At 35.0% G+C, this 72,089-nt stretch overlaps 2 protein-coding genes and 1 pseudogene across 2 annotated transcripts; all 3 read right to left on the bottom strand.

Moving 5' to 3' along the window:
• Positions 1–6,346: 6,346 nt before the first annotated feature.
• Positions 6,347–7,502, bottom strand: LOC131859789 (ricin B-like lectin R40G3). The gene is made up of 2 exons (XM_059213853.1): positions 6,898–7,502; positions 6,347–6,739 (listed from the first exon to the last, which is right to left on the bottom strand). The coding sequence occupies exons 1-2, from the start codon at positions 7,024–7,026 to the stop codon at positions 6,557–6,559; spliced, it is 312 nt and encodes a 103-aa protein (XP_059069836.1). The 5' UTR covers positions 7,027–7,502; the 3' UTR covers positions 6,347–6,556.
• Positions 7,503–30,852: 23,350 nt separating this feature from the next.
• LOC131860103 (ricin B-like lectin EULS3) lies at positions 30,853–53,124 on the bottom strand (annotated as a pseudogene).
• Positions 53,125–55,567: 2,443 nt separating this feature from the next.
• Positions 55,568–56,701, bottom strand: LOC131037001 (ricin B-like lectin R40G3). The gene is made up of 3 exons (XM_057969024.2): positions 56,387–56,701; positions 56,106–56,228; positions 55,568–55,953 (listed from the first exon to the last, which is right to left on the bottom strand). Exons 1-3 carry the CDS (start codon positions 56,627–56,629, stop codon positions 55,720–55,722), a joined length of 600 nt encoding a protein of 199 aa, XP_057825007.2. The 5' UTR covers positions 56,630–56,701; the 3' UTR covers positions 55,568–55,719.
• Positions 56,702–72,089: the final 15,388 nt, after the last annotated feature.

The raw sequence follows: 72,089 nt of genomic DNA, 5'->3' as shown, positions 1-72,089 counted from the left end.
ATGGTATAGAAGGACAACCAGTATGGGAATATAGTTGATATGTAGTCATTGATGTCAACTAAGTGTTGTAGGTCACCAGTAAGGAAGAGAATGTCTTTCAGAAGAATGATCACTGGAGTCAACAATACACAAGTTAGTGTTTGACTTGTGTGGATGAAATGAACAGGTTACCAGTATAGTCCATCATTGATAAGGAAAGGGTGTCACCTGGTAAGAGTTGTGTTGACAGTGAGTAGTTGCCTATTGACAATCCAATCACCAGTGTACAAGAAGGATGAGCAAGGTGGTTGAGTTTTTATTTGTGATGAAGAGGCAAAATGTTAGCTAAATCACATCAGCAAATGAGGACAAGGATGAACAGGTCACATGTATGTTGTGTAAATGCAAAACAACAAGACTCCCACCGGATAAAGATGCAGTCACCATGTGAAGAGATGACTGATAATGAATGTGCCCACACTAGATCACATGTGCCTATTTGAATATATGCTATACAAATAGGGAAGCCACATGACTTCATTGTAGGATGCAGATGACAAGGACCCACTATCTCTAGTAAGTGGAGCTTATCTCCTATTATGCATAGTGTGCATCATAGTTCTTTGAGATAAGGAAGAAGAGGTAAAAGTAGGTGTTTGAAGGCTCACACCGGTGCTACCAGTGAAACAAAAGGATGCCTCAAGTGCATGAAATTAGGGATATGCACTGGACTGACAAAAAAGGCATGTTGAGTTGTCTGGATGAATGAAGAGTGATGGGTTTGCCTCTTTGATAAACAGGTTGATATATGGTCCCGACTAAAGAAGAAGGCAAGGTTGAGCAGTTGCAGACAGAAGAAAATGGCTGATTGAAGATGGAGTCAATTGAAGGTTGATGACATGGTTTCATCAAGCTGTCTAGTAGTATGTAGTTCTATTGGTAATATGGACAAGGTGCAGATGCACAAGAGTCCCATCTGACAAAGATATGCATAAGGAAGGTTAGCAAGGGTGTTGACCGATTGAGTGTTCCACCAAAAGAGAAGTAGAGTGCAAGGATACTAAGAGATCGGTTAAAGGTTTAACCGATAGGGATAGTAACCCAACACAGGAACCTGGTAATGGAGTTGGTCAGTGATCCAATCCGAACCGACACAGATGTTAAAGAAAAGGTGGATGCCAACACAATTTTCACATGGAGATGAAGTTGCGTGCATGCATAGGTCATTGTGTTAAGTCAGTGAAGTGTCAGGCAGCAAGCTAGCTAGTGATAGGTCGACATTTATTTTGACTACGAGATTCATGGGATGTAGAGTAGAGGTTTGCGGCTCAAGGTCAATGGACAATAGAGATCCAACATAGACTATTTGAGCAAATTGAGGAAGGTGAGTGAAACTGCAAAACCAATCTTGGTGATCAACCAAGAAATCCATTGATAGGTTAAAAGCAGGTTGCCAAAAATAGAAGGTGTGATGAGGAAGGAATGGCAATGGCATGATTGATTGATGAGTTACAGTTGATCAATCTAGGCGATCAAATTGGATGAAATCTGATTGGATTTGGTTTGTCGCGAGGTTGATGAAGAAAACCTAATCGCTTGAAATTTGAATTAGCTTTTTGTGAGAAAACCAAGTTATAAATATGAAAGCCAAAATCGTTGAGTGCTTTCGCTGAATGGAAGAGTGTTACTTCATATAAGAAGAATTTAGTCAAGTGCTCACCAAGAAGAGGAAGAAGAGATTGAGTGTGAGGAAGAATAGGGTTGAAGTGTTCAACTAGAAATAGAAGTGCAGAACTAATAGTGACCATAAGAGTAGAGAAGAAGTGCAAAAGACTGCAGAGAAAGTAAACATAGAATCGAGAGAAGGAAGTAGCGATGGAGAGTAGTGGTGTAGTAGAGAGAAGAGAGAACTAGTAAAGTGTAGAACCGATAAAGAGAAGAACCGACAGAGAAGGAGAAGAGGCTGAACCAGCAAGAGTATAGTAGAGAATAAGGTTGCAACTATGTGAGGGTTAGCAAAGAATCAATAGTGAACTAGATAGAAGATCCAGCAGAGAGATTCGTTGAAGAGTTATAAAATTCATTTGTAACAAGAATATTACTTTAGTATATGAATATATTTTTTGTAGACCACTGAGTTGGAGCTTGGTGTAGGGGTTGTAGCTCCTTGGGTTGGTTCGCCTTGGGTTGGTTCCCTAAACATTGTAATCAAAGACTCATTGTGAGACTGGATTGGAGCAGTAGACTTGAGCAACTCTCACTGAGTTTTTTCCCATCTTGGGTTTTCCTTGTATATGATGGTGTTATGAGATGTCTGCTTTATGTGTGAGTGCATTTCTGCTAGTCTCCCATCTAACTGGTAAGTCTGCATTCAGTTAGATATGTTAACTGGTATACTCACATAGGATAGTTAAAGGGAAAAGTTTGAGAACCACTGATTCACCCCCCTCTCAATGTTGCATTATGTCTAACAGACACAATAAGGACTGTATTGGCTATTGCTGCTCACAAAAAATGGTTTGTGTATCAAATGGATGCAAATTCAATGTTTCAAAATGGTTATCTAGAGGAGAAAGTATATGTGAAACAATGACAAGGTTATGAGATACTGGGTCAAGAGAACAAGGTGCATAGATTAAAGAAGGTAGTTTATGGATTAAAACAAGCTCCTAGAGCTTGGTACAACCACATTGATTCTTATCTCATTCAAAATGGATTCCAAAGAAGTGGTTGTGAGCCAACCTTATACATCAAAGTCAACAAGAAAGGTAGGTTTCTAATTGTTTGTTTGTATGTAGATGATCTAATTTTTACCGGTAATCTTGGCATAGATGCTTTCAAAACAACAATGAAGAGTGAATTTGAAATGAAAAATTTGGGGCTTATGAAATATTTTTGGGCATCAAAGTCCTTTAATCTGATGCTAGAATCTTTATTCACAATCTAAATATGATGGTGATGTGTTGAAAAGATTTAATATGTTGAAGTGTAAGGCAGCCTCAACACCAATTTTGACAAATTTGAAGTTAAGAAAAGATGATGATGAATCAAGTGTTGATTCTACATTGTTTAAGAGATTAGTTGGGAGTTTAATGTATTTGACAGCCGCGAGGCCTAGCATTATGTATGGTAGGAGTCTAATATGATGATTTATGAAATCTCCAAAAGAGCCTCATTGGCTGCCTAGTAAAAGAATTTTGAGATATTTCAATGGCACAAAGAATTTTGGAATTATGTATTCCACTACAAATGAATGCAATCTTATCAGATATATGGATAGTGATTGTGTTGGCAGTATTGATTATAGGAAAAGCACCTCATGATATGCCTTCCAGTTTGGTACAAGTTTTGTATCATGGGCATCAAAGAAGCAATCCATTGTGACTCTTTCTTCAACTGAAGTTGAGTATGTTGTCATCACTAGTGCAGCTTGTCAAGTTGTTTGGATGCAAAGGATGTTATAATACTTAATGCATGATAAAAAAGAAGCCACTACAATATTTTGTGATAGTAGTTCAACTATTGCATTGTCCAAAAATCATTTTTTTCATAAGAGAACTAAGCATATTGATTCTAACTATCATTTTATTAGAGAGCTTGTTGCATCCAAGAACTCATTCTATTTTTGCAAGATAGGAGATGTGATTAGAGAGAAATGTTTATAATCTTATTACATCTATGTGGCCCAAAGAATTCACATATACCCCTACATATGCAGTGTCTAATTTTGTTGATCCACAAAGGGCCAAGAGCTCTCCCTGTTGACATCCCAAGCACATTCTTCCCTTTCATTCCATTATTCTCTCTGTCGAGGATCCCTCACTGAAAATCCAAGTTAATTCCTTTGTCCCTACTTATTTCCCCAACATCCTCTCTCAACCATCATTGATCCCCGAATCTCTTCGCAAATTGGTTTTCTACCTCAATCTCAACCATTTTTCATTATTTCACCATTTTCTTCCAACATCCTTCAATTGTGACAACTAAATTTGGCCAAAAGGAGGGTCACTTGAGGGAAAATATTTTAGATCCCATTCCATGCAACCAACTTCAAACAACATGGCAAAACGAAAATTATAAACCAAGAACACAAACCCTATTTACATCATAAAAAAAATGGGTCAACATTAAATATTTCTATGTGAGAAAGGAAATAAATCAATAAATCAAACATCAAAACATCCAAATGCTCCTTTTTATTTTTGCATATGGAGGGGAGTTGATTAGAGAACATTGTTTACACTTATTCCATCTACATGGGCCAGACAATTCACACATTCCCTTCCGTATGGAGTGTCTAATTTTCCCAATCCACAAAGGGCCAAGGGATATCCTTGCTCATGTCTCAGTCACACTCTTTCCTTTCAGGTTTCTTTTTACCAAGGATCCATTAATGAAAATACAAGTTAATTCCTCTATCACTACTTCTTTCCCCAACATCCTCTCTCAACTATCTGTTGTTGATCCTGGAATCTCTTCCCAAATTATTTGTTTGCCCCAATCCTAACTATTTTTTTGTTTCATCATTTTCTCTCAATGTCCTTCAACTATGTAAAATGAATATAGCCAAAAGGAGGGAAATTTGAGAGAAAAGATTCTAGATCTCATTCCATTCAATTGACATCAAACAAATCATCAAAACCAAAATTATAAACCAAGAACACAAATCCTTATTAAAACATCCTGGAAAAAAAATCGATCAATACTCCTGCATCAAGCTCCCTAGGTGAGATGTTTGTGAGCGTAGCTCGCAAAGGGAGTTGGGTAGTAGAACTACCCTTTAAAGCTATCATAAACTTGTAGCATACCTCCTATTCTTTGAATCAACAACCTTTAACAATTTACTTCTTATGTTTCTTCCAATATGTCCCAAGTACTCCCTACATTCTTTGTCCACTTGTTAGTTTCATCAGAGTATGAACTATAAAAAAATTAAAAATTACTCCTCTTGATGTCTATCGTAAAAATTTGTTTCTATAATGATATCTATTGTAGCACCTTAGGTTCAAGCCTCCCTTGATTAAGTAGAGATTTGATTTGGTCAGTAGTTGCCTTACCTGATCATAATTTCCTAACCTATTTCTCAAGTTTGACATCCTTGACACTTGGAGATAATAAGAGCTTGATTTGGGACACATGACTATGCTCGGCAACACTTAGTCATTAGAGAAAATGCAAAAAATAATATTAAAATCTTCTTAAGAGACATCTAAATATTATGGGAAAAGGTGAAAAATTCCATGGATAATTTGATTTAAAGTAGGGCTTAATAGGTACAATTTTAATATTGGTAGGTGTGTCCATTTTTATTAATACCAAACATGTTTTAAGAATATATGCCACATTATTTTTACATATATTGTAAAACTATTTATAATTTGATATCATATAAGACTATCTTACTAGATTTTCTATCTTTTCCTAAATTCCATTTTAATTTATAGTATCATTTACTTGTGTTTTGATAATTAATTATTGAATTTGAAATGAAGGTATCTTTGACATTTACAACTGTTATATATTTAAATGAGTTTAAGTTTCTTGTGATACTAGCTAGCTATCTATCTATGTGCTTTTCATTTAATGCATATTGGTTAGCATACATTTGTAGCAATTGGTCTTACATAATAATAATTATGCTTTAGTGATTGTCAAATTCATGTATTGATTACAAGCTACATCTAGAGAATTTTTTTAATGGATATGCAAATGGGTTTTCATTACTAAAAGGTCTAAGACCTCTTTAAATAACAAGTTTCTTTTATTTTATTCTTTTAAGCCTAATGTTTGTATTTTTTAAAAGAAAAATCAATAGAGATCCTAAAGAAGTATATGTGAAAGGAGGCATGTTATGAGAAAATAAAATGAAATGTCTAAGATATGAATATACAAAAGGATTGAATACAATGACTTAATTGAGTTTGTGAGCTTAGTTTATAAATCTAATAAGTTTGATTGTGTAAATTCCTTAAGTAGATAAGTAATTAATTACTTGAACAATTCATAATATTATCCTTGATCACATTAAGATGAATTTTAAGAACAATTTATATTACTTTACAATAAAGAGTTTATAAATAATTTTTATCAAACCTCCAATATTAAATTTTAAGAACTCAACTCTATAAATAATTAATTTTATATCTTAAGTATTAATTCATCAATATTATTTCCTGTATGTTATAAGCTTTGTTGTAAACTTTTCAAAATATTCATTTTTATCACTTCCTTTAGGAAGTGATCATTCGAACTTGAAGTGTGGTTCATTTCTATGCAAACCTTTAACTGATCACAGAAAATCAAGACATGAATCAAAAACTAACATACCCTGCCAGTCCCAAATTATAACATATGAATAGAAACCATGTACTATAAACTATAGAGCAACTTTATTTATACGATCAGTTAAACCCATGCAAACCGCATATATTCCTGATCTCCACACTTAAAAAGTTACAGACTACGAATATACAGAACATACTCATAGCAAATGTTTCTCTATACTGTATATATCATGATGATCATTCTAATAGCAGGGAGATATCTTCCACAGTTGGTTGTCCTGCCTGTTCCACTTTCACGTCACAACTCTGGTGCCCTCTTCAATGCCTCCATGCTTCCTGTCACCCTGGAATGCATCCAATGTAAGGCCAATGTCATTTCCCATCCTTATGGAACTGTACCCATATCCCATGTCCTCACTCTCACTCCACAGCACACTCTCATCATAGAAACCACCCTCATACTTGGTCAGCAACACCTGCCAAGAAACAACTCAATACTTTATCATCAAAAGCCATATATATACAGTCACCAGGGAAAATTCAAAAATACCTTAAAAGTAAAGAATCTCTACAATGAAACAAGTATACCCTAGTAGGAAAGAATCACTCAAAAACAAAATATATGAATATATACCTCCTGACATGCAGCAGGGGCATGACGAAGGGCCTGCCCAGTGGCTTTGTTCACAAGGCCAAAGGCTGGCTGACCCACTGTGCCCTTCACATGGTTGCTCCATGACTCATCTTTCACCCATTGTTGCATGCATATACACGATGCATATATATCAAAAATAACCCAAGAAAAACAACTACCACTTAAACAGTCAGAGTCAAAGTAAAAAATTTAAATACATATGCACTTATAGACACAAATTCCAATGTAACAAACATATTATAGGAAATGTATATATACCTGAGTTGGGTCACTGGGATTGTAGTAAACAAGGGTTGCCCTGCCATGTCTGATACGCAGAGCATAGTCAGGATTGGCCTTAGAGCAGACCTTCACAATCTGGCCCTATGGAAGGCTGTGATGCCTCTGTTGCTCACTGTAGTTGTACTTGGCTGATTATCACCATAGTTTTGCTCCATATTTTAGTATGGAAGAGGGTACTGCTGCTGGCCATAACCACCATCAGAGTCATTTGGGTATCTTGGGCTCTCATACTGCTGACAGTATGCCATACTTGCTTATAACTTAGACAATAAGATTAAGAAAGCAATGAACAATACAAAATAGTGGGTGCCTTGTCTTTGTGGTTTGAGGTTTGATGGTGTTTATATAGGCCAAGTAAAGGAATATTAGTTCATACAGTTGTATCAATGGAAGGGAATAGATAAAACTTTAACTTTAGATTGGAAATAATTCTTTGAAGTGATCATAGAGATAAAGATACAAGCGGTTGTTACACACTTCTCTAGTTTTCTTTTAACGTATATGTCTCTAGATTGCATGGAACATACGTCTGCATCAATTTGGTTCGAGCATGCGGAGACGGGTTGCCGTCCAGAAATAGTGTAATTTACAGGTCATTTATTCCCTGATCTTTATTGTCTCTTTTTCTCATGGATGAGATTGAAAAGACACATATAAGTTTTGGCTTGTACCTTTCCTTGGAAAGATTGAAGTAAATTCAACCTAAATTTAATTTAACATCTATGTAACCCGAATCTAATACATTATTGTAATTTTGAAAAGAGAGTATAGAATTCATTTTATATAAATATAGGATAAATACCTATAATATCTATAATAAAGATATTTTCAATGCATCTTACTTTTAATGTATGATATTATAAATGTGTTTAAAATAATAGTGTAAAATAATGGTTTTTTTTTTTGTATATTAGAAATTGAGAGTTCAAAATATAGACAAAGAGTTTATACAAAACTAGGGAGAGGGGGGCAGGGCCTCAACCGCCAATCAAAGGAATATATATAGTTATCTAACTTTCCAAAAAGACCGGGCATAGCAGAATAAATCAGAATTGGAGGATCTCATCCTGATCCTCCAGCCATGTGGTCCAACCCTGTTCACCTTCCATCCAAACCACCTTCTTTCTAGCAAGGATCTGGGAGCACATCTCAATCCTGTTGAAGGGAGGAGGCCTGCTGTCCTCTAGATCCTTTATTAGCTTTTGCACTGCCTTATCGAAGGAGGTCTGGTTCTCTGCGATCCTAGCCCATTCGTACCCGTCTTGCATCTCATAAACAAACATGGTTGCCCTGCCATCTTTTAGGAACCGCAGTAGCTTATTTCTCTCGAGGTTCATCACAAAACAGACCTGCACAACAATTTTGTAATGTGTGAGTTTGTAAATAAACTCAGTACGTTCCCTTGTAATACCTTGGAACTTCTCCTCATTTCTGAGTTTCCAAATAAACCAAAGAATATACAAAGATAAGATTTGCCAAACAAGATTAGTATCCTTTCTCAGTCCATGAATAAAACCAGTAACTATATCAAGAGGAAACACAAATTCTACAATAGAAATTCCAAACAGAAGCCAAATATCTCTAGCAAAGGGGCAATCAAAGAAGATGTGGTGCGCAGTCTCAGGTTTTCTGCAGACAGAGCACTAGTCATATTCAGTAGATATCCTAATAGGTAATCTATCCAGCATAAGTTGCCATCTGAAGCACTGAATCTTAGGAGGAATGGGGGATCTCCAAAGTTTCACAAAAGGTTGCTACCAAGTGTGGGGGCTAAGATTAACATACCATAGTTTGTTGACATGCTCAATCACCGACGGATCACTGTTTAATAGGGTGTAGATAGATTTGGCTTTGATTTTATGGAGGGTAGAGCCATCCTTCCATAGGAATGAAAGGTACCTCTGGGCATCTACATGGGTGTTCTTAGGGAGGTTAAAGGGAACACAAGTAGTTTTAATCATATTGTATGTCTTCTTATGAGATGTAGGGAGGTCATATTTAGTGCTAAGGGCTTCCCAGCTAATAAGGTGATCATGTTCAAGAATATCCATAATGTACTTGATTCTTTTATTATGCCAATGCTTAGCTGAGCAGCCTTGGGTTAGGGCATGGGGTTTGGAGTTGTGATGCAAGCTCCACCATATTCACCTTTCATCATGTAGGGACTTATCAGAGTTGATGCTCGAGTTGCTAATTAGACCACGCACATGCTCCCAGGCTTTCCAGATAGATTTGAACACCCAGGTGCCTTGGACAAACATGGGAAAGTTGCCAGCAATTAGGTCACTGAGCAGGAGAGCTTTCCAAGTTTTGGCTATTTTGGGAACACCATTTTGTATGTTGTTCCTAATGAGGATTTTCCAGGGTTCTTGCCCTTCCAAAGAGTGGAATATCCATTTGGCTATAAGGGAGATGCCGTGCAGTCTATGATCCTTAAGGCCTAGCCCACCAAGTTTTTTATCCAAGTGGCACCAGGTCCATTTGACCGCGTGGGCTTTCCTTTTACCCTTCCCATCCGACCAAAGGAACCATCTGATAGCCTTTTGGATTTCAAATATTTGGTAGTTGCTAAACATCCAAACCAAGGAGTAGTAGATACTGTATGAGGATAGGATTTTTTGGCAGACTTGAATCCTGCCAGCAAGGGAGAGAACCCTATTGTCCCACTTGTTAATTTTACTGTCTATCTTTCCCTTCACCTAAAACCACATGTCCTTAAGAGAGGGAGAAAGAAAAGGGGATGCCAAGATAACGGACTAGTTTAGTGGGTCCTCCCCATCCATAGCCAAACTGTTGAAGCCAGTCCAGGGGATTCTCTTTCCAACCAATTAAAATGGATTTGGTGTTGGATACCTGGGCTCCGGAGGCCTTACCGAAAATGTCAAGTTTTTGATTGAGGGAATCAATATTGTGTACTGAGAGCTTCAGGAAGAACGAGGTATCATCAGCAAATTGGATGTTGATCAGCTCAGAGTCGTTCAGCAGGGTAATGCCTTGGACACAGGGGGACAGGGTGTCATCTCTAAGGAGATAATACAGGGCGTCAAAAGCAATGACAAACAAAGTAGGGGCAAGGGGGAAGCCCTGTCTGATCAATCTAGAGAGGGGAATCGACTAGGAGAGGGTCCCATTGATCTCAAGTAGGGCAAATGCATCTTTAAGGAGGATTCGAACATAGTCACAGAATTCACTAGGAAAGCCAAAGGCAGAGAGCATCATGAGGATGAAGTTCCATTCCACCCTATCATATGCTTTCTCAAAGTCGACAAGGAACTTGGCGGCATCTTGGTTGGAGGTCCTGGCCCATTCCATGGATTCCCAACTCATTACAAGATTTTCCAAGATGTACCTACCTTTGATGAAGCCTGTTTGGGTGGAACATATGAACTTGGGGAGGATCTTCTCAAGTCGGGAGGCCAAGGCTTTGGCCAGGATCTTGTAGGAGACGTTAAGGAGGGTGATTGGCCTCTAATTTTTAATCAAGGCTTTGTCCCCTTCTTTTGGGATAAGCTTAATGATACCCCTATTTATGAATTCCCCTAGGGTGCCTGTGGCAAGGGCTTCGTTATAGATATCATAAAGGTTGTCAGCAATCCAATCAATGTTAGTTTTGTAGAATTCGGCATGAAGTCCATCAGGACTTGGGGCTTTGTTATCCTTAAGAGCCTTAATGGCATCCTTGATTTCGTGCACAGTTAGCTTAGCTTTGAGGAGGTTGGATTCGTCCTCAAAGATTCTATTAGGGATAACGTTCGTACATCTGGTGCGGGCATCTGCTGAAGCCTCATTATCCTCAGAGGTAAATAGAGTCTTGTAAAATACTTCAAAGGCTTCTTTGATGTCATAGATATCAAGGAGTACCTTATTGTCTCTAGATATTCTATCAATTTTTTCCCTGATCTGTTTTTGTTTGAGCAGATTAAAGAATATTTTGGAGCCCTTATCACCAAACTGGAGCCAATGGTTGTGGGCTCTAATGAAAGCACCTCTGATCTTAACCTGCTGGTGCTTTTTGAGGATATCTCTAGCCTCAAAGACCTGCCTGGCCAAGGTAAGGGAAGAGGGCTACAGTTGAATTTCATGCTCAAGGGAGTGAAGGAGCAGAGTAAGATTTTTTTCTATGAACCTTAAGTCCTTGGCTTTCTTCTTGCCAATGGTTTGGAGAAGAATCTGCCAAGAAGAAATGTTCATCTGCCATCTACTCAAGGGGGATTGGGGGAGATGCGGTTACAAATTGAAGAGTCTAATTAATTTAATGGCAATAAGGACATCCTCATCTTGCAACAAGGAGGTATTAAGCAAGAATTTCTTATTGCGAGAGTGGCAAGGGGTAATGGAGTTTCTGATGTTGATAATGGCTAAGATGGGGAAGTGGTCAGACAAGGTAGTTGGTAGGACTACAACCACATTCCCAAACTGGTTGGGGGAAAAGGAGAAGAAGTCTTTATTAGCGTAGAACCTATCTAACCTAGAGTAGATCCGATTGGTGCTTTGCTGAAAGTTGCACCAAGTGTGCCATAGGTTAGGGTTGTCAGGTTTAGTGGCTTCCAAGGGGTCTAAGAGTTGCAGATGTTGTTTGAATCTCTCCCAATGAGGCTTTTCTAAGTTTTTCCATTCAAACAGGAGACCCCCAGCCTTGTCATTCTGGGATTCAATCATATTAAAGTCCCCGGCCATGACCCAGGGAATATTTGGGAGGGAAGTTAACCAATTCCAGAGGGATATTCGTTCCTTATAATCATTAGAAGCATAAATGGAGCATATGCCAAATCAAGAACCCTTCATCGCTAAGGTAGCCCAAGCTACTCTATTACAGGGAGAGGTTCCTTTATCTTTGAGGTGCATAGCCCATTTAGGGGCGAGAAGAAGCCCAACCCCTCCTTTACCTTTCGGGTGGTTGGTACAGATTTTGATTGCATCTCGCCAAATGAAGTCAAGCGATGCATTGAGGGAGAACTCAACAGATTTAAGTTCTTGTAACATCAGAAAATCTAAGTTTTTGTGCAAATCCAAAAAACTTTTGATAACAAATTTTTTGTTAGGCGACTCAGGGCTGCGAATGTTCCATGATATGTATTTCATCAAGGTAAAGGGTTTATGGGGGGCTGGTAGGGAGATCATTGTTGATCGCTAGATTTCTTCTTGTTTTTGGAGCCCATAGGCCTAACTTTTTTTAATTAAGGGAGTGTCCTTTCATAGATTCCTCATCATCTTCACTGGTTTCGAGAGGCTCCACTCTAGTATCGGCATTTCCTCCTATGTCAGACCCAGACAACTGGGAGCCTGGAAAGTTAGGGAGCATAGTGCTAGATCTAATTTCTTCTAGACCTTTATTAGCGTATATAACCTCTATTATATGATTGTCCTCTATTTCTTTGAGCGAATTTGAAGCCAAGGGATTAATGGTACTAGTGTCAGAAGTAAGTCCTGGAAGTGAAGAGGAGACCGAATGAACGGGGGTTCCAAATCTGAGGATCATTGCAGGGTTATTGCTAATGCTAGCATCATCATCATGGTTGGGGTTTTCCAACTTATTAACCATATTTCTAACCATAGATTTGATAGGGGACTGCTCAGGGACCAGGGATTTAGGAGAAGAGGCCAATTGGCTAGAGGAGGAATGGCTAGGGTTTAGGGCTTTGAGAGGGGTAAGTTTACACCTCTGTTTCCTAGATGTAAGAAGCTGGAAACCATCAGCAGGTGAGTCAATAGGGTTGTGAGAGGGGACGGAAATAGGGATGAGGGGCTCAGAGGCCAAGGGTGTACGATCGGGCACGAGAGGGTTAGTAACAATAGGAGAGGGACCGAGATTTGTGGACAACACATCTTTAGGGATCTCAATAATAGGAGGGGGAGGTTGCATATTATTAACATTTTTAGGGTTTACAGAAGTTTCACCAGATTTATGCATTTGCTTCCTACGACTGATAATTGGGCAATTTTTGTGAATGTGCCCTTCTTTTTTGCAGAGAAAACAAGCATTTAATCATCCAAGTATTTCAATCGGGTAGATGAATGTGTCTCTATTAATATCTAGGTTTAAAGATGGTGGAATGTCAATTTCGGGCTTGATTGATACAAGCATTCTTGCATCTAGGTTGGGCACCAATCTAGCAGTTTCATCAACCCTAATGATTTTACCAAAAGGTGCCATTATTTGGGGAAGAAAATGCCACAAAAAGGGGGGGACATCCTTGAGGATGACCCATGTAGGAGAGGATAGCACGAGGACTTCCTCATTAACCACCTCTGGAGACCAGGCTAGGGCTCGAAAAGATGTATTTCCAACCGTCTAGCATTGGCGTTTAAGAGCTTCCAACTGGGCTTCATGCATGTTGAAGAAAATGAGAAAGAGACCTCTCTGAACTTGTCTACAGAATGTAATTTTAAGCCCTAGTTTAAGATTCCATAAATTATGAAACCAGTCGTCTATGAATTTTCTAGGTGGGCATTTTTGAGCATCAACATGAGCAAAAAAGATAGTAGTGTCACTTAATCTACGTTTTTTCTAAAATAATTTCATCCAACATTTCAGAGTTCGGAGAAATGCAGAAAGAGCCCGAGGAATTGCAAGGGAGCTTACCATCCTGACTGGGTCCCTCACCTGTTGGAGTCTTAAGGAAGTGCGTCGTTGAGCGAACTCCATCTGCAGTCTAGGTGATAGTCTCAGCGAAGGACTTAGCTAGGGCTGGTAATGTCTGTGGTGAGGGTTTAGGATTACTAATATCTCCGTCTGACTCCGGCTCCATTGGAAACCAAGGTTAGATACGCGTGGGGGAGGTCAAGTGGGTGAACTTAATCACAATAAATATTTGCAGAGCATAATTAATGAAAACACGAAATGCAATAGCAAGTGGGTGAAGAAGGATATGCAAACTGAGTGGAGGAGATTAACTCCTCCACATAGACGTCGTGGAAGTCGCGTCAGCCCCTTCGAGCCTCGATCCGGCTCCACCCTCAGTGCTTCGATTTTCTCATAGAAGTAGTTCTTAGAAATCTGGTGGCATTCGAAGCTTCTGCGGCTCCTGGTGCTTGATTTTCACTCAGAGGAGCATTGGATCGATTGTAGCATCTTTGGTTTCAAACCTTGCCTCCACAGGGAACTGCAACTTCTCACCTTCCAAGGCCTATCGAAAATATTTTTGCACACCTCTGCACTCTGGGTTATCTCCTACGTTTCCGAACGATTAGACCTAATTCCCTCCTTCAAAAACTTGGGTAGTAAAACTCAGGTGTGGAAACATCGTTCAACATAGTCTTTGAAACCAAGGAAAGCTCTGCATCTATTCAGCCTCTGCTCTGAGAAAAAAACACCTGCCTAAATAATGTTATTTAGATTGAAATATTATGATAAATAATAAAATGTGATTTGTTAATAAGGTGGAAATTTCATGTAACAATTAAAGAATAAAACAAATCTTATCTTTTTGAAAAAAATATTTTTTCTTTAAGAGATAATCTATTCTATATATCTCTATTGCCTCAAAGAAAAAGTTAATTGTAATAGCAACATTTATAGTGGATGTTTCCTTAGGTTTTACCACATAAATATGTGTCTTGTCTATTATTATTATTTATTTATTTTAAATATTTGTCTTCTAATTTATTTCTTCACAACTAATTTGTGCTACAATGTTTAATTTTTCTAAGTTTATGCTTCCACTTACAGAAAAATATTAGAAACATGTTTTGGAATTAGTGAATGCAATGTTTGTCAATCTAGGTTACTTTGACAATTGTGAAATTGATCCTAAAAATGTATATACAACCTTTGTCTAATGGATTTGATCTAGAATCATGTATTTGATCCCTTCAAACTTTTAGAGTTTTTCTTTTAGGTTGCTTTGATGTACTTAATTGATGTTTCAAGTTTGTTAGTTTGCATTGGGTAAGGATAATTACTTTCCTTTTATAAAAAAAATACATGGATACCAATCTAATGACAAGATAAAAGATCAAGAGCAACATTCTAAAATATTGAACATATCCTACATCCTTGTGCAATGGAAATTCCTTAATGTGTGTAAATAACAATTAACACAAATTAATATATATATATATAATAAATCTTAAATTAAAATAGGTGAGATATTATAAATGAGTTTAAGTACATATTTTTTAATTTGAGAAATAAAAAATTGAAAGGAGAATTGATATAATATATAGATAATTGATATTATATTGAATTCGAACACTCTAAATTTCACTTAGACAAATATTTTGAAAATAATGAAGAAATCGTTTATCGATTTAGGTTACTTTTACTATTGTGGAACCAATATTTCAAATTCAAATAAGGCATATGCTTGACATGGATTTAATCTAGAATCAAGGATCTAGTCTTTGCAAACTTACGAGAATTTTGCTTTTAGTTTTCCTTGATTGTTGCGAATAAAAAATGAGTTCTATATTTTAGCCGATAGGCTATTTAGATGGTGGGAACCTCCCATCGGAAAGGTGTCATATGACGGGATTATGACGCCGGTAAAATTTCTGGTGCCGGGAAATTGACATAGCCGATTGAAACATTCCTCACCTCACGTTTGAAAACAAACTTTTTAATTCTTTACTCAACGACTATTAAGATCATTTCGAATCCACTTTTTATTGAAACAGCAGTTGCAGAGGGATTTGTTTTGGTTCGTCTCATTTTCTGGGCTATGCAAGCACTGCTGATTTTTTCGCATCGCCAGCACTGACAGCACTGGGGTAAGTTACTTGGTTTCAATCTTGGAATATGCCAATAAATTTTCTCTTGCATCTTCCTGATCCCATTTCAGCTTACAGAAAACATGTTTGTCCTCACGAGCCATTGGCTCTGTTTCACCAAATGCAGCGAACAGGTATACGCACAGCTTGCGCCAAATTAAGAGCTTTGGAAGATTTGTGAACATCCATGAAAGCATGATGAAAAGGGTATTTTCTGTTAGATGATGTAGTTGTAAATGCCCTGATAGATATGTATGCAAAATCAGGAAGCATTGACAAGGCACGTGAACTGTTTGACAAAATGCCTCAGAAAAATGTGATCTCATGGACTGGGAAATTTTTCACAAAGGTTACTAGAGCTCCCGCTTTGGCAAAAGTCTGAGAATTGTCTCCTATGCAGATATATAAATACATCTGCCATGTCTTGGATTTGGCAATCTGTTGGGTGACAGAGAGCCAGTGATGTTCAAGATGCCTCCTATGCTGAGGACTACCCAGGAAGGAGCAACTTCATTTATTAGACCAGACACAATTCCAACCCAGTACTGTTATTATTGGTTCTGAATATATGCCAAATATGTAAGTCCGTCATGCAAGGGACATGCCACCCTTAAATCACACACACTAAGCGTTGACCCCTTAGTGTGGTGCATGTGGGGCCCGCTCAATCTGTTCCGTTTCCCATTCATATCCGTTTTCCTAAACATTTGCCAGTTACAGTCAGCCGTTAGTTGGAGTTAGCAGCTCAGCCATATTATATTTAAATTCGATGTTCCCGCGCTGCAGATGATGGGATGCGTTTTACTATTCCCAAAAACTTTCATTGTTAATGAAACTGCGAGGGAAAAGTTTTAATTTCAAACTTAAACATGGGAGTGATAAGTTTTTATTTCAAACTTTTGGATTAAAAAATTGTATATTTGATCCTAAAGTATAAATACTTTAATCTAGAAGTCTATTACACAAGTTTTTTTATATAAATATTTAATATTAATAATTTATTTAGTCTAGATATATAAATTAGATTTGAAAATGTATTTGATATAGTAATAAAATAGTAAAAATGAATATATATTTTGGAAATAAATTTAGGTCAAATCTACATTTGTGGTTTTGATGTTCAATCTACGGTTTTAACTTGAATGCTATGATTTTAACCTTTTTTATGGTTTTCAAATCTTTAATTGTGAAATACCTCTTATATATATATATATATATATATATATATAACCTTTTTTTATATTATAACTATTTTAATGGGTATTTCTAGGAGTTTTAACATGGATATATTGATGTAATAATTTTTTTTTTTAAATCACTTACACTATTGAAAATAAGAATATAATATTCACATGAATATAAAAAAATATTCTAGTTTTTATGGATACAACACAGATATATTAAAATTATTTTGGGGATAGTTACACATTCATTTTCATATATATTTATATCAATTCAATACAAACCATTTTGAATTATTTTGACATACATAAATATACAGATTAATGTAATAAGTTGAAACCACTTTTTGGTCATAAAGTGATACCTTTTTTCTTTAAAATTAGATTTTTCATTTTTTCATAGTCTATCAAGTGATATATGACTAAAAATAAAAACCTCAAACTCGGAGTCTCAAAAAATATACATAACTATAGTTGTAGTCACATAAATCTGTCCATTTTAATTAAATGAATATTTCATATTTATTTGATTAAAAATCCACTAACCATCAATTAATTAAATTAACATTTAATTAATTCATTTTCAAACATTCTCCTATTAATTAAATAAATTATTGAATTTATTTTAATTAATTTATTATACCAAATTCACAAATCAATTAAATGAATAAATCCTATTTATTCAATTTAATCTCCCTTTTCCTCTTTTAAATAAATTAAATTAAACATTTATTTAAATCATAAATCCCCCCGCCCACTTGCAATTTCCTACAAATGCAAGTTGCAACAACAAGTTGAAATAAATTAATTTTATTTTAATTAAAATCCTATTTTCCCTCACCCACCAAACCCACTTGCAATCCTAACCCCCTTCTAGATTATTCTAACCCCTTCCTAATTAACCTAATTCATTCCCTAATTATTGTCACATTCCTAAGCATCTTGAAGTCACTTCTCAAAGACTTCAAAGTCTTTGAAAAGCATTAAATGATTTGTGTGTTCAACAATTTAACCTCCAAAGTCTTCCAAGACCACTAATGGCTCTTACATGACCATTTATGGCTCTTACATAACCATTTATGGTTATTTCAACTTGCACTCATGTGTCTCCTCAAGCATTTATTGCTTTGACCATGGTTATCCCTTTTGGCTTTGCACAAGAGTTTATCCATTGGATAAAAGCTTTATTCTTTGAATAAAGAATTTGTTCATTCAACTTAACCTTGACCTTAACTCCCAAGTTAACTCTCAGGTCATGTCAAGCATTTAATGCTTATTCCCTCTCCTCTCAACCTATCTCACATTGACACTTGTCATCTTGGGATTGGGTTGAAAGCCATCACATGGATTGAATATCATTTAATCTTGACCCTTGTTGAGATTACTCAATCTCAACCATCCATTGCTCCATTTTACCTATAAATAGAGATCACTTTCCTCATTTTGAAATCCTCAAGCCTCAAGCATCCTCAAGCATTTTGCATTCATAGCCATAATCCTGAAAACTTGTATGCATCTAAGTTATAGAGAATTCTAGAGAGCATTTAGCATAAACCACTAATATCTTGTCATTTTGGTTTAAAATAAATCATTTTAGCATCATAGCATCTAGTATTAGCTTTTTATTCACATTTAGAGCAAATACTTCAATCTCAAATCTCCATAAGCATCCATAGTGCAAAAAGTTGTTGAGAGCTACACTAGTTTGGAACTTGGAGAGGAGAGGAACAAAGGAGAAGGAGCTAAGAGCATGTTAGGAGGCATTTAGAGATGCCTCATCATATTTACTTTCCTAGTTAAATATTCTCTCATGCTTTTAGTATCTCTTTTGATATGCCTGTTTAGAATAATCTTTTGTTGCTAACACTAATATTTTTGCTCTTGTGTGTGTTGTCTTCGAACAGATATTCTAACCTTCTTTTGCAGAGCATCAATAGTATTAACTTAGAAAACAAAACAAAAAAAAAATCTCTTCATGCACCTCAAATTAAAATAGATCAAACTTAAGTAATCTTAATACTAAAGTGCAAGATCTTCCTCAATTTCACTTAGTCTTTGTATCCCATTTAACTAGACACAATCATTGAATTCTCAAATAAAAGATTCACACATAGGTGAAACTAGGTCCTCACTAGTAAGTTCTAGCATGATCCACTCTACTTTTATGTTTCCCAACTTTTTCATCAAAATAGACTTATAACATCATGCATAAGTTTACCACACTTTGATAAGTAGCTCTAAGATTATTGACAATATAGGGCATAACAATATAATGATAAGTCCTTTGTATAGTTAAAATTGCCTTGTGTTGGTTTTAGGCATGATAAGAATTTTATTTTGTCAAAAAAATCAATCATATGGTGAACCTTTGTTCAAGTCAAAATCCTATGCCAAATCTTATGTAGTCATTTAGTTTAACAAGAATAACTATTTATAATAATAATAAATATAGAGAGAATAATGTGTGGGTGATATGAACTCAACTTTGAGAAGATTTTGTATCTCTTGTTTGACTAGCATAACTACCTTGGATTGTATTTCCCAAATCTCTTACTTATTATGTTTGGTCATAGGGTATAAAATATTATTACATGAGAAATACTAAGAATTTCTTTACATGACCACAACTTGAAATTTATCAAAATAAATACACACATGTTCTTATATAAGCACCCAAAATAAATTACTAAATTCATGTGAGACTTTGATTTGAATTTTGAAATTTTGTCATGACTAAAAATTTAACAATTTTAAAAATTTATCCTTGTCATTTTATACTTTGAAATGTAAAAAAAAAAATCCAATTAAAAGAGTACCCATATGCTCAATAAATACTCTCATTATTAAAACAATCTAAGCTATCTTACATACACTTTATCTTCATGAAGTGTAGGAACACTTCACTTAGAGTAAGAAAATATATTTCACTCATATAAATAATCCTTCATCATGATAAGATAACGTAGCACTAATATACAAATCTAGATAATCTACTAAAGATTCAACATTAGAAAGTGTATCTAATGTAGCACTAATATACAAATCTAGATAATCTACTAAAGATTCAACATTAGAAAGTGTATCTACTTGAAGATTGTTGTGTGCTAAAGATATATTGATTATATGTTGAAAAATTAAGGGAAATGAATGTTCCTCCATAAGTGAAGATATTAGTGTTTAACTTTATGCAAAAATTTCAATGGTTTCATCACATTTGAAGGAAGGTAATTCAAGTCTTACATTCCACAATATTGTTTTAATAACATACAATTTTATTTATAATTATTTATTTTTTCTTTGTATACATATTTGTATAAGATTATAAATCTCAATTGTCATATCACTTATGTAGTAATGGAGAGGGAAGTACAAAATTATCATCAACAATATGACTAAATGTTGATTTCATATTTCATATGCACCCATCTCTATTAGGTTATTTGACATCGTTATCAAGTTTTAATTTTGATCATTGGACAAATGTATGAGAATCCATGTATAATTAATAAAGTAGAAGAATTTATCCTTGTGAGTAAAATTTTAATATATTGAAAGTTTTGAATGGGATAATCCTCATGGAATTTATCCATGGAACCCCCAAAAGATTGTTGTATGCAAGAAAATGTATTGTTACAAGTCCCACATATTTTCTTTTATGCTTGTTTTTAGGCTATCTCATCCAACCACCCTTAAAAAGTACACACTAAACTCTGACTTTTGATAAAAAGTTCTATTTCTGTTTTAGATTTTTCATGTCACTCTCATGGTTACCACTCTTGTAGTTAAGCACTAACATTTTTGAAAATCTATCTCTTACCTTACCAATAGTCACAACACAAAATTTAATGGTTAGCTTAAATTTTTTACTTAACTGTGTCTATTTACCTAATTAGTGAAGGATCCCTATTTGTCAATTTTATTAATTTGTTAAATTCACAAACTTACCTAACCTTGAAATGACAATTAGCTTTTTAGATCTACATTTATCTTTGATTTTAACATTTTTTTATATGATTTCCATATAATGTTAACTTATCCTTCTTCTAGGATTGGCGATCAATTTACCTAGTTATCAAATATCCAATATACCCACCCTTCCTTAGAACTTGGGGTTTCAAAACCATACATATTTTAGCTCTAACATAGAAATATTATATACTGTAATAACTAACTATACATTATTTTATCAGGGTTTATACACTTTCCTTTCACATTCTTTGTAAAACTTTATCTCTAACGATAAATCTTTCAAAACACTATAAGCTATATCCTCTACCCAAGCCTCTCAAAATGTTGTGAAGTCCATCGAACTAGTGTAGATATGCAGCCACTACAACCTTCTTACAATTATTTGACTAAACACGATGAGAGATTCTTTGTTAAACACCCTTCAGCACCTGCATTTACACCTAATTATCTCACTTCCATATACAACTATACCATATTCATATGTGAAGAAGTTATTGTTCATTAGTCGCTTGTGAAATCCGATGTAGAGAGACATAATAGTGATGGAAATGCAGAATTTTATGTGAGTAGGGACATGTGAAGTGTGATCCACACACAGTTGCTACAAGTTAAGATCTTGTAGCCACTCCATTCTTATCTACATCGATATAGCCTTCTCTGGGCAAAGGCAACATTTGAAACATTGAATAGAAATCATAAGAGGGAAGGTCCATGCAATAAACCTCAACTTCTAGCATCTCTGTGGGCAAAAGTACTAGTCCCTCTTGTTGCTTTTCAATGTTGGGTGGGAGAGATTCAAAATTGAAATTCAAACTTAACTGTGGCAGTCATTATCACCGTGGAGAGTGTGGAGAGTCCTGACAGTCAGAAGAGAACCCGTGAAAACAAAATGGAAAATGGAAGGTTAGGAAAGGCCCACATTGCCACCTAAGAAATCAAAGCTTAGTGTGTTCTCTTTAAGCCAGCCCCAAGGGACATGATCAGAAAACATATGAATACCACAAACCATCTTCCCTTGGCCACATTTCTAGCCAGCACAGATAACTCTGTTTTATCCATTTTAGCTAGGAGTAGATCTTCAAATGCAGGAGAGGATTGATTCTAGCACTTAAAATATAAGGGGTTACTATCTGTTAAATAGCTTTTATGATCTCTTAAATCTTGTTTGATAATAGGATGGATTTGGAATCCATTATAAGTATAATTGAGAACAATCATATTAGCTATCTTCTGGGAGCCTTTATGATTTGCTTTCTTTAAAGAGTTGTTTTCTTTTACAAAATCTTTAAGTCATCAACATGTTAGAAATTTTCATGAGGTTTAATAACAAATGTTTTAGTTGGTTAGATACTGATATCAATTCTATGATAAAATAAAATGGGAGCTTTTCAAATACAAATTGTAATTAATTTCTAATAGTAGTAGATGATAATAATAAAGTTTTAATTTACACAAATAAAATATGAAACATTATATTGTTGTAGTTGATGTTAGCTTCACCAAGGGAAAGATATGGAGGTGGGCTCTTAGTAAAATCAAGCTTTTGTGTTGCATTCAAATGTCCAAACTTTACACAAATGTAAATTCCAGCTTCTGATTAATCTTCATTGTTAAATATAGTAACTTATATTGTCATGATGTTTACATGTGAATGCTGGTGTGAATATAATGTCAAAGTCTGAAAAATACTCCATGGACCTTGGCCTTCTAACATCAACTCAATATTAGTCACAAACATGCATACCTACAACATAAACAATCATGTCTACTTTACAAACATACAATTTTTTTTATAAGTTGAAGAAATATTTTGAATCTTAAAATTACTACTATCATAGGAGTCTCTATTAAACTCATAATTAACAACCTCTTCATTACAAAAACTTCATCTATATCTTAATATTGATGTAACCCTTGCACCCCTTTTGGTGCAAGTGCTAGTTAGTAGATACTTTGTGTATGGAATTGACTAGATGGAGTGGATCTGGCATATTTGAAGGGGTTGAAGTTCTCCTTTGAAGTTTGACGGCAGGGAACATATGTATATAGGTGGACAATTCCTAGGGTTTGTGTGTCATATTTATTGTTACCTATTATTAAAAACATTTTATGGAATGTCCTTTAGAACGTGCACAGTTCGAAGTAAGCATTCAAAATTTTCTATTATGATTTTAAAAGGGCTTTGAAATGAATAAATATATCAATGATTTAAAAAATTATGGTTTGGGTTTTTCAACTAAATTGACTTTAGAAAAGGTTTATGTATATTTTTTAAGAGGGCCTAGGATTGAATATTGTTTTTAAGGTATACTATTTTAGTTCTTTTTTTAAATTTTCAATGGATTTATCTTTACTTGGTGAAACATCGACTTTAAAAAATTTATATTTGATATCCTTTGTAAATGAATAAAATCAAAAGTGACCACAAAGGTTATAATGATTTTAATATATATATATATATATATATATATAGTAGTTTATGAAAAATATAAAAGCGTACATAACCCCTTTGAATAGTTTTAAAATGGCTTGAAAGAAATACACTCTCATGAAATGCAATGATTGTTGAACATAATAAAAATGGATTTCTTGAGAAAACCTTGGAAGGTATCCATGCTTGAAGTAAGAGATGTATTCTAATAGAGGAAAATTTTCAAAAATTAAAAGAAAATTCTATTTAGAGGTGTAGATTTAATCTTCATATTAACCTTTATGAGTGCTTAAATTACAATTTTCACTAACCATTTTGTGCATATAATACAATAATTATGTTTCGTGTGATTACATTTTTTGGATACATTTTACAAAAAAAGGTCACTTGTGTTGTACATGCTTTTACATTTCGCAGACATGCCTATCAAGGTACTTGTAACTATAATATCTAGAAAAAAGTTCTGATTATGCTATGATGCCCATTCCCAATTCTAAATTTCCAAGTTTTCCAAACTCTAGGAGGATGTTGACAAAGATTGTGGAGATTGAGTTTGCATGCATCAAAATCATCTAAAAAATATGAAATTGTTTCTATGCTACAGTTATTGTATTTCATGGGCAAATATTTATAAAAGTAATCTCATGAAAAAATGGTATACTTAATGTTTTGTTTTTAATAAAATGCCTCAATGAAATGTAGTCTCATGGAATGCATTGATAGCGAGATATATAAAAAATCATTTTATCAAAAATGATTTCCACAATTCCAAGTGATTATATGTGCTTGTACATTTATCATACATGTCCACCAAGGAACTTCTAATCATAATATATTTAATTAAATTATATTTTTTGTTATTCTATGATTGATGTCCATGCCTTGCTCCACATGTCCAATTTTTCCACTACCTAGAAGAAGTTTAGAAAATATTATGGAGACTGACTATACATGCATAAAAATCTCCTCAAAAACATGATCTTCTGCATACGTTATAGTGGTTGTAATCTATTGGATTTTTCTTTTTTGAAATTTAGTCTCTTGGATAAAATGGTGTACTTAATGAGGTTTTGAGGCTTTTTAAGAAAAGTCTTCAAATAATTGTAGTATCATAGAATGCAATGATAATATAAGATATGCACAAAATGGATTTATCAAATAGGATTTGAAAAGTTCTAAGAAAATTCAATTGGCAGTTGTGTAGCCAATCTCGACAGCCCTTGCCAACATTGTCCCAATCTATGACAAACTTATATCTTTGGACAAAGCCATGGACATCCATTGAAGCATAATAAAAGTAAATGTTTATTCACATAGTGTGTTTGCAAGTGCCTTGGTGGAAATTTGTTCAAGGCATAAATATTTAAAAAAGGCATTGGAATCATTTCATAGTTAACTGAAAAAGGGGATGTAAGTAATATTGTTAGAGATAGTAATATTGTGGATTATTTGCCCCTCAATAATATTATGGTAATTGTGGATGTTGAGACATGGACCAGCTAGGACTCGAACCTAGGACCTTCCATACGCTGCTAGAGTGCTCTACAACTGAGCCACTGGCCCCTCTTGGACCAGTCCATCATCGGTCTGGGTGTGGCTTGTTTCCAACACCAACAACCCCCCTTAAGCCACACCTCTCATGTGCTTGGGGCTCCTAGCCTAGATCTGGCTCTGATATCATGTTGATTTTATGTTGGTGCTCGTTAACCACAAGCAAACATCAGATCTGTTGCCTTCCCAACCATAGACGATAAGCTCTTATCATCACCCTCAAGCACACTACATGTCCTTCATGTTATTGAATTCATTTCTACTGATGCAATCATGACCTCCTAATAGATCTCAAGTCGGCCATATACTTTTGGTGCCAAGGATAGGGTTAGACATATATATTACAAGCTACATATGAGTATCCCTTAGCTGCAAGTTACATTTAACTTAATCACAAGTTACACACAAGTGGTTTGCCCAAATAGGGCCTGCCCCACAACTGAGATATCCAAATGCCAAGGCCGATAGACCACTTGGCATTTTGTGCACTGGGTCAGCCCTAGAAGAGGTCCGACCTAGCTACACGACAATAATGGAAAGAGAGAAATTGAAGAAATTTCCAAGGGAGAAAGGTGTTTTGGGATTTGTTCATCAACAAAGTAGAGGCTGCCATTGTAGAAGTGATGAAAAGAAAAAATGCAAGTCAGTTGAAAAAGGAAGTCCAAATTTCAAATTGGGATCGCTCCATCAGAATGAAATGGTTTGGATTAAAGGTTCCCCCTTTTATTCGCAATGCAGATCAAGTGAGCCTTTCAAAAAGAGTAAATTGTGTTCGGTGACCTCCCAAGTTAGGATGGACTAAATTGAATTTTGATGGGGCATCTCGAGGTGATCCTGATATCTCTTGAGTTGGTTGTGCAGTTCATGCCAATGATGGCTTAGTTTTAGCCAAGCTAGAAAAAATCTAAGAGAGGATACTAATAATATAACTAAACTTAAAGCTCTTCTGGAAAGGGTCCTTCTATGCAATGAGTTAAACATAAATAATTTGGAAATTGAAGGTGATTCTACAATAATTATCAATGCCTTGAGGATGGGCTCTGCCTTAAATTAGAGGCTCAATTCAGTGCTTGGGAAAGTGTTGGAGGCAGTTAATACCTTTGAAGCAGCAGTATTTAATTATATTTTCAGAGAGGGCAATGTTATATAGTAGATTTTTTGGCAAATTCAAGGATAGATGGTATTGAGTTTAGAATTTTGGGCTCAATTGGTTAAATCGACCTCCCCAAAGGTGGTCAGATTCAAAAAATTCTCCTTCAATTGTTTATGGTATATCTATTCGGCAGAGAGTTGATGTGGATTTTGGTAGAAAGATTGGAAATCTTAAATTTGGGGGCTCTATATCCTTTTTTCATGTGTGGGCAATTTTGAATTTTAAATTCCTTACCCTTTGTTATAGTACTTGGATAGGGGTTAATTGTAGTTGGTGGTGAGTTTATTGATAAATGCTAGTGATCAAGATTGAGTGTTTAGCTATCTTAGCTCATTAATGTCCCTTTGAGTTGATGGTTAGCGAAGCTAAAAAAAATGGTAGGATTGATAGTGTTTTTTCAAGCAGTTGATTCATTTCTAGTGTGGGTTATATTTGGTGGTAGTATATTTTTTGAATTGGGCTAGTGATTGAGTTGGCATATTCCATCTTTTCCCTACATTCTCATTTATTTTGTTGCCTATTGCCTCGGGAGTTGGACTATCAGAGCTCATTAATGATATTTTGAGTCGATGTGTAGTGATATTCGGCTAAATGACATTATAGCTAAGGGATAGCTAGCAGTTGTTTCAATTATGCTTTGTTCTTTCTAATTTGGATTTGTCCATATTTGGCATACCTTCTCCAGTTCCGTATGACCAACTCACCTGCATTTATGATTTTCCCTTGAGTATAAGATTTTCCTTCATTCCAATTTGACATTCCCTATCCTGCAAGTCTTAATGATCTTCAACTTTTGATCTTGGCATCTCCAGCAAGTTTGTTTTTTTGCCTCTCTCAATACCAGAATGGATTTGTTAGTATTTTCTCATAGGTTTTAGCCATCTTCATCTCTGTCCATTTTCCCTATGTTTTCTTAGCTTGTCCATTCTCCCATCGCTTCAAAAAGACATATGTCTTTTCTCAATTTGATTACTCATAAATGGCTCTAAAAAGTGGTAAACTATTCTCAATAGTTCTTTTTCCATGTTATTTGATGTGTTATTGGGGGATAATTTATCAGAACTAAGCATCGCTACAAAGTTAATACATATATCCCTTCCTTTTTTCTTGCCATGACCCTCATGGTTAGCGAATCAAAGTGGTTGCCGAAACTCTTTACAAAAACATCTTCAAAGTTCATTTTCTGGGTGAATTGGAAAAGGTTTTGATTAGCATTGATAAAGATTTAACAATTCCCTACACGATGCATTATGCCATCAGAATGAAGGCCAGTATTCCGACTCCTACATTCCCAATTCTCACAATATGGAATAAAACTTTTTGGGATTTTAGAGTGACCATTATTTAGAGAGTATTCAATTTCTCAAACGTTTGATGGGGTTCAAGGAGGATGGCTTAATTAGCTTCAACATTATTGGTGACAATGTGGGTCAAATAGAGGATTGGCTAGTGGATTACAATTTTATGGAAAGTTTAAATGCCAGCAATGATGTGGAAACAACTTCAAGTTCAAGTCAGGAGTCTGTTGAGGTGGAAGGTGAATTGGAGCATGTTGTGCTTGCCTCCCCTTCATCTGGGTCTGCCTTCTCTTCTTGTTTGTGTTATAAGGTACCTCTGTCTCTGTTTCTTTTTGCCAATCACATGAAATGAAAACCTTTCTCTACAAGCTTTTTGATAGTTTTTTTTAGCTATCTTTTCTCTCTTTGGACTTAGTTAGTTAGCTGGGTTTCTGGTATGTATGAAGTTTCTTGAACTCTGTGGATACTTATGACGGTCACGTAGATCCCTTGTTGATGGGATGGTTTTGGTTTTTTTTGGTTATGACTTTAACAGTCTTTCTAGAAAACATGACTAATTTTTATTATCTATATTATTTTAATATATTCTTGCCTAGGACTTTTAATGAGCAAAAGAAAATATTGTCGAACTATTCTATTTAGCATTAGTTGCATATAACAATATAAATCCTCAAATTATAATCAAAACTAGATTTTTGTCATAGTGCTATTGTAAACATGTACACAAACTTTAAAAACATATATCTAGTATATATGAACTATTTAATGACGAAATCCTTAAAAAAATATGATTCATAGTAAAAAAATATGATTCATAGATTTTAACAATTGTTGTAAAGATTAGAATGAGCAGAAAAAACAATAACAGAAATAGAAAAAGTAAACAACACATGAATTATCGTGGTTCAGCAAATTTGCCTACATCCACACTCAAAGCAGGGAATCACTTCATTAATCAACTCAATTTACATGGGCTGCACACAGCCATTATATAATCATATTCAGATATGAAATGAAGAGTTTGGGGAAGGTAGACAGTCATGTGACTATTGGGCTTCACATCCCAACAATCTCCCCCGTGAAGGCCAACTGGCACAGCCATGCACTAGCATCCCCTGCTTCCACATCTAAACTCACATTGCACCCAATCTGCAAGATTTTAACTTCACGATCTTCTGCTCACATACACTTCGGATTAATCTTCTCCAAAGCACTTCAGGCTGAAGAAAATTTAACTGCCGAGCATCTTCTCTTGCAACTTTTATAGGCACAAACTCACCCATAAATTCATGATCAGCATATGATCTGAACAATGCTTCAGCGATATGTTCTCCAAAAATATCACTCTCGTACTCATCCTCTAGGCCAGCCACAAATGAAAATGGTAAACCTAATGCAATTGACCAATTAAAAGAAACATTGTTTGCTCTCCCATCATCATCCTGATGGACAACAAAACTACAGTTTATTTCTGTACCATTGATCTCCTTTCCTTGCCCATACAACCACCGCATAGATGGAAAAATATTGTTGGAACAGACAGCTATTACACTTTATGTCTTTTGGGAAAGTAGTACCACTGGACTTTAGATTTCCAAGTAGAAAACCATAGGAAAGATCAAGGATGCAATGCAGCTTTTTATAAATATCTGCTTGTGCGGCATCAGATATCAATAGAAACATAAGGTCACAGTCAGATATAGTGTCTATAATCCCACCAAGCATTCCATTATCTACTAAAAAACCTGCTACGTGCGCATCGAAATAGACCTCTGGGTCCCAAAAACATGCATCCACATCGCCACCGACATCCACATCGTCCACATCAACATTTGTACTCTCTTCTTCATACCTTGTAAATTCGATATCAAAGAAATCCTCCAACACAGTAGTCCCAATCTCATGGAAATCCTTTAGCATATTAGTTCAGTCAAAATTTCCGACTAGTCCGATTTCTACCACGTGAGAACTTTGCGAAACATGCAGGTCTTCTTTAGCTTGGGGCACAATTGTTTCATCCACTCTAAGATCAACCTTAGGAACATCTCGATATAGCTGCTCCCATTCCTCATATTGATCTTCACTACTCTGGCTGCCTTTGACAGAGCCTCCATACTCATCTGAATCAGCGACCAACGGGTTCCAGTGAAAAACCATTGTACTCCTTGGAATACACGTGGCCATCATGCCACCGACAGTTTCTGTCCCCAAGCTCCCCTATGAAGGGCTACACAGGCCACTCAGAATAACCTGAACATCGGTACCAACTAGCAATAGAACCGTTACATATGTTACCATTGTGCTGCAAAGAACAGTTACATCCTTATCATCATCGTTAGGCAAAACAATTGGGGTACCGAAACAACAAAAATGTGCTACATGCAAAACCGTTAGCATTCTACCGCAAACCACCTGCAATACAACCACTCCAAGGTTGAACGCATCGACGTCGGTCGTGGGCTTCTCAGAAACCACATAGTCAGGAGATCTGTAGTCGAAAATACCCCTAATAGGGCCGGTGAAATGGTGTGTGTTATCATCCTAGTTGAGAAATTCCGCCACAACATTTCTGGAATTTAAATTCAATACCTCAGCCACAACAGTGGGCCCGTTGTCGTCTTTGTCTAGGATTTCGTGAATTTGGCAGGTTTGCTGGCAGCGGACATAGCAGCTCCGTTGTTTTGACGGCACTAAGCGTGTAGAAGACAATAGAATCTTCAAAGACCCAATATTCCGACTAGACAGCCTCACATTCTTCGACAGCTCCATGGTAAAAATGAGGGCATGTTGTTCACTGGGCTCCACGCCCCAATTCTTGAGCGCAACAACAAAATTGTTAGTCTGGGGTGTGTCAAACTTCTCATTGAAGCTATTAATTACAATGCTGCTGATAGCAGCACTGGAGAGAGTCGTGGAAATGGCGAGACACTTTTCCTTCTTGTTGATTTTGATGCTCCAATCTTTGGTGTTTGGGCCAAAAAATGACACCCCCACCAGACCGTAGAGGAGTCTTTTGCGATCCGTGACGAGCTCTTCTGTTGCGCTTCTGTTTGTAGGGTTTTCGTCCTCCCCCTCCCACTTCACTGCGGGTTAGAGTCGAGGCCATGCCCCATCGTTTGTTTTGAAGGTCCATGATGACCAGCTTTAGCTCTTCGATTTTCAAGGCTGCCATGGGCACTTCAGGAGTAGGAGAGATCTCCTTCTCGGCCTTACTGTCAACCTTTGATTCCAATTGTGTCTTCATGCAGCTCCTCGTAACCCCAGGCAATTCATTATCCATGTCACTGTTGGCCTCCTTTTCATCCACATCCATCAAATCAAGGTAGGGAATGTTGTCTCCTTGCGATGCCCATTGTCCACTCATGTCAATGGCCGCTTTTGCTTCAAACCAGAAAATCGTCTTTGCACTTCTTCATCTAAGTCCATAGATTCGTAGTCTTCTATGAAATTATCTATGCAAAGGTTTTCATCATCATGGGAGTGTTTCTTTACTTTTGCCAAGGCCATGCCATCTGCAGAGTTGTGCTCTGCTACCTCACTCCAATCTGCACCCTCCTCATCATGGGAGTCAACAACAGATTCAACTTGGGTCTCCGATGGCATACACTCTTCCTCCCGCAAGCTCTTGAGTTCATCCTCTTCAACAACAACCTCTTTTCCAACATCATTTTGCTCAGAAATTCTAGTGTCTATACAGGGACTATCATGGCGTTCAACCTTCACCACACGAATGCCAATAACTTCCTGACCATTAACAGTTTGGTCAATAAGTGCTAAGGCTGGCTCTAGGGGAGAGCAAATAAGAATCCCAACATCCTTTCCTTTCGCTAGATTCTCCTCTTCAACTGAGTCCCCCTCTTTCTTCCAGCCATCCCACCAATGTACGCGGCGTTTGAAGCATACTTTTACATGGAACATAAAACAACCATAGAAGTTATAAGTTTTACCTTCTCCTTCTTCCTCCATCTCTACTTAAGCCAACATGGCTCTGATACCAATTGTAAAGATTAGAATGAGTAGAAAAAACAATAACAAAAACAAAAATGGTAAACAACACACGATTTATCATGGTTCAGCAAATTTGCCTACATCCACACTCAAAGCAGGGAATCACTTCATTAATCAACTCAATTTATATGGGCTGCACACAGCCTCTATATAATCATATTCAGATATGAAATGAAGAGTTTGGGGAAGGTAGACAGTCATGTGACTGTTGGGCTTCACATCCCAACAATTGTAACATTTATATTGGTATTCAATAAAAATAAAGAAAATCAAAATGATTTTAAGAGTTGCTAATATTTGAGATTTACAAATATTTCTTCTAGAAAAATGATAAAAAATAATGTCATTCTCTAATATTGTTGTCTTTATAAAATTTTGATTCTCGTATATCCTACAACATAATAATTTGGGGGTAAGGTGGGAAGGAAATGGATATGGCCCTACTATTTTAAAGGGCATCTTGAAGTATATGGTTGCCAATGAATGCCTTGGAATCAAAAGCTTACATTTGTGGCGGGAGATTAAGGGGTGGGTTATGACAGGACAGTCAATTTTTGAAAGTCTAATAACTATTGAGTGCCCCTTAGAATTGTAGGGAGGAACTAGGAGGCTATGTTAAGTGAGTGGGACAAGTTGATTCGCCTTCGACTGCGAGGTGGGTGCCCCCTTAGAATAGTAGGGGCGGAACTAGGAGGCTATGTTACCCTAGAACTATTTTTCTGGTTCTACAATTTTATGGTACTGCTGCCCTCCAATTGGACTGGGGGAGGGCCTCATATATTTATAAAATTCATAAATTGGTAACACAAATAACGAGTGGATCTTTGTTTGAATTACCAAGTTTTATAATGCGTAGTTTTCTTTTTGCAATTTGAGGGATTATGCGTAGTTTTCTTCTTTTTTCCACGCTACACCAACTGAGATCCCTCTCTCTATCTTTTAGCGCATCCTCTTCTGCTTTCCATGGGCGCAGACCTTTGCCTCATGTAGAGTTTTAGCTCTTCACTCTTTAATTCCCACCTTAGCACCTTTTTTAGATTTCAACGTAGTCCCAAATATTTGCAAAATTTTTCTTAGCTTATAATAATGCTATGCTAAGCGCCTATATTCATAGCATTTGCAAATGTGGAAATTTAATTATGTCCATCGTTATATCGTTTATAGATAATTTCAGTCTTAAAAACAAATGTTTTGGAGATTTTTTTCTTTATTTACATGACACTAAAGAACTAGGAGTTAGAAGACACATGGCTTGCATAAAATATCTCTAGTTTTTCCAAGATAAGAAGTGGAAAATGAATAGTGACCATATGGGAAATAGTGATGAAGTGCTCGGCGTTGTAAGCAAATGCTACCTTTTGGCCAAGGAAGGAAGTTGATGGTGTTGCTTGTGCTTTTAGGGAACTTAGATATTACTTTTATAAATTGGTACAAAATAATACTGCCACTAGGATGTCCTACTTCATCTAATGCTCTCTTTTTATATCTTCCTACTGTATCTAATGCTCTGTTTTTAGATCATGGCAAGGCTGCTTGTTAAGAACATTTTTATTTGAACCAAGAACTTTCCTATCCATGAAGTTTATTAGAGTTGTACCAAACATGCTTGGAACTCCTTGAATGATCGGTCCATCGATATAGAGCAACTAAGGTCTTGCATAGTAGGATCCTTTGAATCATACTAAAGATGATCGTGATATTATGCATAGGTAACTAGATAGTGTCCAATATTATATAGGTCACACCAATACATAGGTGATAGGATTTCATCTTCTATTATATTTTAGAGTAGAATTTGTATAATGAATTTAGGCTAGTCATGGGTTCTAAGGGAAGGTTGCTTCAAATAAGGGCAAGGAGGGGAGAAACTTGGGTATACTATCATTGGGATAAATAGTAGTTCATTTGATAACCCCAATGTTGCTCACCTGATATCCTTGGGGCTATTAAACTTTATGACTCTCCAAATGGTAATCATACCTAACATTTTTTTCCAAAGCTAGAAGAGGACGATGCCTCCTTGGAGTAGTTGATGGGGGTGATATTAGATTGAGGATAGGGTATTGTTGGGAATAAACTTTTAGACATAATGTGCGCTAGATCTATGAAATATCTTTATAGCCATAACCAAGCTATTTTTATACTAAAGGCTGTGATCAAATGCACCATTAATTTCGGTGGATCCTAGACTCATTAGAGGAAGGTTAAGGTTGGAAACATTGAGGTAGTAAATGAACATGATACCTATAGATGGACAAGTTCCCAAGGCAATCCTTTTCAAATTTAAAAAAAAACTTCATGAAGGATAACTTAATCTTAGAAATTTGTTCCAGTAGTGAAATAAAATTTCTTTCTTGACATCATCCAACATTTTAAAACTCATAGAGAGTTGATAAAAGAAATCATAATATGAATCAAAATGTTTAATTTGTATCTAATATACCATGCCAATTATATAGTGTAACATATGAATAGAAAACATGTACTATAACTTATAGAACTTCTTTATATATAAGATTAGATACACGAATGCCAACTGCATATACTCCTGATCTGTGCATTTACAAAGTTACAGACTAGGAATATCCCTAACCTTAAGCTAACATACTTATAGCAAATATATGTCTCTATATTGTATATATCATGATGATCCTTCAAGTAGCATGGAGAGATCTTCCACAGTTGATTGTTCTACTTCTTCCACTTCCACAGGACAACTCTAGTGCCCTCTTCGATTCCTCCATACTTCTTATCACCCTGGAATGCATCCAAGTTGAAGCCAATGTCATTTCCCATCCTTATGGTTTTGTAACCATATCCCATGTCCACACTCTCACTCCCACAACCCACTCTCATCATAGGAACTGGCCTCGTACTTGGTCAGCAACACCTACCATGAAACAACTCAATACTTGGTCATCAAAAGCTATATATAGAGTCACTGGGCGGAACTCAGAAACACCTCCAAAATAAAAAATCTCTATTGTGAAACAAGTATACCCTAGTAGAAAAGATTCACTCCAAAAAAAAATGTATATATACCTCCTGACTTGCAGCAGGGGCTTGACGAAGGGCCTTCCCAGTGGCCTTGTTCACAAGCCCAAAGGCTAGATGGCCCACTGTGTCCCTCACACGGTTGCTCCATGACTCATCTTTCGCCCATTGCTTCATACGTATACATAATACATATATATATATATATCAAAAGTGACCCAAGAAAACAGCTATCACTTAAACAATCAAAGTCAAACATTTAAATACAGATCAACTTATGGACACGAATTCCAACACAAGACACATATAGTATAGGAAATGCATATATACCTGAGCTGGCTCAATGGGATTATAGTAAACAAGAGTTGCCCTACCATCTCTGATACCTAGAGCATAGTCAGGATTCGCCTTAGAGCAGACCCTCACAATCTACCCCTGTGGAAAGCTATTGTAGCTCTGTTGCTCACTATAGTTGTACTCAGACTGATTGTAACCATGGGTTTTGCTCTATATTTCTGTATGGCGGAGGGTACTACTGCTGACCATACCCACATCAGAGTCATTTGGGTACCTTGGGCTCTCATACTCCTAGTAGTATGCCATACTTTCTTATAGCTTAGAAATAAGATGCAAAAGGATATGAAGAGGACAAATCAGTGGAGGAAGGGTGGCAAAAAGGTGCAAAATTTTTTGGTTCAAAAACAAGGGTAGATATTACAAATTGTGGAATCAATCCTACAAAATATAGATTTGACATATGTTTGATGGATTTGATCTAGAATCATGTATTTTGTTTTTAAAAAAATTAGATTGCCTTGCATAAAAAATAATGTTTGAAATTTGTTAATTTGCACTTGGTGAGGATACTTACATTCTCTAATATGGTATTATCATATTTTGTTTATTAGTTTTTGAAATGTAATTATCTATTTATATTTTTCTTATAGAGTTTTCAATTTTTAATTAATTGAAAATAAGAAAAAAATAGACCAAGTACATGGCATATCTATAGTATCAAACATGTGTCTTTTAAAGTTTAAATATATTTGTTAATCAAAATACGAATTTTATGTTTCCATTTTTATTTATTAGTAGTTGTTTGTGTATCAAATTGATTAGATAGAGTGGGATATGGCATACTTGAAGGGGTTCAATTTCTCTTTTGAAGTTTAATTATAGTGTGTGTATGGATGTAGGTCGTAAATACCTAGGAAATGTGTGGGGCATGTGTTGTTTATAATTATATTATGTAGTTGCCAAAATGCAAAAGATGAGATTATGTTTGGCTTATGTATAATAGTAAGCACTTCTCATTTTTCTAGAAATTGTAGAGAGTTACAAGCAAGAAATCACAACTTTGTATTTGTTTTTTATAAAGGAAAAAAATTATATAAATATATCAATGGCTTAAAGAATTATGATCTGGATTGAATTGTTCCAATTAAATTTGTCTTAGTCAATTTTAATAGATGTTGTTTTAGAAGATCAAGGTTGGAATATTTTTTGTAAGGCATATTATTTTATTATTTTTTAATTTTATTGGATATATCTTTGGTGAAAATTTCTCTTTAAAATAATTCTAATTGATAACCTTTGTAAATGAATCAACTCAAATGTGATCCCAAGGACTATAATGATTGTAGCATATATATGCAATTATCTATGCAAAACATAAAAGCATACATAACACATTTGAATAGTTTTAAAATGGATTGAAAGAAATATGTACTCTCATGGAATCCACTGATTATTGAACATAAGGAAAATGGACCTGTTTAGAAAACCTTGGAAGCCTCAAGCTACCCATATGAAGTAAGAGAGAGTCTCATAGAGGAAATATTTTTAAAATGTGAAGCAAATGCAATTGACATGATTAATGTTAATCTCCATAATCTTTATGTTCTTTTATAAATTTTATGGACCATTTTTTTTATATACTACAATCATTGTGCTTCATGGGGTTACATTTTCATTAGATGTTTTTACAAAGAAAGAAAATAATTTATGTTGTACATTATTTTATATTTCTTAAAAATGCCCACCAAGGCACTTGTAACCACCATATCCAATGAAAATAGTTTTGTTTATTGTATATGGATGTTATTGCCCTAGTCCAAATCTCAAAGTCTTCCATACTTGAGGAGGATGTTAATAAATGATATGGAGATTGATTTTATATGCATCAAAAACTCCTTAAAAACATGAATTTGTGTATATGTTTTTATGGTTGTATTCCATGCGGAAACATTTAAAAAATAGGTGTCATGGCTACAATGGTTTACTTGATGAATATTTCTAATAAAATGCCTAAAATATAGATATAGTCTATGGAATGCAATGATAGTAAGAGATGTGAAAAAAACTTTTTATCATAGAGGATTTCAAAACTTTGAAGAAAATAAATGTTCTTATACCTTTCTCAAACATATCCATCAAGGCACTTGTAACCATACTATCTTTAATTAAAGGCACTTGTAACCATACTTTTTTCAAACATATCCATCAAGGCACTTGTAACCATACCTTTCTCAAACATGTCCATCAAGGCACTTGTAAGCATACTGACCTTGAAGAAAGTGAAACTACCTCGTGCTTTGTGTTTTGTGTTCGTTATCCTTGGGTTTATTCCTCGATTGGGGGCTAAATCCTTGTGATAACGTGATCCCTCTCTCTCTCTCTCTCTTGGGTGTATCCTACCTTAAATCAATTGCTCCAGATAAGGCATGGACGATTGCTTTAACATGAGGCATACACTCCACTCATATTTTCCTTCTTGATAGTTAAAGTTACTTAGTGAACTTGACCTTACTTTGTATTTTTTTGGTATCTTTTCTTTTTCACGACTCATAGTGAGGGAAACCTTACCACTTGTTGTCATGGTTCTTCCCTTTTGATCTTCCCTTTTAATTTGTCAATCAAAGTCATAAGATCCTTAGTCCACTGGGGGCTTGGCATATCTTGTCTCCTTGACGTGGTGAAAGTCTTTCAATCTTGTTTCATTATACTTTACCAGTAGTATTGGCATACTCTTATACTCTCGCTAAAGTGGGGGCTAAATGTAGCATCATAAAATTGTGACCTTGCAATTTTTGACTGCATTTGGGTCTTGACATTGGCGAAATGAATCCCTAAGCCTGAATGGAGACCCAAGACATGCTCATACCTATCGAAACATGCATTTTCCTTGCATCCTGCATAATTTATTCCCACTTCCTATCCTACATTAGGGCAAGATAGGGGTGTGGTGTCCCTTTCCTCCTTAGGACAAGGGTGTGGCACCTCTATCCTTGCACTATTTTGGGACCCCTCCACTTAAATTCTGCATTGGGCTTGTGAAATGAGAAGCGGGAAAAGTTTCCCTATGTCAATCTAAGATGAAAATTCAGTCAAATAATCCTAATTGATGAATATATAAGACGTATTTTCCCCTCCTATTTGCATAAGTGAATAAGGCATACATAATTTCAATAAGTGAAAATGATGATCCTAAGAGAAATTGCATAAACAAAGTCAAACATTCAAGCATTCAAGTGTCCATTCAAGTATCCATTGAGCATCTCAAGTCTCGTTTCAAGGCTAGGTGTTGCATTCAAGTTGAGGATTCAACTATTGAAGTGGAGATCTCCTTTGACATTCAATTTTACATATCCTTTCAAACAACTCTATCAACATTTCAATTGTATCCTCTCTTGAGGTGAATTCTACTCCAGTCATTTCCTTTCTTTTACTTGCAAGCATTTTTCATCATTTGGTTAATTCCAAAATGGGGTTTGAACTAAAGGCAAACCCCCAATCCCAACAACATTTTTCCTCTCTTTTTTGTGTGGAGGTTGCAGGTGCACAACTGTATTTAGAGGTTTAGGCTTCATTTTTAGAGACAGAAAAACCCTTTTTGGTGTGCAGATTTTTTGAAGGACCAAGCATACTTTCAACCCAATCCTGACAATTTTTGCTCAAATTTATAGGGGAGCTTTGTCTCAACATTTTATAGCTAATTCTAGGTACACAGCTTCATCCCACATTTATATCTCAAGTTATAATAATTCCTTTACCATCTTTACCCTTAGTCTCAAATTGCTTAATTCAACTTATCCATTTTAAAAGAGGGGTTACTTTACTTTTCAAGTTCATTGTCAATTCATTTAGTATTCAATATCTTTCTATTGATATTGGATCTAGTGAATTCAATCCCCCGCTTTTAATGTAATGTGTGTGAGATGTTGAAGAGGATCCTTTGTGAAACTTTCACTCATTTCTTGAGGAGGGAAAAGCTTTCCACTTGATCTCGTCATCACCCCTTTTTCACTATTACAAAATGACAAAGTTATTAAATGGCTTGATCATGCCACGATAATAGCATAGTATTTTTTTACATTTACATCGTGTCAAGCTCTTGTGATGATTCCTCTCTCCAAGGTCATGCTGTTAGACCACATTCCCATCAAGTTCTACATTAATTTGTAAGTGGGCTCGATATTGTCTAGGTTATGGACCAATTTCTGTAACGTATTGGAGGATGTTCCTGATATGTTACCGGCAATATTTAAGGATTTATTTACATTGTTTTTTACCTAAACTGACTTGGTTGATCATTTGATAATGGGTTTAAGTGATGAATTTATTGTATTATCTTTTAGGTGGTCCACCTAATTATTTAGGTCCAAGGTTCGTATAAATATAATGTAAGATCTCATTGTAGATCATGTGTGAAGATGAAAAAGATGTTGAGGACCGAATAATGTAATAATCATTGTTATAGAGGATTAGTTCAATCATAGGTGATCGAGTTGGGATTGTGGAAGAGGTTTTAGGCCTATGGTATTGATCTTAACTGGAACTATACTCAGGCATGGGAGATGTTATTCTTGTAGTTAAATCTTCATTCCGGATTTTTGTCTGATGTTTTATGTAGTCAGTGAGACTCCTTTTGTGATGAGCAGTGTGCTCTAGGCTATTGGCCTTCCTGCATGTGTAGGCCCCTTATTATAATATTTATTCACCTGAACAGTGGATAGATATTGTAGGTCTCCAATCCCACCGTGGATTTTCCTCTTTGAGGTTTTCCACATACAAATCTATGGTGCTATTGTGTTCATATTTGTGATTACATTTTTCCTTATTATTATATGCATTTATGTTTGCTGGTTGATAAGTTGTTGTATTAGTAAGTTTAAATGTCTCCATTCCAATAGAACACTGATTCACCCCCCCTCTCAATGTTCTTGGTTTCCAAAAACATCCTCCAGTGCCATAGCCAACTATCATTAAGTTATGATATCAAGCAATGTTTTGTAGCTCCTTCCAACTAGTACATATTTCCATTTGTCCTTCAAGATACAATAACAATTTTAGAATCCTTCTAAATCTCACATACATTATCCTGAAAGATGATATTATATCCATTTTCACACATCTATCCCACACTTAAGAGATTCTGATGCAAACCCTTCACACGACAAACATTATTAGTATTATGCTTTCCATCAAAGGTAATTGATCCAATACCAATGATTTGTGTTGTCTTATCATCTCCCAATCTAACTGAACCTCCAACATCTCTTTCAAGTTTTATGAATTTGCATTTATCACCGGTCATGTGATTTGAGCACCCACTGTTAATCAACCATTCATTCTTATCTCTTCTAGAATGAAATATGCTAGCAACAATCTTAAAGATATCATACTTAGGAACATCCTTTTCTATCAGAAACAAACAATCACTATCCTCATAATCAGATTCATCATCTAAGATACCAACATCATCCTTAACATAATATGCCTTCTTATTGAATTTTCCATTGTTTTCCTTAAAATTTTGACTATTTCCCTTTTCTAGACATCTAGTTGCAATATGACCATTCTTACCACATCTAAAATAGTTAAAGGGTAACATACCAAAGTATTTTCCAGCATGCCTTTCTTCAACTTCCTTAAATATTTTTCTTCAACCTCATCTAGCCTTTCCTCATCATCCAGATTATCTTCAGATGCCTTCAATGTGGTTTCTAACTTTTCTTTATCCTTTCCAAATTTCCTTACTTCAAATGTAATCAGAGTAATAAGTAGTTGCTCTTTGGTGAACTTCTTTGGATCATAAGTTTTTTCAATTGCAGAGATCTTGTCATTGTAGCTTACCAGTAATGTCATCAGAATTTTGTCAACCACATCTTCATTTCTCAAAGTTCCTCTAAGTTCTTTGATCTCATTCACTCTAGTATAAACCTTCTCACAATATCCTCTCCCTCTTCAATCCTCAGGTTTTCATATCTTCTCTTAGTAGTTAATCTCTTTGTCAACTTGACTGTCTCATTTCCTTTATAGATGGCTTTTAACTTCTACTAGACTTCAAGAGCAATATTAAAAGAGACAACCTTAGTTAATTTAGTTTTTGATAATGTACTGAAAATAACATACCTTACTTTTTCATTTTCTTCATATGATTGAGTCTCATCTGGAGTATTGAGACCATTCATTGGAAGACACATACTTAGTCTCCATAGCCTTCTAAGTATTGTAACTCAAAGAAACCAAATAACCTCTGATCTTCACTTTATAGAAATTGTAATCGGATCCTTCAAAGATAGAAATGGATAACTTGTGTGCCATCAAATCAGGATCTACATCAAGTGGTTAAGCTCTATATCAAGGAACCACAACTTTGATACCAATTTTTGAATATTTGGGCAATTGAGAAGGGGGGGGGGGGGTGAATCAGTTGACAACAAATTTTACTTTTTAACCTTAATGCATAAATTCGGTATATTAAGTATAATTAATCATAAACAAAAAATGCATGCAGGAAACAGATCTAACACAAGAGACACTATAATTTATGTGGAAAAACCAAGAAGGGAGAAAAACCACGGAGAATGCTAATTATTAATATATAAATACTAGTTCAGTTGACACTGATTAAGGTGATTTTTATGGTGGTTCACTACCAATATGCTCACTACTGGTAGGCTCACTATTGAAGAAGAAACAAAGACAAAGAGAATCCAGCACAAGAAAAAATAGTCTTTACTGCCAAAACTACTTTTAGTAAATATCTCACACAATCACTAGATTCCTTCAATCTTGCATGTCTTCAACACAAAAATCCATATATAAAATCATCAAATCAAGATCTTATATATACTATCTATTGAAATTATAATTCTCAATATCGGTTGAGATGAGAATCTAAAATAGGTCTCCACTAAACATTCTAGTGGTATGTATAGAATGAAATATGGACCATATCACGTTGTTCCTCCTCGAACATATCAACAGGATACATACATCACCAAGGCCGAACCTAAAACACATTTTCATGCTATACATTCTAAATATCCAATCTAAGGCCTCTGGCTCTAGACCACTCTAGACCTAAATATTATATAGAAAAACATCTTCTGAGTTACTAAACGCATTTGGTGAAACCAAGAAGCCTTCAAGTGCACAATATACCTAAATCAAACATTCCTTCTCAATATACCACATCCGGACTTAATCCAGACCAAAGGATTTGACATCAATGATAACACATAATGCAATGCTAACAATAATTGTAATGAAAAACTTTAACAAGATGCTTACTTTTTGAGGGAAAGGCTATATCTAAAATGAAATGTTTGTAATTGAAATATATACCATGATGAATCTTGCTTGGATCATCATGCAAGGGTTTTAGGATGTCTTATAAAATTTCTTCATAGAAGGTTGATCATGGATACCATCTTGAAACTTGACTTCACTTCTTATCTAATGATTGATGAATGTTTGATTCATTTCTCTCTTTGCTAAAGTATGATTGGGATCTTGATTTCTCTTAGGAGGTTTCTTAGATTTCATATGAGAGGGGTAGACCATTTATACTCGATTACCTAAGAATTATTTGAATTTTCGGAGTAGGTCAACATTGGATCCAGTTTCTCGCTCACTTTATCTGACTATTGTGAGGACCAAATCGATTAAGAGGACCATAGCAATGGGAACCCTAGTACTCTAAATCAAGATTCAATTTTGGGGAGAAGGATAAGAAGGTAGTGAAATTGCATGTTTGTAAGGTGGCGTGAACAAAATCAAAATACTTATTGAGCATCTAAAGTTGAAGCACCAAAGTGAGGTCTAGGTGAGGACGAAATTGTATACAGATACAATTTATGATGCTATATTTATAATGGAGCCCCGTGCCTTAGTGGCCAAAGATACTTTATATTTTAGTGCTTAGACTTCTATTAAGGACTCTAGCAAGAAAATTTCTCTCTCTAAGAAATTCATTGGAATGTGTAAATACTAGCAAGAGGGTAATGCCTCTCACTAGTAGACCATCCCTTTGTGTCTTTGGTAGGTGGCTATTTCATTTATAGTTAGTTTTTTTTGTCTCTAGCTTGTGTCTTGTTTCTAGGTGATTATGTGTTTCTTTTTGGTGCTTTTTGTCTTTGCATTAGTGGGCCTAATTTCTAACAGATAATTGTTAGAATTTCGATGATACCACATCAGACTTCCAACCAATTTTACCATTGAAAACTCATCGTCGATCTTCCCGATGATGCCATTTGTGTCTGTCATCCGACAACGTTATGAACTCCTCTGACGGTGGCTATATCTGCTCCCCTGACCATAAATTTCGGTAGATTACTGTCAGAATTCTGATGGATGCTATGTTTTCTCCTCGATGACTATCCGACATGGAAGTGATGTCAGATATACAACATCCTTGTCAAATATTTCTTTAGTTATCGTCAAAATTCTGATGGTGAGAGATGATGTGGGTCAAATGGCTTTATCATCGGTGCATGAAAGCATTGAACGAGTTCTACTTTTAAAAATTGCATAAAACATTTATTATTTATTTGATTCAGTGTTATTTGCAAAAAATGATTATCAATGATGTTTCCTTTCTCCAAGAATTGTCTAGGATCTTTCCATCAGATCATATGTATCATCCAATGACTAAATATTTTCTTTACAAATGATTATTTTATTTAATTATCATCTGAACATGAATTAAAATTTATATCTATACGGAAGCAGAACATACAATCTGAAGACTCATGTGCAAGTAAATTTCGTAAAAGAAAGCAAGCAGGCATTATCTTGAATGACATGGAAACAAGCTCATCAGCTGCCTAGAAGAGAGCAATTGGAGAAAAGAAGAGGAAAGGGTTAAAGGGTGATAAATACATAGAGAATATTTAATACAAACAAACAATGTATGGAGTGTGTGATGTGACATCTCTAATTTATGTCCGGAGGGACTAACTAGTTTTGGAGTTTCTACAAAACCTATTGGGCCACGCTTGGAGTAAATCAATGTGTTCATGCAAGGAGAACCTTTTTCTATTATGAGAATAATGCTTTTGCACCAAAGGATATTTGGAAGGCAATATCCAAAAATTTCTATAGTTTGGAACCAGAGTTAGCGGACTCAAAGTAATTTTTAGCTTTGAAAAGACCAACAGGTTATGGACACAATCTCCCAATAGAAGGGCGATTTCAAGCATTACCTCACCCCCCCATGGCTATTCAGGAAGCACTTCCTTAGAAAAAGGACTATTGGCCTCCATGGGATCAAAGAAAAATATTAAAGCATAGACTCTAGACAATGTGGTGGTGTCCTTCATGAAGAACTGTGCACTATAATTGAAAATTCACGAGGGAAATTGCAAGCTAGTGAACAAAAATACATTCTTAAAAAGTGAAAACAATGGAACTTGGTTTGGGTGGGGACAGGTTAGGTGGATCCTCTAGAGGTTGATGAGATAGAAATACTATTAGGATTTGAAAAAGATCACACTCATGGAACTTCGTGTGCGACTGATCAATTATGTTGTCTGGGTAATGTATTCCAAATAGATATAGTTGCATACCATTTATCTGTCTTGATTAAATCCTTTTATCCTGATGGAATTAAATTAAAGTACTTTCTCTTCTATTTGGTATTGGTGGAGAAGAGGTTGCATTGCATCGACCTGGGATACATTTAACTTGTGTTGTATCTGTGGAAATATGTATTGTTGGAGAAGAGGTTGCATTGCATTGAAAAGCAACCTCTTCTCCACAATACCAGATAGAAGAGAAAGAAGTTTAATTTAATTCCATGAGGATAAAAGGCTTTAATCAAGATAGATAAATGGTATGCAACTATATCTATTTGGAATGCATTACCCAAACAACACAATCGATCAATCACACACGAAGTTACATGAGTGTTATCTTTTTCAAATCCTAATATGATTTCTAACTCATCAAACTCTAGAGGAGCCACCTGACCTAGTCCCACCCAAACCATGATCCATTCTTCCCACTTTTCAAGAATGTATTTCTCTTCACTATCTTGTAGTTTCCCTCATGAATTTTCAATTATAGTGCAGAGTTCTTCATGAAGGACACCACCACATTGTCTAGAGTCTATGCCTCAATTTTTTCTTTGATCCCATCGAGGCCAATAGTCCTTTTTCTGAGGAAGTGCTTACTGAATAGTCATGGGGTGGAGAGGTAATGCTTGAAATCACCCTTCTATTGGTCTTCTAAAAGCTGAAAATTACTTCGAGTCCCCCAGCTCTGGTTCCACACTATAGAAATTTTTGGATATTGCCTTCCAAATATCCTTTGGCACAAAAGAATCATTCTCATAATAGAAAAAAGGTTCTCCTTGCATGAACACATTCATTTCCTCTAGTCGTGGCCCAATAGGTTTCGTAGGAACTCCAAAACCAGTTAGTCCCTCCGAACATAAATTAGAGATGTCACATCACACACTCCATACATTGTTTGTTTGTATTGCATACTCTATGTATTTATCACCCTTTAACACTTTCCTCTGCTTTTCTCCAATCGCTCTCTTCTAGGCAGCTGATGAGCTTGTTTCCATGTCATTCAAGATAATTCCTGCTTGCTTTCTTTTATGAAATTGACTCGCACATGAGGCTTCAACTTGTATGTTCTACTTCTGTACAGATATAAATTTTAATTCACACTCAGATGATAATTAAATAAAATAAGCATTTGTAAAGAAAATATTTAGTCATTGGATATTACATATTATATAATGGAAAGATCCTAGACAATTCTCGAAGAAAGGAAACATCATTGATAAACTTTTTTTCAAATAACACTAAATCAAATAAATTAAAAATGTTTCATGCAATTTTTAAAAGTAGAACTCCTACAATTCTTTCATGCACCGATGGCAAAGCCATCTGACCCACACCATTATCCATAATAGAACAAATCAATATAATATGCTATTATAAAGAATATATACAAAAATATGATAGAACATTAAATTACCATTACAAACCCATAAACCATTAAATAGTGAAAATAGATATAAATTTGTAAATGTCTCCCTACAAACACCACAACCATAACCAAAGCAAAACAAATTCTTCCCCACATAAACTAAGTAGCTGGTGAGTTGCAAGTCTACAACATCTCTTAGATGATCGAACTGGTTCTTAATTTTGTTCTTCTGATTAGTCAATGGATTTAGTTGCATGTACAAGTTTTCTATTTGAAGCCTTCCATTTCCCTATATTTGAGACTTAATAAATTTCTTGTGAGTAGAATGGTGAATTTTATCAGCTAAACAAATCATATGCAAGGGAGACAATCACTTAAGGTCCATGTGATCTTGAGACATTGATGCCCACTTTAGCATGTCACATTCTAAATTGATAGGACTCATGATTGAGACCCAAAATATGACCCCTCATTTCTTGCCTCATGTGTGAGAAAAAATTCAAACACTTTATGTATGATTAGGTATAAAAGGAAGCCTACCCTGTCATTTGAAGGGATCTACCTACAATTCAAGTGATCTCTTAACTATAAAATCAATTAAATTCCAAGTGAACAAGAAATCAACCATTCATCAAGCATTGAAGGAGAATTCAAGCTAAAGCACAACATTCATGATGAATAGTCTACATGGCATCCTAAAACCTTGTGTGAGGATTCAAGAAAGATTCATCAAGGTATCATGTTCAATTTAAGCATTTTTAGATTAGATCTAAAGGGATCATTTTAAAGAGGGAGGAAGAGATCTTTTCCTAAAGATGTCTACCTCCAAAAATAGAGGAGATATTTAATAAAGATATCATCTTTTAAATTAAGAAATGGGCAGGAGATTAAGAATAAAAACCTTCCATATTTCACACTTCAAGGTATATTGAAACCTATTTGACCTAGGAAAGTCCCCATCAACAAAACTATTTTCATCATTTTGTGTGTAGGAAATTGATTCAAGAGTTACATGTGAAGAATTCGGCAAAGTAAATGATAACAATCAAACTCAAATTTTATCTATCTTGAAAGCCTTTATCCTGATGGCATTAAATTAAAGTTCTTTCTCTATTTTCTAGTGACCTCTGCAGCAGAGGTTGCTTTGCATCAACCTAGGATACATTTAACTTGTGTAGTATCTGTGGAAATATGTATCATAGGTTGATGCAATGCAACCTCTGCTCCACCAATACCAGATAGAATAGAAAGTACTTTAATTTAATGCCATCTAGATAAAATTATTTCAAGACATACAGTAGGTATAAAAGGAGCCTACCCTATCATTTGAAGTGGTCTACCTACAATTCAAGTGATCTCTTAATTATTTAATCAATTCAATTCCAAGTGAACAAGCAATCAAGCATTCATCAAGCATTGAAGGAGAATTCAAGTTGGTTCAGGTGCATTTGGAAAACCAAAGGACTCAATGAAGCCATTAAAGACTTTTGAAGGTCTTAGGAGTGAAGATCCAATCAATTATGATGTCTTAAGGTCCATTATGGCCTTTAATGATGAAAATTGTAATAACTTTGTAATTTGTCCTAAAGGGCCTGGTAAGGACCATAGGACCAACAAAAACATATAATAGGAATTTATGGCTTAGGGAGTCTAGAAGAGTTTAGGCAAGTTCAATAAATCATTTCATGACCTTGTGTGTCAGCGATTAAGAGTTTTTGATCAAATGGTCGATGTAATTTTTTGTACAGCAGAGAATGCTGGTGTATGGATTGGGACAAGCAATAACAACAAATTTTTGTTTTCTTGAAATTTTTTGGTGTTTTGGCTTATCGTAACTTTGTCTTGAATGTGTATTCAAATTCCTAATGAATTGAAGAGACCTTGAACATCATTTGTAGGGAAGATGCACTGATAATCCATTTGTCTCAGACTTTAGACAAGTTGCATTGACTGTTCTAACAGATTTGTGCAATTTGGCATTTGATTTGGTTGATTTACAATGAGAATTGTCATTCCATAAATATTAAAATTCTTATATTTATGGGATGGCACTCCTCTAACGTGTATAATAAATTACTAACAGGTTGATGTGCAGATTGGGTGGAGAACCGGGGTGATCACCAAAACAACAAATGTAAGAGCGAAGAAATTGCTTGCTAAGGAGTAGTAGTAGAAAATCCACCTTAAGGAGGGGAACATTTTATAATTTATAGTGTTTAGACATTTCAAATGAAAGGTGAATCCATCATCATTTGTATGGTATAGTGTTTGGAAGAGGGGTATATGAGAAACCCTACTTTTAAGGGTTTGTGAGAGGCTAAATAAGGGATTTTGAATCTAAGAAGGTTAAAAATTATAAATAATTGTAATTTTCCTTAGTTTTGAATCATATTGGATGTATTTAGAGAGTCTAGGAGTTAGGGAGTTAAAACATTATATACTTCCTTTGTAAAATTGCCATTTTTGGAGTCCAAAAATAGTGCATAGTTACATGACAATTTATACTTTCCAAAGCCACCATATGCAATGTTCTAGTATGTTTAAGAGAAGACAAATGGGTGTCTAAATGTCCAATTTTTTTTTTAGTTATTTGGGAAAGTTGAGAGAAAACAAATCATTTTCCTCACTGGAGTGCTAATTGGGCAACTATGCCTAGAAGGCTAAAAAGAGGGCTTTGCACTTAAACAAGTTCTTGGAACCACAAAATGAATTGAAATGACTTATTTTGAGGTAGTGAAAACATTCCATACCTTTGGAATCATTTAAAAAAGTGTTTCTTTGCATTTGACCTATTTGAGCCATTTGGGTTCTAATAGGCCTAGGGGTTTGGACCTTGTATTTCCCTTATAAATATTAAAGGTTCATTTATCACACCCTTCCTCTGCATCACAAGTTAAAGCATAACATTTATGATCAATAGTTTGCATGACATCCTAAAACCTTGTGTGAGGATTCAAGAAAGATTCATCAAGCTATCATGTTCAATTTTAAGCATTTTTAGATTAGATCTATCCTTTCCCTCAAAAGAAAAACATTATACTTCAAGGTTAATTCACAACCCAAGGTTTGACCTAGGAAATTCCCCATCAACAAACCTATTTTTCATCATTTTTTGTGTAGGAAATTGATTCAAGAGTTACATGTGAAGAATTTGGCAAAGTAAATGATGACAATCAAACTGAAATTTTGATGGCATGAAAAGCATAAGAGTAGGCCATTCCACACCTCCTAGTGCCAATAATTTTTGACAACCTTTTGATAGTAGATTCTATGTACCATCCTAATCCAAAAAGCATTCATTTTGTCTACATCTGATGGTCATTGCTAAAATTAGTTTAAAGTGTATTCATTTAGGGACCTTTCATAAAATATTCTCAACTTACACATCATAAAAGGATCTTAAAATATTCATTGTTTATAATGATAAGAATTTGGTTGTTCCACACACCTTCCTTTACTATTTTAAAAATATCATTGGCCAAAATATTGTGTAGCAGTAGTATGGAGTGCATTTCATCTATTTTATGCCCAAAGATTTCATCATACCACTTTCTTTTCAAAGGTGACTAATCGATTGCTCTGTTTGGGTAATGCATTCCAAATAGATACAATTGTATACCATTTATCTGTCTTGAAATCCTTTTATCCTGATGGCATTAAATTAAAATTCTTTCTCTATTTTCTGGTGATCTCTGGAGTAGAGGTTGCTTTGCATCAACCTTGGATACATTTAACTTGTGTTGTATCTATAGAAATATGTATCCTAGGTCGATGCAATCCAACCTCTACTCCACCAATACCAGATAGAAGAGAAAGTACATTAATTTAATGCCATCAGAATAAAATGCTTTCAAGACATATATTAGGTATAAAAGGAAGCCTACCCTGTCATTTGAAGGGGTCTACCTACAATTCAAGTGATCCTTAATTACAAAAGAAAGGAAGAGATAGTTGTAAAAGAGATATTATGTAAACATTACATAATTTAAATGAAGGAAACCAAAAGAATGCAAAGAGATCAAAAAAATCTATAGAGCAACTATTTTATATACCTCAAATACAAAATTGTAGGGTGGAACAATAAAAAATGGCAAATCAAGGAAAGAATGAAAAATCCACACCAAATTCTTATACAATGCAGTCCAGTTGAAGGATTTTCATTCAACACAAGATAGTGAAGGGGTCATTATGATGATTTATTTGAAGGTTCATAAGTTAAAGGTAGTCACTAACATATAAAGAGTGAATAAATTGAAGAGCCTGATGAATTGCTAGCATATCATGAGGATGGATGATGTTAACGATAGAAAAATGATATTATGATGGTTGTGAAACTAAAAAAAAAAATTGATCATATTTTTATTGAGCATGAAAGCAACCACCTTGAGCTCATGAATGATAGGCATCGTTTTGTAGAGTATCAACCCTTGTTGAACAAGGGTGTCACATTTTTTAGGCTTGATCAGTGCAAGGAGACATTTTGTGTATATGAAGTAGTTTCAATTAGCCGTTTTGTGTATAAGCAGAGAGGAGAGATCGATGTCTTTGTTTATTTGCCTACAAAACAATGAAAGCGGTCCTAATCAAGGAACACACACATCCAAGCAAGGAGAGAATTTGGATTCAGGACAATTCTATGCAAGAAAGGATATCAAGTTATAAAACATAAAAATCAACAAAGGTAAAGTGGATCCTTAAAAAAGAGGAACAATTGACAACCATTATTCTTGCTCCACAATGTAGAGACAAGAAGAACTAGGCTATTACGTTGCCTCCCAAGTATGATTGCACATGAAATCGTAGTACCATGAATGACAATGAGCCCCTAATAGGTAATTAAGCTACCAATGTCATATATCAAGATAAAAACATAATAGGTTATAAATATAATTTAGAAGGGATATGATGAGTGTATAACTCGTTGTCACCTATTATTTAAATGTTACTAGAACTACAATAAGTTTTTGAATTTTAATCTCTAAATAATGACATTCATTAGTGGAATAGTTGATGATGCTTGCAAAAAGGATTATGGTTTTTTCTTCAATTTTTCAAGGGGAGAGTAATAAAGTTGGCTTTAAGAAACTCATACAAAATTATCTCTTGTTCTAATATTAAAAGTTGTTGGAAAAGTCATATGTATATTAGACAATGGGGGAGGGGATGTCAACAAAGGAGGAGGATAGAAACCTAAATCGGTGTATATCACTTAACAAACCACCTGATACTTAATCGATGTGTCTATCATATGCAAGACAACCGCTACTAATCGATATGTATTAGTTAAACCTGAAAACAATCAATGTTCACAGTTAATATGTTAACTGATATTAATCAAATTTTGGTTAAGCCCAATAACAATCGGTGTTCATAGTTATTATGTTAACCAATATTAATCAGAGTGCATTGGTTTTAATATAAACCGATACCAATCAGTATTCTGTGCTATGAGATTTACAACCAATGATTATCAGTAGTTAAGCATTGATGAAACTTTGCAAGTATGTTTGAATATATACAAATTTAAGAATGATCATCAATCAAATGAAGGAACAATAGCTTGAAGTCTTCATCATAGTTTATCGATAGGATAGATGATTGAATGAGAGACTTCATTTATCTCTCAGTCAAACATTTATCTTACTAAGGCTATCATGCATTAACAGGATAGAGGGACCTTATCTCAAATTAAGAAAGGCATGAGAGTGATATATGTATTAGTGTAATTATTTTAATTTTTGAATATTTATCCTTAGTTACATTCAGACCAAATTACAAGTTACATTCAATATAGGACCACAAGTTACATCACCCAATTAGGGTCAGACCATATTACAAGTTACATTTATAGGGCCTGTCCAATCCACAAGTTACATTATATATAGGTCTTTCCCAAGCAATACATAATTACAACTTACATGTATTTGGGCCTAGCCCTAAGTTCGATTTACATAATAGATAATACAAGTGTATTTTAATTTTCATTGACAAAATTAAAATACAATAGATAGGTATTCGAGCTAGCTACTATTTCAACACATTCTAACACATGTATCTCTTTCTATGCAATAATTAGTAGTAGCTACATAGACTAGCATGGTACATAAGTTCTTTTCTAATAGTGCCCTTCAAATGCAATTCTTTCAAGATTATTTAGTTGTATCTACCTTCTTAGGTTATGCAAATGGAGATTAGATTAGGTTATGTATCTACTTTCTTTCTCTATAATTCTCATTGTGTTTAATAAATTTTTATCCCTTTGGTGAAAAAAGGAGGTTGATGATAAATATCTGTGTTGTCTATTAGTTGACTCACATGCCAAAACTTATCACACAAGCTGAAATATGATAATATTGGTTAAAAAATATAATACAGAAGAATAATGAGTTATGTCTTAAGTTTCATTGCATGGTGTTATGTGACATTGGATAAGTTTGCTACTGTTAATCATGAAAGATGATGGACTAATCATGGATGGTGCTAAAATTGTTACAACAAACCCAATGGAGCCGTGGTTTACTCACAAGGTTGATCAATATGAAATTTCAAGCACCTTCCTAGGTTCCATAACAATTTCAGCTATGGTCTACTTCACTCAAATGTCATGAAACCAAAAAGTGTTAAGATCAGAAAAAACCACACCTCTCCCTGCGGGTCCACTTCGAGGCTGGCTCGGATGATCGCTATTGGTAAATGTCAATTCCCACCACTTGGGGGTGGGGGGGGGTAGGAGTGTTGGGTTCAAACTCGGCAATTACCCCCAACAATGCTTTGACAGCCAACTTATTGATATATTATGCTACTTCCTCTACCCAGAAAAAATCGACCCTGGCTGGGGGTTGTCACTATATTGTATATTTTATAGATAGTCAACCACACCATGACCACAAAGTGGGGGGCCTTCAATCCTTGTTCGAGTTCCTTCCATGGTGGAGTGAAAGATTCTGCTCCAAATATCCCACGCTTTGTTCCAGTTCCTGCAGGAAAATTCCACCATAAGAACAAAAACCAGTTAACCACTTCACCAGTGGTTTCCACCTAAACAACTATGACCAAGAACAAGAAATGAGTAGTGGTGGAGGCAAGGCTAGGGGATTCTAGCAAATAGAGGTGGAACTGTGGGCGGGAATATGCTGCTGGGGTGGCAACAAGACAATGGGAAGAGGCCACGAAAATGATTTGAAATGTCTTGGTCTTTTTTTTTTTTTTAAAGTAATGCCCACTGTCATCGAAATTTCGATGAACATGGACAATTTTTGTAAAAAAACACAAATGTCATTGCCAATTCCTTTCTGCCACAAACATATATTGAATTATCATCAGAATTCTAACGAATGCGGGCAATTTTTAAAAAAAAATCAAATTTGGTCACAATATACCTTCTCCGTCAGAAACCGCCATCGTAATTTTAGGGCAAATGTATTAGTGCTGGCTAAGTGTGCATTCCTCATGTGCCCTAGGTGTTGTTGTTTGTCGGTTATGTAAAGGTTAAGGCCTATCTTGCTTTTTATTAATCAAAACTATCCTCTTTCTTTATTCAAATAGAAATCTCTATATAGATAAATGTTTAAATAATCATTTAACTTAATATTCACATTTATAGCATAAATACATAATGATAAACTATTCAATCTTAGGAGTAAACTAATTGACTTTGATAATATTATCACACAAAATGATATCACTATTATAATAGTTAATTTGTTAATATCACTTTAAACAAGATAAAATTTATCTTGTAGAGATATTTGATACTATAAACTACAACTTCTTTTCAAACTCAACTTAAAAATAATATTATCTAATAAATATTCTATTTAGACTATAGTAAAAGTCATTATCAAGATTAGCACTTGATTATTTTGACTATAATACAAGTCATTATCAAGATTAGCACTTATAGAATAGAGTAGGAGGAATGATTAATCAACTTGAAAGAAGATTGATTTAACTAATTAATAAATTTGTGACTTTATTATGAGCTACATTTCTAAAGAGATTAGCCACTTACAAATAAGTGGAAATGCAGCCTCGATGATCGGTCATTCTATACTCCCACTACACAAACATTATTATGCAACTCGAAGATTAGCAAAGGACGTGTAATAAAGATATTTAAATATGCTATAAATTGTCATGATTTAATCATATTGACAATAAAATAAATGATGTTTCTTAATTAATAATTTAATAAAATAATATATTATTATAAATTGCTTTCTTTTGTTATTTTATAAAATTAAAGATAGAGATCAAGAATTGGGGTTATAAGAATGTAGCACATCTATATTGTTAAATTATTTATCTGTAATTGTTCTAAGTTAGTATGGAGAAATATTTATGAGAGATATATAATTATTATTGAAAGCTAATTTCAATAGTTCTATACTTTTTTAGAAATTCAATGATTAAAATTAAAATTGCATAGTGTAAGGGGTTGAACTTAACCGGTTAAAACACTGGTTTCTCACTGTGGAGACCCAAGTTCAATTCCCAATAGGGACATCTGATCTAATAATTTTATAATTAAAGAATAATTTATTTAGAATCAAATAATTAAATAAATCATAATGATCTAATAATTTTATAATTGAAAAATAATTTATTTAGAATCAAATTAAATGTAATATAATAATATTTTTTAAACTTTAATAAAATGAGTTAAACTTTATTTAATGTTTATATGTTAAATAAATGAATAATAATAATTATTATTATAATACTTTTCTAACTTCACTAAAAAAATTCATATAAATTATTTAAATCAAGTTTCATGCAAATTAAGTTGACCCTCATTAAAGGCAAACCCAAATTGGAACCTAACCATTAAAAACCTATAATCTTGATTGAACCCTAAAACTAACCCTAATTCAATGGTTAATATGTTTAATCAGGTTTAGGATTAGGGTTCAATATGATTTAAGGTTATAGTTCACTTTCACTATTAATAGCTGGGTGAGCAATTTATTTAAGGGTTAAGGTTAAATTTGATTTATGATTAAGATTGGGTTTTAATTTCATTTGAGGATAGGGATGAATTTCAGTTAGTTTTAGATTCAAAATCAAATATAGAATCAGAATTAGGTTTAAGATTATAACACTCGCCCTAATTTTGATTTTGGTTCAATATTAGGTTTACAGTTCAAATAAATTAGTATTAACTATTTTATGATTAAAGAGTGTGATATTTAAAGAATATAAAAAAAATGGTTATAAAGTTAATTAAAATGTTTTAAAAAAATGATTGCAATAGTTACACAAATGTTTAAAAAAAAAAATTATAGTATCTACGTAGATATTACAATTTAAGAAGCTAGAAATCTTATCATAAGCATAAATATGCTCACCAAGTCTAATTAACTTTTAAAAATCTTTGTATATTCAATTTAATTTAAAAATTAAATTCAAATGTTAAAAAAATTGAGATTTAAAACTAAGATCACTTATAACCGTAAAAAAAATTATCTAATAATTCATTTTGAATATAAAATTTGTAGATAAGAATCGAATTTCTTAAAAGCAGAAAATGAATAACGTGAGCGTTGCACAGGTCGTGAAAAAAGAGGACAGAGGAGAGTTCTTTCAATTGATTTTCAAAACCTAGTTTCCAAATTGCCCAGAGATATGTAGGTTAACTCTTCAAGATATTTTGTAGTTATTACTTTTCAATTACATGAATAACGGAAAAATTCCCCTCGCTGTTTATCGTCTTTGAAATGCACACATTGATTTGATCACAAGAAAACAGTATATAAATCAAAACGGTTCAATTTCAGCTCACATGAGCATATCACAATATAATACCGGACCAATCACAAATTATTAACATTTAACAATGACTATATATCAAAAACTATAGAATAGCTTTATAATAAGGTAAGATAAATCCATACAAGCCAACAATAATTCCGATCTCTACACAAGTCCAGGTATACCCACAACATTAAGATCCTTATTTATTTATATCCATATATGGCTTGCAGGATGATGATCCTTCTAGTAAGAGGGAGAGATCTTCCAGAGTTGGTTGTCTTGTTTGTTCCACTTCCACAGCACAACTTTAGTGCCCTCTTCGATGCCTCCATGCTTCCTATCACCCTGGAATGCATCCAAGTTGAGGCCAATATCATTTGCCATCCTTATGGTCCTGTATCCATATCCCATGTCCTCACTCTCACTCCACAGCACACTCTCATCATAGGAACCACCCTCGTACTTGGTCAGCAACACCTGCCACGAAACAACTAAATAATTTATCAACAAAACCCTTATATACAGTCACTAGGACAATTTCAGAAACACCTTTAAAATAAAGAATCTCTACTGTCAAACAAGTATACCCTACTAGAAAAGATTCACTCAAAAACAAAGTATATATAGACCTCCTGGCATGCAGCAGGGGCATGACGAAGGGCCTGCCCAGTGGCTTTGTTCACAAGCCCAAAGGCTGGATGGCCCACCGTGTCCCTCACACGGTTGCTCCATGACTCATCCTTCACCCATTGCTGCACACATATACACAAAACATTTATGTCAGATGTGACCCAAGAAAAACAGCTATCACTAAAACAATAAGAGCCAAAGTAAAACCTTTAAATACATATCAACTTATTGACATAAATTCCAATAGAAGACATATATCGTGTAGGACATCAATATATACCTGTGTTGGGTCACTGGGATTATAGTAAACAAGCGTTGCCCTGCCATCTCTGATACCCAGAGCATAGTCAGGATTGGCCTTAGAGCAGACCTTCACAATCTGTCCCTGTGGAAGGCTGTGGTGCCTCTGTTGCTCACTGTAATTGTACTCGGACTGATTGTAACCATAGTTCTGCTGTTGGCCACACCCTCCTTCACAGTCATTTGGGTATCTTGGGCTCTCATACTGCTGGTAGTATGCCATACTTGCTTATAGCTTAGGAAATAAGATGCAGAAAGCAATGGACAAATCAAATGAGTGAGTATGTTGTCTTTGTGGTTTGAGGCTTGATGATGTTTATATAGGGCAAGAAAAGGAATATTAGTTCATACAGGTGTATCAGTGGAAGGGAATGGAATTAAACAGGTGTAACATGCACGTCATCTATACCCTGATCGTTATTCTCTCTTCTTCAAATGGATAAATTGGAATTAATTCTTTGAAGTGATAGAGAAAACATACAATAAGTTGTTACACGCCTCTGCATATCAATATGTTCGGTGTATACAGATCATTTATTCGTTACTTTGTTATATACAGATCATTTATTCCCTGATATTTATTCTTACTTTCTCTCGTGAATGTGCTAGAAAAAACTCTTACTAACTTTTGGCTCGTACCTTGTGTGGGAAAAGATTGAAGTTAATTCAACTTAAAATTTAATCTAGATCTATGATAAAATTAAAACTTGAATCTAATGCATTATTGTGATTTTATAAAACGAGTATAAGGTAAATATATATAATATAAGAGGTAAATTATTATAAATGTGTTTAAAATAAAATTATAAAATAATGATATTTAGATTGAAGCATTCTGATATATGTTATGAAGTGATTTTATTTCAATTTAAAATTAGATATATGTATCCTACATTGATCTAGATTACTTTTATTATTGTGGAATTGATCTTATAAATGCAGATATAAGCTTTATGCTGATCTACATTACTTTTAAATGAAGATATAACCTTTATCTAATGGATTTGATATAGAATCATGCTTCTAGTCTCTACAGTTTTTTCAAAAAATTTCTTTTAAGTTGTGTTGATGTCATTAGTTTATCTTTGCATAAAATTCATATTTAATGTATGTTAGTTTTCATTGGATAGGAATCATTGCTTTCCTTGTGTCAAACAATGTAAGGATACCAATTTAATAATTATATAAAAGATCAAGTACAAAAGCCTCAAATATGAAAGATACCATATATCTTTGTGCAATGAAGATTCCTTAGTAATGTGTTTTAAAAACAATTTATATAAATTAATGTAATATCTATAATAAAATTCTAACTTAAATATAATATATTATTGTTATTTTAGAAAAGGGGAGCAAATTTTTTTTTATAAACATATAAGACAAATATATATATATATAATATAGGTGTTTCTAATATATCTTAGACAAAATGAGGTGGGATATTAAAAATGAGTTTAGATTGAAATATTATGGAAGAAGATACCAAGTGATTTGTTAATAGTGTAGAAATGTTAAGTGTAAAATTAAACAAATAATTTAGAATATGGATATGATCTATGTTTTATGGATTTGATCTAAAACCATGCACCTAATCTTTGGAAACTCTTAGAATTTTTCTTTTAGGTTGCGTTTATGTCCTCGATCCATCTTTGAATAAAATATAAGGACTGAAGCTTCCTAGTTTGCACTTGGTGAGGATAATTATATTCCCTAATTTTATTTTAGTTATCATATTTTATTTAATATTTTTGGTAATGTAATTAGCCACTTATTTTTTTCTTATACGGTTTTCAATTTTTAATAAGTTAAAAATTAGAAAAAAATAGACTAAGTAGATGGTATAGCTATAATATCAAACATCTATGGCCACCTATATTGGTATAAAGAATTTGGTTGGAAAGTGACTCCTTGAACATTGTTAAATGCCTACTTGGGTCACAAATTCCTAGTTGGACAATAAAGACCTTAACTGAAGATAGTTTAGGGATGCTTAAGTCCTTGAAAATTTTAGAATTTGCCATGTCTTTTGGGAAGGAAATAAAGTGGCCAATGGTTTGGGGAATCTTGCAGTCAGACACACAAGGATTAAGTGGTGGAGGCCTTGTGATCTAATCCCCATAAAGATTAATAACCTCATCTATGATGATAGACGTATGTGTTAATTCAAGGGTTGTCTCGGTTTTAGTTATGCATTACTTTTTGCATGAGTGGAAGCAAGGGATGAGGAGTCCGCATCATAACATAATTCAGAAAGGCAAGTTTCATTCTCTTTCCAATTCCATAATCTTCAATTTTCTTGTTCTCTATTGTATTTTGCGATCTAGTGGCCTTATGTGGGGCACTCACAGATCTGTTTGTAGGCCCAATATGGGAGGTGAACAATATAGACTTAAAAATATTTCATATGAGAAATGGAGTAAAAAGATTGAGGTGTAGGATGAGGTTTTCGGTGGAGGGTTAACCGCCTACATTGAAAAAATTCATAGCCATGAACCCAGGGTTATTAGGCAATCTATCAAGAGCTGGAGAATGGTGCCTTACAGGCATTTGGAAGAAAATTTGTGATAGATCAAACCTTTATTGTGGAGGTTACTGGGATGCTCATGAATGGGAGAAAGTTCTCTAAGGATAGGAAATCAATGGAGGGATCCCTTGAGACATTCTTCCAAAAAAATGAGAGGGATAAATTTCACCACACAAAGGATGGAGAGTACAACCACAAGGATCTCAAGTCTCTTTGGGCAGATGTTGTCGAGGTGGTTATGAGGTACATCACCTTAGATGGTAGTTTGAAGAGTATTCTGACCTATCACTTTACTATTTTGAATAACTTCAGGTATGATGGTTGTATATCTATTCTATTTTACCTACTTTCCTCATTGGACAATAGTTTTAAACTCCATTTAAAAAATTAAAAATCCCTTGATCTTCATGAGGGGTTAATTCTTTTGATAATGGATCATGCTAAGTCCCTTGAGATTAGGCCTCACACCTTGATTTCTAAAAAGAATAATATCCATTATGCTTAGAATATTCATTTGTATTAAATTGATGAGTCCATACAGTCAAAGTTCTCCCCTTCTAATGAAGAGGCTTCTTTTCAGCCACACACTTGTAAAAAACATAACAAGGACTTTGCCCGAGTTAATGGGTATGAAATTGAAAAGGAGAATTTAGAAAAGGAGGGATTTAACTACATCCCATTCAAGGATTTTTTCCCTGACTCCTTACGCCTTGGTTCTATTAATAAAGGAAAAGAACATGTTTCCCGAAGCTCTTTAGGGAAAAGCAAGAAAAAAGAGAAAACCCCTACTTTGGGAGGGAAAATTAAATTCAATACCCTCCCTCCTACACCCAAACAAGAAAACAAGGCTGTGAAAAATAAGAAACAAGAGGTAAAAGAAGATAAAAGTGACCCACCAATGGTTGATGATTAATAACAATATATGGACATCTAATTAAACTCCCAATTGATGTTGAAAAGGGATCCTCGGTGGACAGAGACAAGGGTTCCTCGATGGCAAGTGTAGGAGATGTGGAAAAATTCATGAACTCATGGATATAATTGCTTTTTCAAATGGGTGTTGTTAGAGATTTCAGGACTAAAATGTAGAATCAATGATTTTACACCTAGATAGAGCATTATGAATACCCCTTTCTTGGATAATGTGGATAAGCTATTGGAGGTTAGTAAGAATTTGGTTGAATAGATGTGAAGCCCATGAAAATTGACCATGAGGAGAAAATAAAAAAAATGAAGATAGTGATGGAAAAGATCAAAGAAAACCTAAGAGTCGTTATAGTAGTCAGTGGGATGACCATGAAAAACAACATGGAGGGACTTAGGAGACTAAATGAGAGAACTCAATATCTCAAAGTCTCCCCCTTGGCTACACATGCCTCCCCCTCCATATCGGTCTATGGTTAAGGAAGGAAGGAAAAGGTGCTTAATCTAGAGAATTATAGTAAGGCCATTTTAAGACCATTGGCATGCATCTACATCAAGGAAAAAAGTAAGCTGGTGAATGCTAGCATTAAAGAGGACTTAATTGAGATTAATTAGAGTTTTATAGACGAAAATGTTAAGTCTATCCAAATGTTGAACAATATTGTGTAGTTCTTCGGTTGGTGGACCCTATTTTGGACTATTTTTTGGCTATTGGACCATTGTGGCTTTGTGTTTGGTTCATCTTCATGATTATTTATTTTTATTTGGGTTTTGGGTCCCTGTAGAACCTATTTTACTCTAATAAAAAACTATAGTATCAAACATGTATTTCAAAAGTTTTATTATGAATTTTGTGAATCAAAGGTAAGATCACATGTTAAAAATTAAATTTTTATTCTATGATTTCATTTTTTATTTGTTAGTAGGTTCTTTGTGTATGGAATCGATTAGCTAGAGTGGGATGTATCACATTTAAAGCGGTTCAATTTTTATTTTGAGGTTTGATTGTAGGGCATGCATGGATGTGGGTGCTCAATGCCTAGGTTGAGTATGTGTTGTTGTCTACTATATTATGTATTGAAGGTTTGTCACCAAAATAAAAATGTCATGTATAGATTACTTATTCCATGGTCTTTATTACCTCATTTTCTTAGGGATGGACTAGAAAAAATTATGTATTGTTTTTTTGTTCCTTTTTATCTTATGTATGGAAGGGTATGTGGTTTTTAATATTATATTATGTAGATCTAAGGGTATGTGTTATTGAATGCATAGAAAGATTCTCACCTATAAACATGTGTTATATATAGAATGTTATGTTTGGGGTATATGCATCAGGTATGTTTGAAGGGATTTAAGTTCTCTTTTGAAGTTTCATTGTTGGGCATGTATGGATGTAGGTGGTCAATACCTTGGGTTTGTCTGGGGTATGTATTACTTATTGCTATATAATGTAGTTGGAAAAGCATAGAAGATGATGTTATTCTTGGCTTCTTAATGGAGGTGTTTTTCAAACAACAAAAAATGCAAAATAAATATGTTGGCTACGTTCTTGAACAACAATAGATGCAAACTATTTCTAACTATAGAGGCGACATGAGTATAGTAAGGAAAACATAAATTTGTTAAAGTGATTGGACGTTCATGAACTCAAATAGGAAAATTTCAAATATGTTAATGTGCTATAAGAAATGAATCAATAAATCAAACATCAAAACTATTGGAAAATGATAATTATGGACTGACAATTTTGTTTTTTTTTACAACCAACTACTTCAGGAAGATCAGATTTGTGCATATCAGATTTTGGTTTTGTCCTCTCTTCAATAGATAGCTCACTTAGGAAAATTTGATTGTTGTATCAAATCATGTTTTAATCCTTATCTTCTTACTTTCATGTAGTGCAAGTTAAGTCCCTTGTTGTAGTTATAAATGTAGAAGGGAATTGAAATTTGTTTGAGAATAAAAAGAATGATTTTCCTCTTATGTTTTAGCATAGTGTATGGTAATGTTTGTGTAGGGGAAAAAGCGAGACTAGGTTAACATGCCCTAATCCTACCTTTTGACACACATTACGGAATACGAAAGAGCCTAGAGATATCGCACAATTGGCTACTTCTTTTTGTAAAAGAGAGAGCCACGGGATATCTATTAGGATTTCTATTCCTTTGTTGAAATTGGAAGATCAAATGATGCAAGTTCAATCCCTAACCCCAAAGTGCAAGTATGAACTAATAACAAGATTGCAGAATTGAACTTAAACAATGGAAAGTTGTAAATACAAGGATGAAATAAGAATGCAGGTGCGTACCTGGAGTTAAAATCTGACTGAAAATGTTCAGGACGGGGGCGCGGGCGCCACTGTCCTGATTCTGCCCCTGAAACTACTCCGGAAACTGCTGTTTTTGCACTTTGGAAAAAGCTGTCAAAAATGCTGAAATGCTGTTGGACCAGGGCACCCAGCACCCCTGTCCCAGGGACCAGGGCGCCCAGTAGGGACCAGGGCGCCCAGCGCCCCTGTCCTGGCAGGACTAGGGCGCCCCACGCCCCTGTCCTGGTCTTTTTCTCTGAAATTTGGTGGGAAGGTCGGTCTCAGTCTGCTTCTCCCAGATCTGCAACCTGCGGCGTCGTCCGAGTCCCGAAACCTGCACTTATATCTGAAAAGGTGTTTGGGCGGCTATATAGGGTTTTGCCTTAGTCAAACCCCCGCTTCGATGATTTCCACCTCCACGAATAGCCAAGTTGTTTTGTAAAAATGTATTGTGTATGCAGACCTAGTGTGTGTGCAAGGTCCAAAATGCAAGAAAGCGAACTAGAGCAACCTAGAAAGTAAACCCTAATTGCTTGTAAATGATAATGTAAATGCTCTAAATCAAGATACAAAGTGATCTAAAGCATGAATAAAGGATATATTGAAGCTTATGCAAAGACATGAAAACAACATGAAATCATACCCAACCCTCAAGGGAGGAGTACAAGCCAATCTTCAGTCGGTAATTTCCTATTGTTCTTCAATGTCTTCCAAGCCCTAAGTGGATGAATGAATTTGATAAGTGCTTGATAGAGGAATGTTGAATGTTGTTGAAGTCTTCAAAAATCTGCTCTTTCACTGCATAGAAGGTCCTTGAAAGCCAAAAAAATTGGATCCTTTCAAATGAAGAAAGAGAGCTCTTATGTATGAAACCCTAGGTCTTAATTTCGACTTTTGGCCGACCTAGAGATTGAATGTCCCGCCAATTTCTTGGGGTTAAGCTTTATTTTATGATTGGATCGTGCTCCCAAAATTTCGAGAAAAATGTCCGGGACCATGTTGCACGGGCGCCATGGTCCCGACAACTTTTCACCAAATTTTCAGGGCCATCAGATATGATGATTTTAGAGAGAATCCTGAAGTTACAGGTGATTTTGAGATGTTTTGACCCCTGAAATCAAGCCCCCAAGTTCAAAATAGGACCTAATTAGGGTTTTTGATTAAATGATGTATTGGAAAAATAAAATGAAAGGGGCACACTTTAATGAAAGGGCCCAACTTTATGATATGGGAGATGATAAAATAGGACCTTAGACCTAATTAATTTAATTAATTAAGTGCTAAAGGGGAAATGCAATGCAAAATGCAAAATGCGCCAAGGCGGGTGCTAAACTAGGTGTGAAATTGTACCACCCTAGCAAGTGCGTACAATTTACGACGCTACATTTAGCCCCCACTTTAGCGGTCATATGAGTACTACGTGCATATGCAAGCTAAAGTACAGTAAAGTAAACATTATTTGAAAAAGGATATATCCATAAGTCTGTCGAACGAAGCCCCCAGCGGTATCTGCAGTACACAGTTAGGAACCACACCCTACAAAACACACGTTAGATCACAAAATCACCTAATGCTTACTAAGGAAGGTGATGAAAATTCGAGGGTAGCTATATGCCCCCCCCTGTTTCGGCTTGCTAATTTTAGTGAGTTGAAACAGGGTATCATGTTTACCACTTCGAATTGTTAAAGAATATTGATGACAAATTCTCACAAGAAGATTTGATATGAGATCAAAAACTAATGGAGAATCATTTGGTAAGAAAGAGGACTAAATCTCAATTCCAACACAACAAAGAGTGTGAGGATTTGAGAGTTCTCTAACACAAAATGAAGGATGTACATGGAAACAAAATGCAAAGAGAAGAAAAAGAAAGGAAAAAAAAAGCATGAATACACACATTGGTGATCCATGAGTTAGACAAATATAACATCTTCTAGAATAAGACAAAGAAGAGAATAAGAATGCAATACTTCCTTCTTTTGCGAGGTGAAAGTGATTCTTAATGAAGGATGACGCTCCTTTTAACGCAATTAGGAGAGTGAATTCATTATAGATGTATTTTACCAAGTGCAAAAGAGGTTGTAGTCAAGGACTTACACCTCTTGTAAGAGAGAATCCTTGAACAAACAACGACAAATGCATACAAGGAATAACATCAAGTAATAAAGTTCACACCATCCACAAAATAGGAAAAAGTGGATCCTTAGATAAAAATAAGGAAAGATCATTGCCTCAATGAGAAGGACTTACACAATCTTCTAGGGAGAGATTTGGACATAAGCAAAAGAAGAGATATATGAAATCACTCTTGCCCCCATAGGAACAAGAAAATTGGGCTATTATGTTGTTTCAAAAAATATGATTGCACTTGACATTGTACCATCATGAATGACAATGAGCCCCCAGTAAATGAGCTACCAATGTCACATAATGATGAGCAACATAATAGCCATTAATGTTATTTAAAGACATGATAGATTGAATGAGGTATTTGAATATGACATGCTAAATGCTCAACTATAAGTGAGATCAAAAACATGTATAAAATTGAAGAAGAAAAGTCACAAGAACTCTTAGAAGAGGGATAAGTGTAATTTATTAGAGCCTTATCCCTGGAGGAAAGGACTTTATGATGAATAGGAGATAAAGATTCATAAGTGGATTTAGAAATTTGAGGGGATTCATAAAGAGATTTGTTCATTGCCAAGATTTCCTTATGAGGGGAATGAGAGTTGATAGAAGTAGAAGATGATTTAGTTGAAGTGAGATCATCATCACTACTAAATATAGCATTCACATTGAGAGATGGTCTTTTAGATGCTTTAGTGCATTTGCAGGGATTATAGCCAAGTCCAAAGGCATAATTGTGAAAATTAGTCTCTAGAGGAACTTTTATCCCTTGTTCATGAGCGCCACAACCATTTCCATGATACCCATGCTTAGCAAAAATGCGAAAACCACGACCATAACGATCAGCCATTTTAGGCAGAGAAGGTGGTTTTTCATAAGACAAAGAATCAAACTCTTCATAATTAGAGGTGTGAGGAGAAGAAGTTTGAGAAGCGGCTACAAAATTATTGCTCATAGATTCAGGTAAGACTGATTGATCTCTAGTTTCTTCCTTCTTTTTACCTTTAAGATCTCTAAGAGGAACCCTATATTCACCTACAAAGGTGCGATTAAAATCAAGAGATCCCCAATCATCTTCCGCGAGAACCTTCTCAGAATTAAAAGCGTTTTCATGTGTAGACTCAAGTCCAGAAGGATCTTCTTCAGGAGCTTTAGGCTCATCCAAAGAATTTTGATTATTAGAGGGTGATGATTTATCCATAGGTATCTTGTTCAAAGAGTCATTACTAGAAGAGGAAGGCTTAGAAGAACTCCCTTTGGAAGTAGATGTTTGCAAACAAGCCTGAAGATTAGTATCGCCTATCAAGGTATATGTCTTATTGTTATAAATAAATTTAACTTGTCTATGCAATGTAGAGGGGACAGCTTGCATACTGTGAATCCAGGGTCTCCCTAATAACAATTTGTATGTTAGATTTCCAGACATAACATGGATAGGAGTAGGCAAAGTAACAGGTCCCACTATGACGGGTAAGGTGATAATACCTAATGAAGACTTAGCCACATTATCAAAGCCTCGAATGGGATGAGAGTCAGGCTCAATAAGGGATGTATCCACATTCATCTTATGCAATAGATTAATGCTACACACATTAAGGCCAGAGCCATTATCTACCAGTGTTCGTCTTATAGCAGTGTCATTTATGATAACCACAATCATCAAGGGATCATATTGTTGTTGAATTTCACTAGTAGGCAACTCATCTTGGGTAAACACAATTTGAGCTTTAGGATTCATCACAGAGTTAACCAAAGACACTATATTACTAGATGTATTAGGTGGAGGAACATTCAAATCTTTCAAGGCATCTTGTAACATTCCATGATGAGCAGAAGAAGTTTGGATCAAATCCCAAAGGGATATCTTAGCAGGGGTAGCTTTAAGTTGTTCTATGAGATCATAGTCCTTACTAAGCATTTGTGAAATACGAGGCGCTTGAGGAAGAATAGGTTGGGAAGGAGGAAGTGAAGTGGGGATAACTGGAGGAGGACTAGGTTGCCTATTGTTTCTTGTGTTATAGGTATGAGCAACCGCATGATAACTCTCTCTAGTCAGTTGCTTAGCATACTCATAAGGGCTCTTAGAAGAATAACCTCCTTGCACAGTAATAATAGGTTTCTTAGGAGTGCAAAAAGAATCATTAGCATAACCACCTTGAAACACTAAGATAGGCTTATTTAAAGGTTGAGAAGGACAAGCACCTTGGACAGTGAAGAGAGGTTTGTTAGGTGTCTCATTCACATGTATCAAATTGATTGAGGATGGTTTAGAGGAATGAACAAAAGTGTTGGAAGAATTATTGATAGTCTTCTCTTGCACTAGAATCTTATCACGGATTAAATCAATTTTAGGAGAGAGACAAGGGGTAAGCATTGATGTTCTAGTAGGAAGAGGAAAGGTCATATCATCCTCTATCATCAAAGAATCTACATGGGGAATAAACTCTCTAAGAGAAGGATCAACACTACTCTCTAAAGTCTCACTTTTGAGAGGGAGATCTTTGAAATAAATGTTAACCATCTTGCTTTGAACTAGGGTTTCCTTATGAGTAGAACCAAGTTGAGGAGAGGGAGATGCTTTATTTTTAGAGGGAGAATAATTGAGATTCAAGGAAGGGGAGAAACTATCAAGGGAGTTTCCAATCTTGATTTCATCCCCTTTGGCTAGGGGTAGAGAATAATCTATACCTTCTTCTAATGGTTCATCCCAAATAGTGAGGTTGTTGAAAGGAATGTTTAAAGTATTGTCAATTTCGGGAGAGGAGATAACATTGTTTATTAATTCTTCATCCTTAGGAGGGAAAGCATCAATAAATGTGTTAAACTCATCCTCTTTCCTCAAAATATGTTCAATATGATCTTTAGGGGAGAGAGAATTAAGGAAAGTGCTTATTATTTCATCTTCTTTCTCTAAGGGATGCTTATGGGTAAGACAAACTTTAGGAGAAGGGTAAGCATTTATCATTAATTCATCATCTCTAGTGGGAATTTTGTTGGAAAAGGAAAGGCCATCACTAGGAAATGTAGGGATAATGTCATCTTCTTGCACACAAGGATCCTCATGAAGGGAGCATTTTTTAGGAGACACAAAGGCATCAAGGGCATCATCCCACAAAGCATGATCATATCTATTAAAAGGTTTATCTTTTGATTCAAAAGGAGATAATTCCTCATAGAGGGGATTATTGAACACAACCATGTTACTAGATTCAGTGGAAGAGTTGATAGGAATGTACCCTTGGGAGGAACCATTTGACTTATCTTTCTCATCACATCTAAATGGCATAGTAACAAGGTTTATGAGTTTTTGGTAAAATGAAGGTTTGGTATATTTAGGTTTCAAAAATTCATCTAAAGCTTCATCTAACTCACAATCATCACAAATATGATCATCTTGCAAATAAAAATCTAACATTTTGAAATTGCATAAAATTTAAACACACAATGCAAAGAAACACACTTTTTTTTTTTTTTTTTTAATGAAAATGAAATGAAAACACACTAAATCTAGATCTAGATCTAACAAATGCAATTCAAGAGGAAGCAATGATAGATTCACGTCGGGTTCACCAAAATGTGTAGGGGAAAAAGCGAGACTAGGTTAACATGCCCTAATCCTACCTTTTGACACACATTACGGAATACGAAAGAGCCTAGAGATATCGCACAATTGGCTACTTCTTTTTGTAAAAGAGAGAGCCATGGGATATCTATTAGGATTTCTATTCCTTTGTTGAAATTGGAAGATCAAATGATGCAAGTTCAATCCCTAACCCCAAAGTGCAAGTATGAACTAATAACAAGATTGCAGAATTGAACTTAAACAATGGAAAGCTGTAAATACAAGGATGAAATAAGAATGCAGGTGCGTACCCAGAGTTAAAATCTGACTGAAAATGTTCAGGATGGGGGCGCAGGCGCCACTGTCCTAATTCTGCCCCTGAAACTACTCTGGAAACTGCTGTTTTTGCACTTTGGAAAAAGCTGTCAAAAATGCTGAAATGCTGTCGGACCAGGGTGCCCAGCGCCCCTGTCCTAGGGACCAGGGCGCCCAGTAGGGACCAGGGCGCCCAGAAAGGACAAGGGCGCCCAGCGCCCCTGTCCTGGCAGGACCAGGGCGCCCCACGCCCTTGTCCTGGTCTTTTTCTCTGAAATTTGGTGGGAAGGTCGGTCTCAGTCTGCTTCTCCCGGATCTGCAACCTGCGGCATCGTCCGAGTCCCGAACCCTGGACTTATATCTGAAAAGGTGTTTGGGTGTCTATATAGGGTTTTGCCTTAGTCAAACCCCCGCTTCGGTGATTTCCACCTCCACGAATAGCCAAGTTGTTTTGTAAAAATGTATTGTGTGTGCAGACCTAGTGTGTGTGCAAGGTCCAAAATGCAAGAAAGCGAACTAGAGCAAACTAGAAAGTAAACCCTAATTGCTTGTAAATGATAATGTAAATGCTCTAAATCAGGATACAAAGTGATCTAAAGCATGAATAAAGGATATATTGAAGCTTATGCAAAGACATGAAAACAACATGAAATCATACCCAACCCTCAAGGGAGGAGTACAAGCCAATCTTCAGTCGGTAATTTCCTATTGTTCTTCAATGTCTTCCAAGCCCTAAGTGGATGAATGAATTTGATAAGTGCTTGATAGAGGAATGTTGAATGTTGTTGAAGTCTTCAAAAATTTGCTCTTTCACTGCATAGAAGGTCCTTGAAAGCCAAAAAAATTGGATCCTTTCAAATGAAGAAAGAGAGCTCTTATGTATGAAACCCTAGGTCTTAATTTCGACTTTTGGCCGACCTAGAGATTGAATGTCCCGCCAATTTCTTGGGGTTAAGCTTTATTTTATGATTGGATCGTGCTCGCAAAATTTCGAGAAAAATGTCCGGGACCATGTTGCACGGGCGCCATGGTCCCGACAACTTTTCACCAAATTTTCAGGGCCATTAGATATGATGATTTTAGAGAGAATCCTAAAGCTACAGGTGATTTCGAGATGTTTTGACCCCCGAAATCAAGCCCCCAAGTTCAAAATAGGACCTAATTAGGGTTTTTGATTAAATGATGTATTGGAAGAATAAAATGAAAGGGGCACACTTTAATGAAAGGGCCCAACTTTATGATATGGGAGATGATAATATAGGACCTTAGACCTAATTAATTTAATTAATTAAGTGCTAAAGGGGAAATGTAATGCAAAATGCAAAATGCGCCAAGGCAGGTGCTAAACTAGGTGTGAAATTGTACCACCCTAGCAAGTGCGTACAATTTAAAAAGAATGATTTTCCTCTTATGTTTTAGCATAGTGTATGGTAATGTTGTTTAGTTTTTCTCTTCTTTGCCAAATTAAATCCCCTATTTTCTGCCAATTGAATCCTTTGTTTTCTAGCATTGAGCTTGTTTTACATTCTCGGTCTTCCATAAAACCTTCATCTAGTATCACATCTTGGTTCATTTTTCTTCTGATTCAATTTTTTATTGTCATCAATGGCTTCTTCTAGTGCATCTTTTTCTAGTATGCATGCTTCAATATTTACTGGCAAAAATTATGAATATTGGTCATTTACCTTGAAATCCCTGTTTAGAGCACCAGATGTATGCGAAATAATAGAGAATTACTATACATAACCTACAAATGTAGAAACATACAATGCACTCACACCTGAGAAAGACACTTTAAATGAGCATAGGAGGAAAGATGCTAAAGCCATCTTTTACATTCTTCAGGAAATGCATTAGAGTATACTCCCAAGAGTAGAAGCAACAAAAAAAGAAAAGGAGGTATGGGACACCTTGCAAGTGGCTTACCAAGGTATGGACAAAGTTAAAACTATAAAATTACAAATGTGTTGAAGGGACTCTGAAAACTTGTCAATGAAAGAGTATGATTCTATAGAATCATTTTTTATTCATTTTGTTGGTTTGGTCAATCAAATTAAATCCCATGGAGAGGTTTTAGAAGATAGGAAGGTTGTTGAAAAAGTTCTCAGAAGCATCCCTTCAAAATTTGATCCTCCTATTTTGGTCTTAGAGAAAACAAAATATTTGAGCCAGTTTAGTGTTGATAACTTGTATGCCTCTCTAATAAATCATGAGTATAGGTTAAATAGGTCACATACCTCTTTGGAAAATGCATTTTCATCTCAAGATTTAATAAGTCATGGTAGAGGCAAGAATAAGTTCAATCCTAGAAGGAATTCTAGTAGAGGAGGATGTAGCAGCTTAGCCTTGCAAATATTGTTGGAAGAGTTCAAACTCAAAATTTTAGCCACTTAAGTGGTCACAAACTTGACAAATCCAATGTCCAATGTCATTACTGTAATAAATTTGAGGATTATACAAATTAGTGTGGGAAGAAACAAAATTATCAAAGTATACAAAAATAAAATCAAAGTCAAAATCATTCACGGGGTACATCAACAAGTCCTATGTTTATTAATGTACTAGGATTGCTGAAACAAATCGTACTTGTTCTCCTATTGAATGTAACATTGTTCAAGAAAGTGCGTGTGATATTTGGTATTTGGATTCATGGTGTAGCAATCACATGAATAGAAACAAGGATTTATTTTCTAGTTTGGATGAGTCAATACAAACTGAGGTTATGCTTGGGAATAATAACAAAGTGACTTTATTAGGCAAAGGTATAGTTGATATCTTAACTAAAAAGAGGGAGAAATAGGTTATTTATGATGTGTATTATGTTTCTAGTTTAAAACATAACTTGATGAGTATTGGCCAGTTGATCTAGAAGGGCTACATAGTTTACATGGAGCATAATGAGTTTGTAATTTTAGATAAATTGCCTAACAACTAGTAGATTACAAGAGTGCAGATGACAAGTAATAGTTAATTTCTATTGAGAATCAAACCTAACTTGAACAACAAAATAACCCAATCTATTCAAAAATCAAATGATATACAATTTGGAACTGCATTTATAGAAAAAAAATCAAATTTAAAAGATAATACACAGTTTGGAGACTTGGTACAATCTAGAACAACAATACAAACAAGCAGTGAATTGGTTCAGTCCAGCTCCAAAGATCAAGACAATGTTGTAAAAATTCAATCAGCATTTCAATTAGTTGTCAAAGATGAATCATAGCTTTGGAATTTCAGATTTAGGCATCTAAACTTTGGTGCATTAAATTTTTTGCATAGGAAGAACATGGCAAAAGGTTTTCCATTAATTGAGAAATCAGAAAGAGTTTATCAAGGATGTATCTTTGGCAAACAAAATAGAGAGTCTTTTCCAGTTAGCAAGTTAACAAGAGAAAAAACACCACTTGAGATTATTCACTCAGATATCTGTGGGTAAATGCAAACACCATGTATAGGGGGGTGCACTTATTTTCTTACTTTCATTGATGACTTTACAAGAAAGTCGGGTTTATTTTTTAAGAAACAAGTCTAATGCATTTGCTTATTTTCAATAGCTTAAAGCTCTTGTTGAAAAGCAAAGTGGTTACTATTTTAAAGTTTTAAGAAAAAACAAAGGAGGTGAATACATTTCAAATAAATTTTTGAATTTTTGTAAAAGACATAGTATCCATAAACAATTTATAGCTAGTTACACACCACAACAACAAAAAAAAAAAATTTAATTAAGGGGGGGCATTTTTTGTTGTTTTTCATTTTTTTAAAAAAAGGGCAGAAAGGAAAAAAAATATTGTGGGCTTCGTGTCCACAGGCACTGCAAGTAGAACGTAGTGTACCTGTCGTCCCACAGGCAGTGCGGGTAACCGTAGTCACTATGGCCCTGCATTGTACATGTGGGTGTTTGTAGGCCTTGTGG

Source organism: Cryptomeria japonica, chromosome 11 (genome assembly GCF_030272615.1).
Source record: "Cryptomeria japonica chromosome 11, Sugi_1.0, whole genome shotgun sequence".
NCBI classification, from domain to species: Eukaryota; Viridiplantae; Streptophyta; class Pinopsida; order Cupressales; family Cupressaceae; genus Cryptomeria; species Cryptomeria japonica.
The sequence above is the reverse complement of the archived record's forward strand: the minus strand, read 5'-3'. Positions and strand labels throughout refer to the sequence as shown.

Bases quoted from the DNA above. Each gene is read 5' to 3' on its own strand.
- LOC131859789 (XM_059213853.1), bottom strand. From the start codon at position 7,026: ATGCAACAATGGGTGAAAGATGAGTCATGGAGCAACCATGTGAAGGGC. The intron at 6,740-6,897 runs GTATATATTCAT...GTTTCTTGGCAG, and splicing joins CCCCTGCTGCATGTCAGGAG to GTGTTGCTGACCAAGTATGA.
- LOC131037001 (XM_057969024.2), bottom strand. From the start codon at position 56,629: ATGGCATACTACCAGCAGTATGAGAGCCCAAGATACCCAAATGACTGT. The intron at 56,229-56,386 runs GTATATATTGAT...ATATGTGTGCAG, and splicing joins ATCCCAGTGACCCAACACAG to CAATGGGTGAAGGATGAGTC. The intron at 55,954-56,105 runs GTCTATATATAC...GTTTCGTGGCAG, and splicing joins CCCCTGCTGCATGCCAGGAG to GTGTTGCTGACCAAGTACGA.